The following is a 72,089-nucleotide window of genomic DNA, read 5'->3' as shown; positions in this document are numbered from 1 at the left end:
CTTTTCACAAATACCAAGCGAGGGATCCGGGGAACGGTTGGGGATCATTAGTGTTAGAAATCCACAAACTATAACAAAACAAACAATAAAGATTTTCATGACTGAAGTCCACGTGATGAGAGGTTGGCAGGAATAAAATTGTCTCGTAAAAACTTTTACATAACAGTTCAGAGTAACAACCTGTGAGTTCATTGGATAAGAGGTATATTTGAGTGCTGATATATCAAGCTGGTATTTCTGGAAGTCGTTCTGTTGGCAAACTGAAATAAGTAATTACATCAACCAAAGATAATACTCTAATTTTCATTATTATTTTTAATATTATCTACCTATTGTAGAGTCGATATACTACTACTTCTACTCCAGGTAGTGATGTTATATGATTACCTTGACCCAATGCCCAACACCAAATCACAGCCATGCTATATTCAGTAAAACATTACCCCCTCCCTGAAGGGACAGCTTAAATTGCATATATCATCTATCCATTATCTTGACCGCTTATCCCGTCAGCGGTCACGGGGGACCGGAGCATATCCCAGCTGGCTTCGGGCGGAAGGCAGGGTACACCTTGGACAGGTCGCCAACCTATCACAGGGCTAACACAGGGAGACAGACAACCATTCATGCAGACACTCACACCTACGGGCAATTTAGAGTGACCAAGCAACCTGATGAGCATGGCTGTTTCCGAAACAGCTTGCTACATACTACTTACTAATGTAGTAGGCAGTAGGTATTGCCTACTACATACTGCGTTTGAATTTAGTATGTAGTATGACTGTTCTGTTCGATCTGTCATGCAGCATGCTGAGCCAGACGTCGCTGGATTTCCGGTTTCGGAAAGCGGAAGTAAACAACGCCGAAGCCGATAAATAAAATGCTTATTTAGCATCCATTTATGATTTAAAAAGTTATGAAGTGGTTTATAGGTAATTTGATAACTTTCACAGCACCCAAAAACGGATTTCCTCCCTTAAAAAAAATGAGGAAAAAGAAAAAGCAGAACGAGCGCTGTGCATTGTGGGAAACAGAACGTGAGGCAGACTGGTCCGATGCATACTGTGAAATTTTCCCGAATCAGTAGACATCCGGGGAGTTTTGGCTTACTGCAGATTTCGCTCTTGTGCACATACTACTTACTACATACTGAATTTTGGACAAATCAGTACGTACTGCTAGTATAGTAGGCGGTTTCGGAAACAGCCCATGTTTTTGGACTGTGGGAGGAAGCCGGAGTGCCCGGAGAAAGGCACCTGCCCGGCCGGGGATTCGAACCAGAAACATTCTAGCTCTGAGGCAACAGCAACCCACTGCACCACCATGCAGCCCGCATATATCTAGATTAAGTCAAATGACCGACTAACACTGCTGTGGCTCAGTAGTAGAGTGGGTCATCTCTCAATCGGAGGGTTCTTGGTTCAAAACCAACTACTAAAGTCACAAGGGAAGTGTCCTTGGGGAGACACTGAACCCCAAATTGCTCCTCAGCAGTGTGTGAAAGCGTATGAATGGAATTAGTTAGTACCAATGGTCCCCTACTACAAAATCCCCTGCCATCAGTGTATGACTCTGGATGTGATGGGCAGAATGTGCCTCATATAAAGGAGCTATACGCTGTTTTCAAAACCTCCTGCTACATACTACCTACCTTCGTTTGAAGGTAGTTTGTAGTATGACTGTTCTGTTGGATCTGTGTTGCAGCATGCTGGGCCAGGCGTCACTGGATTTCTGGTTTCGGAAAGCAGAAGTAAACAACGGCCAAGCTGATAGAGAAACTGCTTCTTTAACATCACTTATGATTTAAAAAGTTAAGGAGTGGTTTATATGGATTTCAGTAGTTTTCACAGCACCTAAAAACAGAGTGCCACTCGTCACATACAGAAAAAAAGAAGAAGAGGAACGTTAGCGTTGTGCATGATGGGAAACATTATGCGATGGCGACTGGTCTGATGCATTCTGATACATTTTCCCAAATTAGTACGACATCCGGGGAGTTTTGGCATACTGCAGATTTTGCTCTTGTTGACATACTGCTTACTACATACTGAATTTTGGCCAAATCAGTACGCACTGCTAGTAGGCGGTTTGGAAAACCGCCATAGTCTTCGTCGCAGCAGTCGCAGGTTCAACTTCCAGCCTAGACCATTTGCTGCATGTCTTCTCCCACTCTCTGCTCCCCACTTTTCCTGTCTCTCTTCAGCTGTCCTATCAAATAAAGGCAAAAAGGCCCCAAAAATAAAAAATAAAAGCTCTTTGAGTTGTTGGAATGACTAAAGTGCCAAAAAGGACACATCCATTTACAAGTCCATGTAATCTTTCATGCAGGTTTTGGTGATATTTGTTATTTAGTTCAGAAGTGAAGGTTCATTTTTCACTAAATACTCTACAGATTAAAGGTATTCTCTTGCGAATGGATTGAACAGGCCGTCATAAAATAATTCACTTTGTGCTTTTGATGTTTTACTTTTTATTTCTGCATTTGCATGGTCCTGCTCAAGTAAAATGAATCTTCTAACAAAACAAACCACCAGTTCTTTTATTTTATGAAAGGGAATCTGCTTGAAGCCGGTCCGGGACTCCGGTGACCTCCTGTTAATACTGATACTATGGCACATCTGTACATTTCCACTTTAAAGTGGCTCTGTTTGTGAACATCAAAGAGCGCTCTTCTGAGGGTTCCTGAGCAAACCTCTGAATCTCTGAATCTCTGTCTTTAGACAAAATCTTCAAAAGGATTTTTGCAATATGGAAATGAGGACATATGTTTTGTCTTATATAGACTGGGAGGTGGATTATTTGATCCTATCAGGTGACCAACACTACTCTTTCCACGTCAGAGTACTAAACTGAGAAAATAATGAGTAATATTTGTGTGAGAATGAGAAAATTGTGGGTATTCCGTGTGTTCAACAGAATATCACGATCATTTATTATAAGTCTTAACAAAACCTCTTTCTGATTGTCTAAGCCGAAAGTGAAGTTGGGAAAATATTAATTCCAATAAACAAAAGAACCCGTGTTTGTATGCAAGCTTGCAAGTGCTTCCAGATTTCTATCTCCACAGGATTTGTATGTTTGCACGCACACTATGTTTACACATTTCTGATGCTTTTATAATCCTGAATAAGTACAGAGAAGATATGACTTTCAGTAAGTGGACTGCTGGCCAGATGTACTCACTCATTTTACACATGGACAGAGAAAAGAATGGAAGAAGAAGAAGATGAAAAAGAAGAAGAAAAAAGAGTGGAGAAGAGAAGCTGTGTCAGTCTTCCAGTAACAGTTTAAATTCATGTGACTCAGTCCATTTACAGATGGTCAGTCATATCAACCATGGTCCATTTCCTTCACAGCACATTAAACTCTGATTTACAAGACCTGGCACTAGTACCTGCATTTCTCTCTCTCTCTCTCTCTCTCTGCGTTTTTTTGTGTGTGTGTAACTATGAAGTATGACTTTCTGCATACTTACACTGTCAGTCAGTGTGGGTTAGTGGAGGAGGTCCAGTCACAATTGGTATGAAATGGGAAAATGTCCTCCACATGAGGAGATTCTGAGAAAAATGCAATTGTGAAACTAGGAGACGGTCAAAGGCTGTTAGTAAAAATGAATCTGCTACAAACGAACAATTATCCTTTATATTTTGGTGTTTTTGCTGAATTTGTTATTCCCATGTTGTTATTATTTGTGTAACAACCCCCTGTTTGTCTCAGTAGTAGCTTAAATACAGCAATAAGATCGACCGGACAAAAAGCTTGCATGGCTCTTATTTAGCCACAGCCAGGGGAAAAGGATTGGATCAAGAGTTGATATGGATATTGATCTGAATAACAAGCTGCACACACCACCCCTTTCTTTCTTAATAGACCTGATCAAACTGGGGAAATGCCCTCCGTGTAGAGAGTGGATTCTGCAGGATAGAACAGTGCTGCGTGTGAATACTTGAAGTTTGTTTGTGTTGTTTGCCACAACACTGGGACACCAATATTGGCCAATTGTAAGGGTTTAGAGTTAAAGTAAGGCAAGTATACCTTGTTATGGGGATGTGACCTTAGACCAGGGGTGTCAAACATGCGACCCGCGGGCCAATATCGGCCCGCCAGAGGTTCCAATCCGGCCCGCGGAACGACTTTGCAAAGTGAAAAAATGACATAAAAGTAACTACTATTTCAAATTTGTCCTCTGGGGGTTGCATAAAATCATAGCGCTGAGATTTTTTTTTTACCGGGGACTTTTTTTCTCAAAGTGAGAAAATAGATTACTTGCTGTTTGCATAATTCAACAGCTGTTTTTGTAGAAAGGTGGTTCATTAAATGTGAACATTTTCAGAATGTACTTGTACCTTGTTGCACTAAAACAAAGGGAAATTTTTCAGTTGTCGTTATTTATAGGTTATTATGTTGTGATTTCACTGGTCCGGCCCACTTCAGATCAACTTGGACTGTATGTGGCCCCTGAACTGAAATGAGTTTGACGCCCCTGCCTTAGACTAAATAGAATAGCTGTGAAAGAATCACAGTGTTAAATGGGCTTCTGGTTGACATCATGTAGCTATAATTCAATCAGACAACATGACATTTTCCTTACAAACAGCTGCGTCCGATAACATGATGGTGCTGTATTTCAACGCTTTTATCAATTTCAATTCAATTTCAATTCAATTTGCTTTATTGGCATGAACAAAGACATGCTGTTGCCAAATGACACGATTTATAGACATACATTACATATATATTCATTACATATTCTATACGCATTAATGAACGATGATGTCACCCATTCAACATATCTCAATGTCCTCACTTGATGCGGTATGCTCATAAAACCTTCACCTAAAATCAGATATTATGGGATGGTGCTTCCCTCAGGCTGTGACAGGCAGACACATATTCAGCAGCCAGAGGAGCTGCTGACCCTTCCCCCAGGAGAACTGACAGTTTCTCTTCTGGGGTTAATGTTGGGATGTTTGTTACTATTGTAGTAATGTCCCTGTAGTGGGAATCTCTTAGTAAAGAGAACTCGCTACAGTGGAGGAGGAAGTGCATCTCTGTCTCTATGTCCACTGTAGAGCAGTGAGCACATAGACGCTCCTCTCTGGGCAGCCATGTCTGCCTGTGTCTCCCTGTCTCTATAGCCAGCTGGTGGTCTCTCAGCCTGTAGTTGGTCAGGATTAGTCGTTGTTGTGTATCTCTGACACTGTACAGATATTCAGATCATTTATAATCACAGTTTAGGGTCAAATAACAATTCACCCTACTTTGGGTCTTTGTTTGGTTTCTCCAGTGTTCTAAATACAGATCTTTGGAGTGCTTCATGATGAGTTTAATTTTGTTGTGCTTTGGATCAGTGCTGACTGGAGTCTGGCTGATTAGCTTCCTCACCAGCTGACTAAGGGGACAGTTCTTCCCTCCCTATCTTGTAGAGGAAAAATTGAGAAATACTTTCTGAACTTACAAAATAATGTCAACTGCTTGAGACTCACATAAGGTTGGAATTATTGACGAAGTTGCAGTGTGCATCAGACATTCAGGTCAAAGAGGAAGACATTGAGACAGACACACAACAATGTCCCTCTGATAATAAAGGGGTCTTGTGTCTGACACATCGACTGCTTCACTGATAGCCCACGGGTTGATATTGATTTGTTCACATGCTGGACTTTGAATTGTTTTGCACATCCCTTTTGACACAAAGCACTTTACAAAACAGGAAAAAGCTAATTGACAAGTGACATTACATCATTAAAGATGCTAAGGCCAAATTGAACAAAAGTGCCAGTGTCTAATGTTGGATTTTAAGGCCATGATAGAAGTCTTTAGCAGCTGCTGAAGTGAGTTTTATTGATGGTTATAACAAGAGTCTTTTATTGTACAGAGAGAGCCTCTGACTCTATTTAAACCCAGTTAACAGTGACCTAAAATTTCCTGTTGTCAGAGTGAGGAGGCAGAGACATAGCTGTGGTCATAAAGTGGATTTCTAACTGTTATTCTAGCAGCATCACCACTACAGATTGTAAATAGAGTATTTGCTGTCTTTTCTGGTTTAAGTATTGAGAATTTGGTAAACCACAGATATTTCCTTTATTTGCAGTCTTAATCTGACCTGACTACATTGATGATGTAAATGGTGTTTTTGTGCATGCTGTTTACAGTAATCCTGTGTAATCTGATGTGTGATTCCCCAACATAAGAAAACAACCCTTCCAGATTACTCAACTCCTCTACATTTTACACACGGACCCCTTTGGGAGAGAATCAAACCACATGATTGCTGTTTTTGATATTCACAACACGTTCAATTATCTGCTTCTTGTAAACATGGATAGTTTCTGATTTCAAAAACAAACCTGATTTTAACAGCACATGACACGCAGAGCATAAAGGCATGACTGCTCGGTTAGTGTTGATGGAAGTGGTTTTGTGATTGAGCTCTTAGTCACAGCATCAAAGTAAAAATGGTGTTCATGGTAAAAAGCATTTACTGGAATACAGAGTGTCCCGGCGGCTCTGTGGGCAGACGCACAGACATACCATGTATACTGGATCCAGCCCCCCACCACCAATCTCCTGTTTCTCCTCTTTTTTATTAGGAAACATACTTTTTAGATTTCATTTATCTGTATCCAAGTACATTCCAGATGATGATTCATGTATTTTTCTTCTTTCAGATGCATTTTGTTCAGGAGCTCCTGGATATTTCTTTGTTCAGATGTAATTTTACACTCTGATAAACAGTAACAAACTTTGGGTTACGGATCAATTTCACTTAAAAGGGAGCAAACCTTTAAAGGATTTTTCAAAGTCTAATATTGAAATGACTAATCAGGATTATGGTTAATGTTAGAAGGATTACTTTTAACTAGAGACTATTTGAAATACTCAAGGAGTCAATCCGGGAAAATCCAGGTAACAACCTCAAGTGTTAAAAATGAAGCCAATTTGAAAGTGCAAAAAACTGCAGGTCCTTGAATGTCCTCTTTAGGCTGACTGCAAAAGCCCAGGAAGAGCTATTAGCTTCTTACACACTGCAACTCTGCAGCACTGGAATGAAGTTTTGCCATCACTCCACCTTTGTACTTGCCAACAGCACCCTGGCTGTGAGAAATGAAGCCAATGCGGAGGTGCTAAAAACTGCAGTTCCTAGAGGGTCCACTTGAGGCTGGCTCTGGAAGTACTGGGAACCACATACACACCCATTTTATAAGCTAATCTTTAAAGAAGGAATAAACATGCTTACAGCCTGGTACACAAAACTGTGTATGTCTGAATAGTTCAATATATTAAGAAGACCAGTTTTGCATAATAAGAGGCACGGCTGACTTCACTTACAGGCGGGCATACTGTAGCTACAAGGAGGCTACAGGCCCACCTCCACACCGCCTCCTTGCCTCTTGCTAGGGTTTCATTTATTAACCAGTCTGTGATTCTTACATATTGCACTCAGAAATGCTGTAATATTGGAGTCCAGTGTGTGATTTCACATTGCATTACAGCGTTGCAGGAGTGTGAGAAGCACGGCTTGTAAAGCACAGTGCTGTTCTGCCCTGTTGGCTCTGATGCAGCATATCGTCTTCATTCCATTAAGTTTCTGTTACCACTCCAGAGGGAGGGTCAGAGGCAGACCTTGCCACTGGTAGGAAATGTTGCTAGGTATCTGCTCATGGTGGATATATGGTGGTCTCTCTAAATAATGTAGTAAAGAGCACAGTCTGGATTTGCTCTTTTTGGATCATGATCTGGTGTAACACAAATGAAATAGAGTGATTCATTGATTGATCATCCACAATTTGATGTGTCTTGGATTAAAAAAAAAACAGAACAATTAATCAATAGAGAGGTGTTACTTAAATTCCTAAATATAAATTTGTCTGAGGGTCAGAAAGTAAAAGGAAGCTTTAAAAATCATCACACCACATGGACTTTGCATGTCAAAATCTAACATGAAATGTATACTTTGAGCTGTTACCTATATAAGTGTGAGCCAGATGATCTTGTTTATTTTTGAATGTGGTATGTTTGATGTCAGATCCCTAACAGATCTGACAGTCACATGAAACATGATCAGTAAGTTAAAGTTGATCTGCTGAAGGAACTGAGTGATATTGTGAAATCTACGTAGTCGTTCCAGGGTTGTCTCCAGTTGAGGTCAAAAGTTGAGGGTGAGTTGTTTATTGCTCAGAGTCAGTGTTAGGTAAGGAAAAATAATAATTATCCTTCCTACTATTATCATTCCAACTCCTCCCTCTACTTCCAGGAAACTCACTCTGTCTCCTTATGATGTGCACTGAGCATGTGTATTCACACCATTTGTTTTCATGATGATATGCTTAAAGTGATGTCAGATATCTGTCCCTGCCAGAAGAATCAGGCAATTCTTCCACTGTCCAAAGAATATATATATTCCTCTGCTTAGATACTGACTCTTACCTTGTGTTTCCATGCTTGTTAAATTTTTTGATTTTTGCTGATTTATTGCAAAAACACTCTAAAGTTGTCATGTTTAACAAAGACTATGAACTAATCACCTTTCATCATTTATTTAGCAGTTATTCAGATATTTATTAATGCTGTCAGAATTATAGTATATTAATTACAGGTGTATCTCCAGAGATTGACTTGGCTCTTACACTTGCTTTGTGAATTCAGCTGTATGTCAGCCATGGGAACATCCCAGTTCATTAAAAACGTCTTTTTCTTTGGAAGGAAAACAGGACTCATTGTTCATGTCTCCTATCTAAACACAGTAAAACATGAGTTGAAAGAAGACCTCACAGAGACGCCGTCATGCTTCATCAGCTTTAAGGATCCTGAGATAGAAATGAGCCAAAGGAAACAGAGAAGTTGTGAGTAATGTGAAATCCACATTTACTTATTGCATGGCTGCGTCTGATACTTAATTCTGATTGGTTGAAACCAAGGGTGATAAACTCTCTGAGGTAAGAGCAATGCCCAGATATAACCTGGTCACAAATGATCAGGTTGTATCTGCACTGTAAGAAAAAATAAGTTAGTTCAACTTAAAATAATTTGTAACCTGGCTGCCTTAAAATGTTAAGTTCAGCAAGCCAAGAAATTTAAGTTGTTTCCACTTTTGTCTTCGTTCCATAAACTTAGTTTTATTAGTTGGGGTGACAAAGACAGTGCTGATAAATTAGTTCTATCAACTTCATACGTCATGGAGATTTCTCCAACCATGGAGCGAGAGGGACTACTTTTTTGGGCTGTATAAATATCTGTCCATTATGTGTACAACTTATGCCGTTCAGGGTCTCGGTGGGTCTGGAGCCTATCCCAGGAGCTCTCTCAGTTGGTGTTCAACTTTTGGGACACCACACATAAAATGTTAAGTTCAGCAAGCCAAGACATTTAAGTTGTTTCCACTTTTGTCTTAGTTCCTTAAACTTAGTTTTATTAGTTGGGGTGACAAAGACAGTGCTGATAAATTAGTTCTATCAACTTCATACTTAAATTTAATCGACAAGCCTTTTTAGTGAGACCAACAAGCAATTCTAAGTTTTACAAACCTAAATCTTAGTAGAAACAACATGAAAAAAACTAATTAGATCAACATGTTTCTACAGGTATATTGAGTTGGGGTGGAGGTATCAAGACGGGTGAGGCCAGCAAGCTCAACAAGCTGGTAAAGAAGGCCCGCTCTGTGGTTGGCCTAGAACTGGACAGTCTGGAGTCAGTGGCTGAGAGGAGGTTGATGGACAAACTGCGAGCCATCCTGGATAACCCCTCTCACCCTCTCCATGATGAGCTGTGGCTGATGGGGAGCTCGTTAAAGTCAGCGCATCATTCCACCACGGTGCAAGACTGAACGCTTCAGGCGCTCCTTTGTGCCCACTGCCATCAGACTGTTGAACAGTAATGGAGGCCACAGACTGCACCATGCTGACCACTGACGGGTTGCTGTAACAACTGAATTTCCCCCCCGGGGGATCAATAAAGTAATATCTTATCTTATCTTATCTTATCTTATCTTGTAAAAACATGAAAATGTAACATGCCTGATCTAAGCATCTTGTTTGATCAATTTATAATTAATACTTCTTCAAACATGTCTGAAATGTTAACTCAACAGAGTGTTTTGTTGAACCAACTTCTCTTTTTAAGGCAGCCAGGTCACTTTTTCCTGACTTGTTCATCTTACTTGTAACATTATGTTCATTAAAAAAACAAGTACTTGTCATTTCTTAAAACAACCTAAGCCTCAATGTTCAAAAAATGCTACATCAAAATGATTTCTCAACATGGGACAACATTCAAAATACTTTATTCAATGTCAAAACTGACAATAGCTTTGTTGTGTGAATTGGACTTGGCATCAGAATGCTATCATGAAGAATGGATTAATATGGGAACAGCCATATGTTCAATATTGATCAAGAAGTAAACACTTAGCTTACAACACTGTAAGCAGAATAACAGAAGAGTGCTCTCACTATATAAGAACTATGTAGGTATAAAAATAGAAACTAAGGAGTAAAAAAGTCTACAAATATCACACATTGAACATTTCTCTTTTGGTAAACACTTAGTTTCTGCACTGCATGCAGAAAAGTATTCAAACATTGATCCAAACTGAGTGTCTCTTGCAGCACATGGCATTGTAAAGGTTGGTCACTCCAGTTACTATAAGGGGTTTCCTGTGCATTTGTGCAGGGGCCATACTTACATAGTTATATAAACAAGGAAATCTATGTCACCTGAACTACTCTGGTTGGACTGATTAGTGGGACACTATTTCACTTGATATTTCAAGTAAAACTGACATTTAAGTTGAACTGACTTAAGAAAGTGAGCTGAGGTAACTAAAACCTAAAATCCCTTTTTACAGCATGGTATCAGATCAATTTGCAAAAAGGAGTCTGGTGCTCCTCACTCCACTGCTTGTTGACACTGTGGCAGAAAAAGCTTATATTAGTATTCTAATTGTGGCAAAAATGTTAGTTTCTGTCTGAAGCTGGTGTTGAGAGTCGGGTACAATTTACCGTGCACAGATGTTGGGCAGCGTGAGGTGCTGCTGGACCCCGACCACCTCTGATAGGGAAAAGTTGAGCAACATCCTGTCCTGCAATCAAGGCTCATCAGCTGATCATCTCTAAACTGCTGATCCCTACAGAAAAACTAAAAACACAGGCAGTATAGTGATAAAAGCGTCTATGTCGTCTATGTTTAAAGATGTGTCAACTGCAAAGCTCCAAGAAGGAGTTGAAAAAGGACAGAAATGTCAACAGATATCTCTGCAGAAGTCCTGTTCACCTTGTGTAACGCTGCCTTCAAGGGGAGTTCAGTTTAACTTCATTTTAACATTTAAGCAGGCTAATGTTTTAGCTTGACTTTTAATCAAAATGCTCAGTTTAATGTTAATTCGTCACACAGGGAGACTAAAAATCCATTGCCATGGGGATGTCTCCAACCATGGAGCGAGAGGGACTACTTTTTTTTGTATTTTATATAAATATCTGTCTATTATCTGTACAATCTATGCCGTTCAGGGTCTCGGTGGGTCTGGAGGCTATCCCAGGAGCTCTCTCAGTTGGTGTTCAACTTTTGGGACACCACACTCACTCTCTTTCCAAGCATGGGTTCTGACATATTTGGACATTGTTTATTTGGAGTTGTTGATAGCCAGAGTCCACGGAGCTAAAGACTCTGCCATACAGGCTTGGTATTTACTTCTAACGAGCCTCCGTGGGTTTCAGGTGTAATATGTAACTGGGGTTTATAGTTCTGGATCCGGGGAATGGGTGGGTTGTATTTGGGGTTTGTTTTGTTTTGTGTGTGTGTGTGTTTTTTTTGTTTTGTTTTGATATATTATATACATTTATTATGATTATTACTATCATTATTATTTTATCTTAATTGTGTATTCATGGTATTTGTATATAAACCTTTGTATAGGTATGTGAACATGTGCTCTATTTTTTGTAATGTCAATATCTCTATTCATACTTTATTTTTATTTTATTTTTTACTTTATTATATGAGAATTGAAAAAAAATTAAAAATTTGACCCAAAAAAAAAAAAAAAATTGGAACACCAGTGTGCTCGCCAGTATAACTTATCCATCACTTTTCTATCAAGTTTTGTAACCTTAGCAACGGTAAGCACCAATGGGCAGCACTCAGAAATTGAGGTAATGGACGCTGTTGGTGTGAAAACTGCCATCAGTGGACACAGGCCCTTTATAAGCACCTCAAAGAAGACATAGGTACAATAAGCATATATCTGACTCAAGCATACAATACATCAACTATAAGTTGTCACATGATGCAAAAGAGGCATGGACATGGGCTTTAGCATGGCTAGCTAGCTTTTCCTGGTGCTTCCAGTGTATGTGCTCCTTTGTCTCTTTAACACAACCAGAAACATGAACTTAACATCTTCTCATCTAATTCTTAAAAAATAACTTTGAAAAGAAATACATTTGGTAACACATCTGAGTTTTTGAAATCTTAACCACAATATTACTTTGCCAATGAAGCACTTAAAGGCCCTGTGAGGAGTTTTGAACTGGCTGAGAAACAGACTGAAAATGATACTGATGCCTCTTTATAACCTTCAATAGCAAACAAGTCCATCAGCAGCAACACAGACACCTTCTCTGTTGTCATTTTTAATGCCTGAAACCGCCCTGAGGGGGTAGGTGTCAGACCAGATGATGGACATCTTGCTTCAGAAACAGCCTTTATTTGACTGTTTTCATGGTAAATAATCACATTGCCTGATCAAGTTGACTGTTGAACACAACAGGATGAGGCTTTAGTTGAAAACACTACTTTTGCATGTATAGAACAAGAGATAAGAGGTATCACTTTGTCCACAGGGGGGGCGCCAGAATCGATACAAAACAAAAGTTCCTCACAGCAGCTTTAAGTGATACATTATTAACACTTCTGCCTTAAGGAGTCGTCACACTTCTGTCTGCTACACTGAGACAATCTGGAGAACTTACTGAAAGTTTGAAAAGTTTAGATTAAATGAAAAGAAATGTTTCATTGCTGGCTTTGTGTTTACAATTGTACTAATAACAGTAATCACCACTGTAAACTAATGGCCCTACAGCTTTGAGTGTGGTGGTCGGCAGTTGTATGTGTGGAAAATAATGGCAGCTACACAATGACTCACTCTTGCCGTCATGGGTCTATAAATCAGCTTCACAGCTTCACAGAGTTTCTCTGTCTCATCTTAACACCCCCCCTCTAACAGACACCTGTCTATTAGTCTGTGCCTTACCTCACCTCTACACTCTTTTTCCATTAGGCTTGATCTCCATCAAACCAGAACACGACCAGGAGGAGGGTGGAGGGAAGCATGCGGTATTGGTATTACTGCACAGCAAGAGAAAGAGAGGATGAAGGAGTGTGAAGGAATGCAGCTGTTCAAACAGCTCTTTGATTTAGTGGTCACGGCGCCTGATGTGACTCACTCTGGCTCAAGAAGCGTGGAGATCACTCAGACGTTCATCCCCCTGGTCCGGTGGTTTTCTGCCTCTGGGTGCGTTTGTATGAGTGTGTGTGTCTGTGTGTTTGAAAAGGAGAGAGAGAGTTTTAGTGTGCACAGTATCCACTGCACCTGAACCTGATGACTTGCACATATTAAATGCCCACATGATCTTTGTTTTTAAACAACACATGAAGAGCATCCTTGGGATCTGACACAAATGTTAAAAGTATACCTCATAAAACATTTTCAGAGCTCACATTTATTTTTGAAACAATCACTTTTTACATCCAAATAAAAATAACAGCAAACTTCCTGGAGCTTCTCTTCACGACCTTGTAGATCACAGTATAGTAATATAATATAATAAATACGTCATATAAGAGTTGTTCAATAGCAGTACAAGTAATCAAAAACTACATGCTACCTTTCAGCTTAAGTGGAGTAAACATGTAATCAGGCCAATCTTGGGAATGATTACCATCTTCTCACAAACGTCGGCAATGTCACGACTTTTTGATGGTTCTAACGATTATCTTGCCAGATTTTCCTGTGCTGCAAGAAATGCTCGGCAACCATCCTATTATTGGCAATGTTTGTTTACTCTTAAGTCACATATTAATGCAAAGATTTTGCCACGTTCCAGTTTTGTGAGTTGGCACTGTTATGTTAGTGGATAGAATCTGTTTGTGCTGTTTTGGCTGTATTGTTGCGCTCCTCACACTACAAGAACAAAACTGTTCATCTGTCATTATTTGTGGTCATGTGTTGGGTCTGATTTTCAGCAGTGTGTGAGGATTGTAAAAATCTTTTATTGGGGCCAGGCTTAAGTTAATGTTAAAAAGTGATCCTGGTTTGCTCTAGAGTCCATTGTCCAATACAGACCTTTGTGGTTAATTCCCCTTGTTTGACACTTGTCATTTAAATTCTTAATGTGATTCTGTTCTGTTTCTTTATTGTACCACATCTGGGGAGTCTTGTTGCTTTCTTTGTGTAATGCAGGTCCTGTGTGCATGAAACAATTGCCTGCATTTAGCAACAGTTTAAACTTATTCAATTCAGTTTAAACCACACGATTCCATACACTGTATGAATAATGGACGTAGTATCTGTGATGTCACCCATCTGTTCCTGATCGCTGTTTTGAAGCCAATTGTCGGTGGGAGCCATATTGGAAATGCTGAAGTCAAACTAACTTCAGTCGAGTTAGTGTGAGGTTAAGAGGCGGGCTTTGAGCCTCCTAGCCAACAGTTAGTGTTCTCGCCTGTCAGTCAAGTCAGTCATATTCTTAAAGGGACAAAATTCATAATCTTAATACCTTCTGAACCGTTATGTTAGAAAAATAATCACACACCCCACAGTGTGTGCCGAGAGAGAAATACGCTCCTCAGACTGAAGCCGTTTTTTAAAGGTATATAGTTTGGGGCTTTTTTACCTTTATTTACAGGACAGTTGAAGAGAGACAGGAAATGTGGGGAGTAGAGAGACATGCAGCAAATGGTTGATCGGCTTGGAGTCGAATCGGCGACCTCTGCAGCCTCTATTTGTGGGGTGCTTACACCGCTAGGCCCCCAGCGTCCCCTTTTTCTTAAGGTATATATTTTTGCAGAACTTCTTTTTTGAATTGGTGTATATGTGGTTTCCAGTGTTTCTGCAGCCAGCCTCAAGCGGCACTCGATGAACTGTAGTTTATAACACTTCAGCATGGGCTTCATATTTTGAGACTGGAGGTTGCCACTTGGGCGATTCCCACACTTCAAAATAGTGCTCTGCCGACCCTTGTAGTGTGGTTGCTCAAATACTTCAGGCAGATTAGCTGCACCTGCATGCTCAGCTTTTAGGTGGTAGCTCAAACTTGAAGTATATGAAAGCATATTTCTTTCAACATGTGAACTGAGCCGTCTGGAGGTTATTTTAAGTGAAATTTGCTATTCAAAGTACAGTGGGGATATTTTCCATCACTCTGCAGCAGTAAGATGTTACAGCAGCTTAACTACAGTGTGAAAATAATATGATTCAAAATGCAATAGTATCTGAACTTAATTGCATTGTGACTAATGCATTAATGCAGATAGTCCTGATGCTTTTACTGCACTGAAAACTTTCAAAACCTTTTTGAGAAAGCAATTTGATTCTTTGCTCACTAAGCATTGACAACCACACAGTCCCACCCTCCCCAGTAGTCCGTAACCTTGGCATCACCCTCGACCCCACCCTTTCCTTCAAACCTCACATCAGAAACGTCACCAAAGCATCCTTTTTCACCTCCACAAGATCCGGCTCAGATCTTCTCTCTCCTCCTCTGCTGCAGAAACCCTCATCCACACCTTCATAACCTCCAGACTTGACTACTGCAACAGCATTCTCTACGGCATCCTCTCCACCGACCTCAAAAAACTTCAATATGTATTACTCACCCCCTCCCGCTCCAGAGCCCACATCACACCCGTCCTTCAGCACCTCCACTGGCTCCCCATTCAGCACCGAATCCACTTCAAGATCCTGCTCATCACCTACAAAGCCCTCAACAACCTCGCCCCCTCTTACCTGACTGACCTCCTCAAACGCCACTCCCCATCTCGCCACCTCAGATCATCAGATGCCAACCTCCAGTCCCCCTATCACCAAATCCAAGCACCGCACCTTGGGGGACAGAGCCTTTGCCATCGCTGCCCCCACTCTCTGGAACTCTCTCCCTCCACACATCCACAACTCTGACTCACTTCAAGAAAACTTAGAAAAGCACTATATAAATGCTATGAATTATTATTTATTATTCTGCTGTGTAACACATTTTAATGCATGTTTTTTTGTCCCTACAAAAAATGGCTAAACAGCATACACATCAGGATGCCTATATTGTAGAAACGCTATCTTGGGGGTTGAAGTGTCGAAATTGAGGCCCTGGATTTGTGTTTTATGAATTCTTTTGAAAGCTAATTGCCCTTTTAATGTGCCATAAATCAGTTTCAATCAAAAATGATGATTGAAATGGAATTGTAGACATTCATTACTGTCTTTGTGCACCTTTACCTGCCATTAAGTTCAACCAGAATTTAAAAAAAACATCATCTTGGCCAAAGGTGACCAGTAGATATTCATGTGACATTAATAGTCAAAGTTAAGGGTGAAAAAAATACAAGGATCAGCACTGGAGCTAAATCATGGTTCCAGAAATTGTCCAAAAGAATATTTATGCTCTTGGACAAAAGACAAACATCTTTAATAAGTTGCTGATGTTGATTGTGAGCATGCAAATCCTGATTTATTTACTGTGTCAGCCATCCTTAGAATCCAGCTGAACATGTCAGGTATTACTTAGAAAAGATTAAGATATGTTCCTCTAGCGACCTCTAACCTATCCCTCGATGACATTACTTCTTCAACAGCATAACAAACCTGAGAGGACACCAAGAACAGTCAGGAATAAATAAATCTTAATGTGGATTGAAAATGATTTATGCCTCCAAAAACATCACATCCCTGCTTGGCCTAGCCTTCATGTCCTTTTATAAACCACAGCTTCTGGCACACTGCTGCTGCCACTCACACAATTCCTCCAGTTCTATTCAGTTTTACATGTTCACAGGGGTCAAAACAATCAAAAGAGCTACTCTGCCTTCCTTTTTACTCTCCGACTGTGTCAACAAGCTGAGCACAAGGTTTCAGTTTCCCCTGTGCACTTCTCACCTGCATCTCATTGAAGTCATGCCAGAAATGATCGCGTAAAAACCGAGAGGTTGGCTCGGTCCTGTGTGTTTGTGTGTGCGCGTTAGAATCTCAGGTCAGGTATCCGGCAGGCTTAAATCCAAAGCACTGAAACACCACCTGATCTGTGTGTGTGTGTGTGAGTGTGTGTTGGGAGTGTGTGCATAAATGAGAGCCTTGTGTTATCAGGCTGCTGCCATTGCCCCCCACCAGTCAGATTGAAATGGAAATTGAAAGTGTCATAAAGCCCATATTGTCGGCCAACCGCTAAGTTATGAGGGAATAATAACAGACCTTTCATTAGAGAAATGACAGCTCTGATTCACTCTGATTTTTCTGTCGATGGAATGATCCGGTAATTACTTCAATATTGAGAAGCAGAGAGTTGGAAACAGAAAGAAAACATCTGGGAGCAATGACAACATTGTTCTTAAAATAAAAACAATGTTGTTACTCGAGCAGGGTTTTCTCAAAGGGGCAACAGTGTTTTGTAAAATGCTTGTTCTGTATGATTTTTACACCCACTGTACGACCATTTGGCAGACAGAGCCGACAAGAATAAAGTGTCATATGTTTCTTATTTTGTATGCATTAAGCAGGATTCTAGATTCAAAATTAAGAGGATTGAAAGTGAAATTCTGATAATCTTAAGCTCCTCTTTTTTTTTTTACAGTAAATCAGTAAACTCTGCTTTTTCATGTTCTTCTTTTGCCCTCTTTCTTTAGCTTCATATTGACTGTACCTTTGTATTGTATTGTTGGCCAACAACATTCATGAGTTGCTTCTTTGTCAAAGCCATTGGTTATATATATAGGGGGGAACGGGGTTGGTTGTCACACTTTATACTGTTTTGATGATTGCTCATCATCAAAACATCTTTCAATAGTCATTCCTACATTAAATTGAAGCTTAAGGTGTTAGCTTGAAATGTGTATCCCTCTCATTTTCAAACTCATTGTAACAAAGAGGTAATTATTTATCAAAGACACTCTGACACATTGTGACAACCAACCCCATCACGGGGATGGTTGTCACACACTATGGGGTTGGTTGTCACACACTATGGGGTTGGTTGTCACACACTATGGGGTTGGTTGTCACACACTATGGGGTTGGTTGTCACACACTATGGGGTTGGTTGTCACACACTTTGGGGTTGGTTGTCACACACTATGGGGTTGGTTGTCACACACTATGGGGTTGGTTGTCACACACTTTGGGGTTGGTTGTCACACACTATGGGGTTGGTTGTCACACACTATGGGGTTGTTTGTCACACACTATGGGGTTGGTTGTCACACACTATGGGGTTGGTTGTCACACACTATGGGGTTGTTTGTCACACACTATGGGGTTGGTTGTCACACACTATGGGGTTGGTTGTCACACACTATGGGGTTGGTTGTCACACACTATGGGGTTGGTTGTCACACACTTTGGGGTTGGTTGTCACACACTATGGGGTTGGTTGTCACACACTATGGGGTTGTTTGTCACACACTATGGGGTTGGTTGTCACACACTATGGGGTTGGTTGTCACACACTATGGGGTTGGTTGTCACACACTATGGGGTTGGTTATCACACTTTGGGGATGGTTGTCACACACTATGGGGATGGTTGTCACAAACTATGGGGTTGGTTGTCACACACTATGGGGTGGTTGTCACACACTATGGGGTTGGTTGTCACACACTATTGGGATGGTTGTCACACACTATGGGGTTGGTTGTCACACACTATGGGGTTGGTTGTCACACTATGGGGATGGTTGTCACACACTATGGGGTTGGATGTTACACTATGGGGATGGTTGTCACACACTATGGGGTTGGTTGTCACACACTATGGGGTTGGTTGTCACACACTATGGGGATGGTTGTCACACACTATGGGGTTGGTTGTCACACACTATGGGGTTGGTTGTCACACACTATGAGGTTGGTTCACACACTATGGGGTTGGTTGTCACACACTATGGGGTTGGTTGTCACACACTATGAGGTTGGTTCACACACTATGGGGTTGGTTGTCACACACTATGGGGATGGTTGTCACACACTATGGGGATGGTTGTCACATACTATGAGGTTGGTTGTCACACTATGGGGTTGGTTGTCACACACTATGGGGATGGTTGTCACACACTATGGGGATGGTTGTCACATACTATGAGGTTGGTTGTCACACTATGGGGTTGGTTGTCACATACTATGGGGTTGGTTGTCACACTATGGGGTTGGTTGTCACACACTATGGGGTTGGTTGTCACACTATGGGGTTGGTTGTCACACACTATGGGGTTGGTTGTCACACACTATGGGGTTGGTTGTCACACTATGGGGATGGTTGTCACACAATATGGGGTTGGTTGTCACACACTATGGGGTTGATTGTCACACACTATGGGGTTGGTTGTCACACACTATGGGGATGGTTGTCACACACTATGGGGTTGGTTGTCACACACTATGGGGTTGGTTGTCACACACTATGGGGATGGTTGTCACACACTATGGGGTTGGTTGTCACACACTATGGGGTTGGTTCACACACTATGGGGTTGGTTGTCACACACTATGGGGTTGTTATCCCCCTCCCCCCAGGGAGGATGAGCTTTGTCGCCTGTGGAATCCAAAATCCCAACCTGTATATCTATAGTAAGCACTTCAGTAACTTTACTGTTATGTTTACCTCACCCAACAGTGCAGCATTTTTCAGGGGTACCATGAAAGGCAAGTGAACTACATCCCACATTTTGCAAACTGAGTAGCTCTCCTTGCAAAGTTTTCTGAGGCTGCTTTGTGTGTAAATCCCTGCATGATGTGGCACATTGTCAAAAATAGTGATAATCAAGTGCAAAGAATAAACTAAAGCCTGAGAATCTGACTGTTTATATAGTATTTATCTGCTTGTGGCAGATATCTGGTTCTGTTCGAGGTCTCTGCCTGTTACAAATAAGCTTTTCCTTATCAGTGTTACCTCATGCTCTCTCATAATGCCGGGTCTCTCTACATAATCATAATAAAGAGTACAGTGTTGACCTGCTATATTTGTAAACTGACATAACTTTGATAATGATTTGGCTACATGTAAACAACTGACAGACAGATTAAAACTGAGGGTTTATTAAAGTTCATAATGCTCTTCCTTTGTTATCTTTAAGGGAGATCTCACAAAAAGGAAAGTGAATCAGTCACTGTCTCATTTCAGACAGCAGTAGGAGAGTTTGTGACTTTCCGTGGCCCACAGGAGTAGAGTTGTGTCAGTGCTTCTGGTTGTCCACCCTGTTTATTCTATTCATGACTCACTGTCTGCCTGTCCTGTTATGTTGTTTACTCATTGACTCTCCCTGACCTCAATTTTCAACACAATTTTGAAATCCCAATGACTAAATGGAGCAACAGATATGAAGTTATAGCCAAAGAGTGAGGTTGGAGTTTGTAATGTCAAGGTTAAATGGGCATAAAATAAATAGATGCTACAACCTAATTTGAAGACTAACATTTATCATGACCAGAGTTACTGTAATAGTTGCACATAAGTGATCATGTTAGAAAAGAGGTTCATACTGAGGTAAATGTACTTTCCCATTGTGGCTGTTACTCTTCTTTTTCTTCTGTTTTGTCACCAGAAACATGGCAATATAATAATTGAATAAAGAATGATGGTCAAATTATAGGGTTAGTAGTATTGATTAATCATTTTTAGAAATACAAATCATACAAAAGCGACCTTGTGTGTGTGTTCCTGCTTTGTTTCCTAACTTATCCTGCTCTTCCTGTTATGTGATGTTCAGTTGTGCAATGGTAAAATAATCCTCACTTTGCAAACTCAAACAAAAACCCTCACACACTATGTAAAATACTTAACTGATTAAATGTGGTCAGTTCTTGGCAACACTGTAATTTCTGACAGTCATAAAACACGAGGGATCATTAAATTCAATGCAACCAGAACTTTAGTTTTTAAATGTGATTATGTAAATTGAAGCTTATAGTTTCTGTGTGTTAATGTTAAAAAAGAAAGTATTATTTATTCGTATTGCTATTGTACCTAACAGATTAATTCAACATTAGCCACCACATTAAATAAGTGTCCATGAATTTTCATTTAGAAAATGATGTGGCTTAACAGTGACATGCTAATGTAAAGACAAACTAAATCAAATGTCCTGTTTGAGTTTCAGACATTTCATAGGAAATGAAACATGTTCAATCATTTCTTTAAATGATGGATGTATTCTACTGAATTTTCAAGTTATGGGTTTTAAATACAAATCACACTGACAGGGCTCCTGAGTTTAATCTGATCCATTTTTAACCAGTGGATTATTGAACACAAGATTAGATCAGATTATCTTTAAATTTGACTGAGCTGCACAGTCCTGGACGATCCACAGTACCTCTTTCATAAAAGTTAATGTTAGCAATACCAGAGGTGGGCACAATTAAACTCTGTTAAATGGTAAATGGACTTGTACTTTATATAGCGCTTTTCTAGTCTTTCTGACCACTCAAAGCGCTTTTACACTACTGGTCACATTCACCCATTCATACCCATTCACTCACTGATGGTAGAAGCTGCTATGTAGTGTGGGACCATCAGTATTAGTAGATCTCATTCGTTCACATTCACACACCTCTGAACAACAGAGGGAGCAATTTGGGGTTCAGTGTCTTGCTCAAGGACACTTTGGCATGTGACTGCAGGAGCTGGGATCGAACCGCCAACCTCCAGATTGATAGACGACCGACTCTACCCACTGAGCCACAGCCGCCCCAATGTTAATAGATCTGTAAACAAAGAAGTTAACTTCAATGACAGTTAATATGTTAGTGAAATACATCAACTTGTGATGCACCTGGACACATCATCAGTGATGTAACCTGGGGTCATTGGGTGTTTCGGGTCTTTCAACAATCAGACACCCTCAACCAGGCGACCCAGCCGGGGTTGATCAAGCCCCGGCTTGTGTCCAGGTAGCTCTACCCCACCCACGGGTCTCCTCTCCTGATCCACAGCCACCTTGAGGCAACTTCTGCTGCCTCTGTGGCCGACTTGATGGCCCTTCGCCTACTGCTCCCTGTGATGCCGAGCATATTGTAGGCCCTGCATAGGGACTGGCCCACAAACCCTCTGCATCCCACCTCAATGGGCTCGCACCTTGCTCGCCACCCGTTGCTTCGGCATTGTTCCACCAGCTCGGTGTACTTTGCCCTCTTCCTCTCATTGGCCTCCTCAATGCGGTCCTCCCAGGGCACGGTGAGTTCCAAGAGAATGACCTGCTTGGAGGTTTCCGAGATCAGCACTATGTTTGGCCTTAGCGATGTTCTGGCTACAGTTTCTGGGAACTTCAATTGCTTCCCCAGGTCAACTTTCAGCTCCCAATCCTGCGCCGTTGCGAGCAGGCCAGAGGAGGTGGTCCTGGCAGCTGATTTAGGCTTCTCCCCAGCTCTGACGAAAGAGATTGTTTTCTTCACTGGGCGGAGGCGCTTGCAGTGGTTAATTCCACTGCAGATGGTGTCCGCTATGGCCTTTAGAACTTGGTCGTGGCGCCAGTGGTAGCGCCCCTCACCCAGGGCTTTTGAACAGCAGCTGAGGATGTGCTCCAGGGTCCCTCTCTTCAGGCACAAAGGGCACGCTGGTGACTAAATTGGTGTTAAAATTGAACAGAAGTTAACATTAAAATCTGTTTAAAGTTTGGTGGCCTGCCCCTCTCCTGCTGCAACAGAAAGGGTCCTCAAGTTCAGATCCAGATCCAAGTCCAGCATCCATAAAGATCCACAAATTACTTCATATCTGAAAGGCTGTATACTCTTGCTCAAGTTGTCTGCAATCCATCTTACCATGTGAGGTTTGGGATGATGGATCTTTCTTGTTCCTAAGGGAAGCAACCTCAACGTAGATGCTCCTTGTGATCCAGATCATTTGGTTTCACTCAGCAAGATCTGGCTTTTTCAGCTCCCAACAGCTTTCATAGAACCATTTTGGCTTCTGTCAAATCAGTGATTTGTTGCAATGTTATGACCTATGATGGATGAGTGTGCATGTCTTTTACTTAAATTCAAACAAGAGCCGGCTCATATCAATCACGTACAAGTTTTTTGTGACCAACACATCACTAGATGTTCTCCCAGACTGCCACAGTTAGTTAGGTAATGTGAAAATGACAATGTTAAAGAAAACCTAGTGTTACAGAAGTTTTTGGTTTCGTTAACCATCTATCAAATTAACGTGCATAACGGTTCAAACAGCAACAAAACAACAAGCTGTAATTATTGACACACAGATCAACGGGCGCCGTGTGCCCAGCACTGAGCACTACATAGGTTGCTCCTGGATGACAACACACAGCTCTTTAGGGATAAAAAAAAATAAACATTCATCATTTAAACATTCAGAAACAGGCAATCAAATTTTGGACACATATCAATTTAAGCCCAAAAGACTCACTTCAATTTAAAGCACTAAAAACCCAAGAGCTGAACCCTGAAAACTGTCCCCTTAGTCAGCTGGTGAGGAAGCTAATCAGTCAGACTCCCATCAGCATTGAATCACCATTTCTGATTTCACAATATAAGGAACCTTGTTGCTCTTGTGTGATTGTTGAACATGTTAAGAGCACTCACCACGATAGTCATGGTCTGGTCATCATATTCATCACGGACAGCAGAGGGTTAAGATTGCCGTAGTTTGTCTGCTAACTTACCTGCTTAGACTGACAGTAAACCTGAAGTGGTCAAGTACCTGCAGGTTTGCATTTGATAAAACCAAAGGTCTGCTGTTAAATGAACGCATCCTTGATTGGAGCGACACTCTGTGGGTGTACTTCAAATAAGATGCTCTGATGTGGCAGAGCATTCAGTTTCTCACTTCTTCAAGGAATCCCTGGTCATGGCTTTAGAACATTTCAAAGTTTATGTCAGCTTGTTTAGACCTCTTCTGTTTTTCTTACAGATGTTACTCCTGGTTTTGTCTGAATGTGGGATGAAAATGGGCTGGTGATGTGTTTGAGTTTGGGATGTGTTACACTCCCACCTGCTGGATATGATGTGCAAATGACTCTGAGACTCATCCAGTTGTATTCCTCTCCTCTGTGTACTTGATCCAACTGGACTCAGATAAGTCTGATACAGAAGAGGCAGAAGCTCTTTGTTTGATTGGTCCAGGGGTGTTTTAGTTTTGTTTTTGTCTTTCTGATTAGAGGAATATCCCAAACTTTCAACGATGCATTTTATAGTAAAACAAAACATTCCAACTTTCTGTTTATTTTGCGTGAGCTTCACATCAGGATTTCGAGGAAATTAAACTCTTTTCTACCCATAGGAAAATAAATCTAGAGAGGAGATCTCACAAGTGTTTCATTTATGTCTCCTAGACAACAAGGAGATCTGTTTGAAAGCAAAATGAGACTATAGCTTATGTCTCCTGTTTCTCATTCTTGCCTTCAGAAAAAAAGTTGCAAAAAGTCTCAGCTTAGTGTCCCTTTCAGTTCAAAAGGAGATCTCATCAAAATCTGAAATGATTCTCAGGTATTTCTCAAGTTTTGTGACTCCTTTTGAGCTCAGGTGGAGAAATCAGGGAGCTCTCTCAATTGTCTTGTGGCCTAGGGGACTAAGCGCCCCACATACAGAGGGGTAGGGGTCGCTGGTTTGATTCCCGGACGGTCGTCCATCTCCTGCATGTCTTCCCCCGCTCACTACTCCCCACATTTCCTCTCTCATCAGCTGTTCTGTCAAATAAAGGCAAAAAGGCCAAAAATATATTTAAAAAAAGAGAAGAAAATTAGCCATTAATGAGATCTCTCATTTAAGTCTCAAATAAGACTCATGTTATGGTCTCAGCTATTTCTCCTAGTGAATTTTAGGAGAAACGAATGAGAAACGAATGAGAACAATTTGAAACTCAAATGAGGCTGAAGTGAGAATCTCAATTTTGTCTCCAGATACTTAGAAGAGAAAGCTTTGAGCAGTAAAATTTTCCTCTGGATAACTTTCATGTCACATTTTACATAAATCTGCGGTTCTCAAATTCGTGTCGAATTTATGTTCAGATTAGAGCATTAACCAATATTTAGCTAAAGAGTACTTTTATAAAGCCATTCATAATGACAAATATTAAAATATGTTATTCCCAAGATGATTGTCATGAGGCCACATTATGACTTTGTGTGAATGTTGTTGTTTGTGTCAAGAGGAAGGTGCACATTCCTCTTGATTCCTCCTCATTCCTCACCTGAAGTAGGTTCCACTGATTGGGGAGCTGCTGCCTGATTGGCCAAGTGAGCAGGTGACCAGCTTTAAAAGGAGCTGCAGGAAAATGGCCGCTCTCTCTAGACTGCTGTGTGACCTGAGACCAGAAGAAGAGCCTTTTGTTATCACAGGGAACCCAGCAAACTGTGTTTTTTTTGTCCCTAAATATAACTGGCTGAATAAAATATGAGCCTACACTTCATGGAACACCTGGTTGGAAGTTTTTCTTCTTGGTTTCCACTCACACTGCCTGCAATGATACAATATAATCTTAAGAAAAACAAAAGTGTTTTGCTGATATGAACATTTGTTTAGCTGGTTTAGCTTGAGCCGTAGAGACACCATCTATGACAGAGACATCACTTACCTCTCCAAGGTCTCTTGATGAGAGGGGAACATTTTAACGCTGAACACGTCTTTATACCCTGATGGAAGGAACGCGTAATGGAACGTATTTGCGCCAATTAAAATCAGATCAAATTCATACGTGTTACGTACACCTGTGGCGTTTATAGGGAAACGTCCCTGACCGTGATAAATTCACAAAAAGCTTCTGACATTAAAACCAATGAATCATAAATATGACAGAGCTGCAAAAACACATGTAACCCAACAGACATCCAAAGTATGGAGGCCCATTACAGCCTATGGAGGAAGAAGTTCAGATGAAATCTAATAACTGTAACAAGACACAAAAATATGTTTGTCTAAATCATGAGATGAAAAGTCATAAACAGGATAGACCAGATACAAATACTGCTTATGGTTATAAAATGTATAAGAAGAGAAAAAGTCAAAAGTTTTTAAACTTCTGGAATAAGGTAAAAAAAAAACCTGCAGTCTCTGAAGAATGATGAAGCTATTCACCCCAACTTTCTAACTGCGATTTTTGGAGTGGTGGAAGGAGGTATAAAGGTCTTTCAGCCAGGGGGGTCCAATTATTCCATGATCATTCAATTGAGTATCTGTGAATAAGAATGTGAGAAAAACAAATAAAGTCTATCTAAAAAAAGAATGATGGACCATGCCATTGTTGACTGAACTTTACATCATTACATGGCTGTGCTTGTGTCTGCACAGATTCAGATTATAATCAAGAGCTGATACAGAAATGCGACAATCATCAGTGGTGGACAAAGTACACAGCTTCATTATTAAGCGATCCTCCAGGTCAAATATTACTCCAATACAAGTGAAAGCGAGCTGCTACCTGCAGAAGTTCTCTGACGACTCCGCCATTGTTGGCCTAATCACCAATGTGGACGACAGGGAGTACAGAGAGCTGACGCAGGATTTTGCAGTCTGGTGCCAGAGAAACCACCTCCAGCTCAACGCAGGAAAGACCAAGGAGCTGGTGGTGGATTTCAGAAGACACAAGTCCCCTCCTCCCACACCAGTGAACATCCAGGGAACGGACAGTGAGATTGTGAAATCTTACAAGTACCTGGGTGTTCACCTGAACAATAAACTAGACTGGTCAGACAACTCTACCCTACTCTACAAGAAGGGACAAAGCAGACTCTTTCTGCTCAGGAGACTCAGGTCTTTTGGTGTGGAGGGGGCTCTTCTGAAGTCCTTCTTTGACTCTGTGGTGGCATCAGCCATCTTCTTTGGAGTGGTCTGCTGGGGAAGCAGCATCTCTGCTGCTCACAGGAAGAAGCTGAACAGACTGGTGAAGAAGGCCAGCTCTGTCCTGGGCTGCCTGCTGGACCCTGTGGAGGTGGTGGCTGACAGGAGGATGATAGCAAAGATATCTTCTCTGATGGACAACACGTCACACCCCCTCCAGGAGACCATAACAACACTAAGTAGCTCGTTCAGTGACAGACTTCTTCACCCGCGTGTCTCACAGAGAGATATCACAGGTCTTTTCTTCCTGCAGTGGTCAGACTCTATAACCAATAATATATATATGTGTGGAATATATGCTTATCTTTTACCTCTTTAATTTCAATTTTAATTTCTAATAACTTTTTAATAATTGATACTATATAGCAGGGGCGTCAAACTCATTTCAGTTCAGGGGCCACATACAGTCCAAGTTGATCTGAAGTGGGCCGGACCAGTAAAATCACAACATAATAACCTATAAATAACGACAACTCAAAATTTTCCCTTTGTTTTAGTGCAACAAGGTACAAGTACATTCTGAAAATGTTCACATTTAATGAACCATCTTTCTACAAAAACAGCTGTTGAATTATGCAAACAGCAAGTAATCTATTTTCTCACTTTGAGAAAAAAAGTCCCGGTAAAAAAAAAGTGCTGTTCAGGTGCGCTCCCTCAGCACTATGATTTTATGCGACCCCCAGAGGACAAATTTGAAATACTAGTTACTTTTATTGAAAAATTGCAGTTAATGTCTTCTCTGTCATTTTTTCACTTTGCAATGTCGTTCCGCGGGCCGGATTGGAACCTCTGGCTGGCCGGTTTTGGCCCGCGGGCCGCATGTTTGACACCCCTGCTATATAGGCTCTTTTTTGCTTTATATTTTTTGCAAAGTCTACTTTGCTACTGTGACACTTGAATTTCCCCGTTGTTGGACGAGTAAAGGACTATCTCATCTTATCTCTTCTCTTATTGTCTCAATAATGTCCAGTCCAATGTTGATGTGCTGTATGTTCAATCTAATACATTAACAAACCCAGGATGTTCGGTTTGTAATAGCATTAAAATAATCAAATCATTTGTCATGTTATATTAAAAAAAAATACAAGCCACCTGTTTTATACAAGCTTTATTTACAATGTCATTTCCAAGTTTTGCAGTGTAGGAAGCACATGTTCATCACTAGGTCCTCTTCGGACAGATATTATATGAAATCCATCTAACTAGACATGTTTCATTTTCTCATTCTTAATGACCTGACACCTCCTCTAGCACTGTCACGTACAGTATATACATCATGTGTTTGTATACAAGCAATATAAAACTTGGCAAATGGAAGGTTATTTGCTACTTCAAATATGTAAAGAGTTTTGCTATCGAGTAAAAAAAAAAACCCACAGCAAACGCTGCACGCGTAGTGATGGATCTGACCTGTCCACAGCCTACTGTTGTTTTTTTCATCTCTTTAATACACTTTAACTGGCCCACAGTGCAATTATCAGTAACGATAGGGAACACTGTGAATTTGTTTTTGTTGAGTCATGTAAGTAATGCATCACGTAGTGACCAATTGTTTGTAACACTTAAAGCAATACTCATTCAGTATTTCGCTCTCAAGGATATTAAGAGGATATTTGAGGTTATAGCTTACAGCATTCTACTTAGCAAACTGTAATGCTACCATCATCGTTTTCCCCAGTATCTCAATGGTGGCCAGTCACATTAAGTGTTTACACAGACATGTGTTGGCAACAGAACACAGTGACTGACTTGTTGGGGACAACAAAATAAGACAAAACAATGTTTCCAAACATCCCTGATATAGATTTAAACAGGTCAACCAAATTGTATTTGTGTTCCATTATATACAGATTTCTACCAAATCACTGACTAATGGGGACGGATGGTTGAAAGAGCTCTGTGTTATATATCTGTTGAGTTAAATGACAACTGGTTTACTTGGACAGGAAAGAGGAGGGAACTGGACAGAACTTGTCCCCTTTAAATTCGTCACTGAATTTAAGTATTGCACAATTTCAAACTTAAGTTTTTACCGCTCAGTTCTGGAGATGATATTTGATACTCAGACATTGAATCTGAATTTGTCCTAATTGAATCACACATGCATGCTGACTTCACTGTAATGGAATTACACTTGTATACCCAACAGCTAGTGAGGCTTTTCTTCCTAAACTTGCCCCAGTCTTTATTTCTGTCACTGAAGCGCTGTAGAATTTGATCATTTAAAGGGTCACAGTATTTTCACCCACAGTTGGATAAAATGAAAGTGTTGCATGTGCTCTTTTCTGTCAATAAGAAAATATAAAAATCTCTTATGTGACAAAGTTACTTAGCTGGGTAACTTTCTAAGAAACTTCCTGAAAAAGTCTGGAGGTAAATGTTACCTTGCACTGGTTCTAACTCGTCTGAGCTGACACTGTTAAAATAACAAAGGTTGTGTCCTTTTATTCCATGCAGATGTCTCCTACTTCTGTTGCATAAGACAAGTATTGAACAGTAGTATGATGTCAGAAGGAAACTAAACATCCATTGTAACAGTAGAAGTGGTGATATCATAATACTAGTAAAATAAAAAAATGTAACAACACTGCTGTACAAGCGGCAACAGAATAAATAAGCGTTCAAGATTAAAATGCACGGCATGAGTTAAAATAGGGTTACATAGTAGAACAATTGTGAGTAAAATGGGTTAAACAGAGGAGAAAACCCCTCATCAAGCCTACTTCCTCTGAACATTACAGTCTGTTTACCAAGATATCAGTCATGTGGATGAGATCAGAGCTCATTTTAGGCTTTTTTTTCCTTTCCTTATCTTTTCAGATAACACAATAAAGCTGGTATTTAGAAAGAGCTTTGTTATATTTTTTTTCTCAAAGAAAGGCACAAACATTAGATGATTTAGTTATCTCTTTAAATAAACACTGGGAATTACATGTTAATATGATAGAAGGTTACTGGCTACCATTAATACAGTAGAGGTTTGATCTGTGATCAACAGGATTATATGGGATTGTTTTGCTTTCTTCACATTTTAAACTGGTTACTGCTTTTTATCCAACCGAACTGATGTAGTGTGCATTAGCGTACACAAGTTAATGCACAGTTTCATATCTAGGTAAAACTATCAGTTCACTCTCTCTTTTTTTTTAATCAAATGAGTATTTTTTCTGTACTAGTTCCTTACTTTAACACAGCAGATTATCTGCCACCAAGAGGAATTAAGTAGGCTTAACGTGGGTTCTTTCTCCCTGTGTGAAAGCATATCTGTAACAGTTTAATTCATTTAAAAACACTGACTTTTTTTGCACATCCTATGTTTGTACTGCAATCTGTCCAAAAGCAAGGAGGGCATCACATCAATGCCCAGTAAGCACTTCCTTTAGACCAAAACTTGTTGAACTCTCTAACACTTGAGGTAAATCCACTTCTGACATGCCCTCTAGTGACACGTTGAGGAGAGGCCGAGCAGAACCACGACACCTAGAAGTCTGAAGGGGGGCTGACTCCTTTTTTTTATGCACGCTGATCGGCAGGCAACACCTCTCAAACATTTCACTCACACTTGTGTCAACTCTCCTCAAACCATGTCATCAAAAATGAAACCTGTGAAAATATATCATTGAGGTATCCCAAAGCAGCCGGTATACGTTTAGTCTAACACAAGTACAGGACAAAAGGCCTGTTTATTAAAAACTGCTGCATCAACAGACTCATTTGTCGTAACCTGCTCCTGTCGCAGAGGGTTGTAACAAATAGATGAATTGTAGCAGGCTTAACGTGGGGAAGCACAAGCAGGCATGTCCATGAGGAGTGAGGTGAAGGGGGGATAGAGGGGAGGAACGTGGGAGAATGGAGAGGATAACAAAGAGCAGGAGAGAATGTGGAGTGCAGAGCTGGAAAGGTGAAAGAGAGTTTAATTAAAGAAAGGAGGGTGAGGCGATTCTCTCTCCACACCGACACCACCTCAAGGCTTATCTTTAGGTTACGATGCATGACACTGCAGAGGGTTGTTAGTGCTCATGGTCCTGCTGCTGTGCTGGTTATTCGCAGGCTTGAGTCAATGCAAAGTCATGCAAACAGTAGGCAGGCAGGTAGTTCATGCATGGTGAAACCAGCATAGGCCAAAGACAGGCCAGGCCAGCTCATTGGTGGGCCAGTCATGCAGTGACATTGCTGTTGAGGGAGGAGAAAGAGAGAATACGGTCAGACAGTGGGGTCATAGTGTGAAGTTCTGGTCTTGTACAAACAGGCACAGCGGATGAATATGGTTAATGTAAAAAAGAAGCATCATCAGGGCCATCATGTTAGAAATCATTCATGACGTGCCTTGAAAACCACCACAAAGTCAACAGAATGAAAGTGAAAACAGGTTAAGGAAATGACAGGACAAGCTGCAACAAGCAACCTTTGAAAACTTCCTGTTTAACAAACATGGACGCAACAGCTACTGTGTAGCGCTTTCCAAAACAACTTGAAAAGCCCTTTAAACTGCGATAGAAGTTGAAGCTAGAAGGATGTAGGAAGTAAGTCTGCTTCCACAAGCTTCTTTGAATTAATGCTTTGTTGGCATGAAGGGGAAATGTACACATGAAATCTCTTTCAAACCTCAGCAGCTATCTGTTGAGGCCAATTTCCATCAAATACCTTGGTATCTTCATTTAAATGTAACAGTATGGCACATGAAGGTGTTGTCTGAGACAACCTGGTACTGCTGGTAAATTTAAAAATATGTGAACTGATGAGTTCTTAAGATCTAGATCAGCCTACACAGCTAACATGCACATTGATCTTTCAGACGATCTCCCCTGCTGCAGATTGCACCACCTGAAACTAGGCTGAAGAAGTGCTTTTTTTTTTTTCATGGGAAATGCCATTGACAAATATTACTTTGAGTTCTTTGTTTGTTTTCTGGAGACATGTCGTTTGATGAGTGACCGTTCAGATATTTTAGCCAGCAAATAGAACTTTATCATGTGATAACTGTACATCGTCCTATGTTTAAGTGTATTAATCCAAATGTAACAATCAAATGTAATGACATGACAAAAGACGTCATTTTACATTAAAAAAATACAGTTTGACATATGTATGAGGACACTGCCTAACCTGCTTAAAGCTACATCTTAAGAGTCAAAACACTTAGCGCATGACGTCACACTTGTCAAGAAACAAATGTAATCACAGGTAGAGATGTGCATCAGTACTGCATGGACAAGCTGAGGGATTCTTCCACACACAAACATAAGGAAGATGTGATTCTTCTCTGCCTTGGAGTTAACCTGTCTGGCCATAGTTTGCCACAGAGTACAGGCTGAGGTGGAGAGGGGAAAAAAGAGGGATGTTTGGAGTGAGAGGTCAGACCCTGTCAAATATGCTGGGTTGTAAAAAGGGGGGAGAAGCCTGGCATCCCACGAGTCAAGGTAAAATATGTTTAGTCAGGGGAGGAAAAAAAGTGGTGTCAGATTTGGGCAGCCTTGCTTGGCATCTCTACCTCATGGATCTGATCAAGAAGAAAAACAGAAAATCAATAGGCAGAATGCAGGAAAATAAGAACGTCCATTAGAAATGAATGGAAATACTGTGCCTCAAAAAAAAGCACATTGATCGTATGTAAGTTCAAGGGGTTTGTAAGGTAGCTTGTCGCGTTATTTTCTGCCCTGCTGCCGTCTACCTGGCGGTAGCTGGCTGGACATGGCCTGGGTAGGAGCGGCGTGTGCTGGTGGCTTGTCTCTGCCGGGCCAAGAAGGACTGACCAGAACCGGTGTTTGCGAGTCTGTCTTCAGCCGCCTTCTTCTGCAGAGACATACCCTGTGAGTGGATAAAGAAGGAATCTGGTTTATTATACAGACTTAATGCACACTTTTTTTTTACTTCAAAGCAGTAAATTCATGAGATCTCGCAGCTTAAACACTTAAAACAGAATCCACAACACATCAGTCCACTTAGTTTTAAATAGAAATGCAATTTGAATTTAAGATCATCTATGCCAGCTACTGATCCAATGTGTGGTAGAGGTAACATGGTTTGTTTGGCTTACAGAAAATATAAACGTGCACATGTGCTGCCCTCTAGTGGTAAAATGTCTTGTTTTATGAATAATGCTGAATTCTCATCACATGCAATATTGTTAAACAGTAAAAGAGGCATAATCAAATAGATCAACCTTAATGGCTTAAATGAAAGACAACCCTAACTATAAGAGAACCTCCCGGGTCAAATAACCTGCAGTCTTTTGGATGGATAGCAGGTCTGGTAATCAGCATACCTCTGTTCTATTTTTCAATCACATACTCACGAGCATTTTTTAAAGTGATATCTTTTTGGGCATTTTTGCCTTTAATGGACAGGACAGCTGAAGAGAGACATGAAATGTGGGGAGCAGAGAAAATTAATGGTCGAGGCTGGAATCGAACATGTGACCTCTGCAACGAGGACTATAGCCTCTGTACATGGGGCGCGCACTTGGACCACTAGGCCAACAATGCCCCACTCACGAGCATTTTAGATAGCACTTGCATGCTCTGATCTCTCCATGTTCCATCCACCCTGGTGTTGTAGTGAGTGATAGCTGGCTTCAGTCTTGGGGTTGCATTGGCTTTACAGAAGAGTAGCAGTTCAAAGTTTGTACTCAAGAATTGTAATCAACTGGGATCAATGTGGATCACGCTTCTGACTAGAGTGCCTTCTATACTTTTTTGGGAGAGTTTTTCTGGGGAATCCAACTTGGCAGAGACCCCAGGGAAGACCCCATAAGCTCATCTCATCCTGACTGAGAAGACCTGTGGACACCCCAGAGGAGCTTAAAACCCTGCTGGGAGAGGTAAGTCTGGAACTGGTTGCTACACATGCCCAAGATATGAGCTAGAAAATGGACAACTGATTGTTAAATAATCAACTACTGCAGGAATAGTGACATATGAAGGATTAATGTGTTATGACTTGTATGTTACTTGTCTTCATGACCTGTATTTAAAGCCGTCTATCAATGTTTCAAAATTAAACAAAGAAGCAGTGACAACCTGTGATAGCTGTGACTGGTTCCAGGCTGTGTAAGTCTTTCTTACCATATTGTACCAGGCTGACACGATCAGCTTCTCCTCGTAATCTCTCTGGCCTTTTGTCTTGTCCATCTCTTTCTGTTAAAAGAAAACAAACAGCCACACACATTGAGTCATAGATGACTTTTTAAGATAGAGCACACTGTTGGGGAAATGTTTCATTTCCCAAATAAGCTCTCTTCCTCTAGCCCAGACCAGATCTGACTGACTACCTGACTCGTGATTACCTCCAATGAGTGTAACATCCTCTCCTTCTCCTGTAGCTGGTTCTTCAGGGCCTGGACCTCAGGACCTGAACCCTGGTTCTGCTTAGGATCCAGGGTCCGAATGACCTGGAGAGGACACATTCAATCATTTCACAGATCTACAGAGAGCATCACTGTGTTAAAGGTGTTGTTGGTAATAGAAGACACTCACACTTTTGGCTTTTTCCAGGTATTTCTTGTACCTCTCCTCCATCTGTTTCATGTCATCGTCTTTCTTCTTCAATGCATCCTCCAGCTCATCCACTCGTTGGGCTGAACACAAATAAACACAGCATTTATTTTTACCACAATATCACACAGATGATGAGAGATGGTGGAGATATACAGGGTTCCAATTCGATTTGACACATTCTGGATCAAACCGGGGCCAAACTCACAGCTGGCGTTATATTTCGGCTCCATTTCATCGATGAAGGAGTTCTTCTTCAGCAACTCGTTGTTCAGCTCTCGTACTTTCTCCCTGATGAAGTGTGTAAAGAACAAGCATTCCAAGTCAGAATAGAGACAGCGTTTCCAATCATCTCATCACACTTTGTGTTATTCAAACCTAACAGAACAGATTTCCTACAGTCTGTAGGAAGATAACTTACATGTGCTCCTCGTATTTCTTCTTCAGGATGGAGGACTGAAAACAGAAACAAAGAGGTTTTATTTCATTTTATAACATTATGTTTAAACTGATACCACTTCAAATACACTAGAACATTTAGAAGTACTCTCACACTGTTGGATACATGCAAGAGCTGCAGGATATCTAAGTCTTTGAGTAGTTTATTCCCCTCTTCACTTTGGCATATTATGCTAGCCATCAGAAATGTTCAGACTTTACTGAAATATACTAAGACTGCTCACTGCCTGCATGATTTTAAGGGTAAAAGTTGTAAATACAGGGGCCAACATATGAGACCGTCCTGCGGATTTCCCCTCTCATTCAACAGAGGGCAGTGTTGAGCACATACAGTCAGAAAGCAGAAATCATCATGGTGTTACAGCATGTTAAAATGAGCTGCTTTCACTTTGGTGTTAACATCAAAGTTATTTACAGGAACAAGAGTGCTTTAATTCTCCTGAGGTTGTAATAAAAAAACAACAACTTTATCCTCAAGCATTTCCACTTTTAAGTGTTATCTGAGTCGGTGTGTGGAGAAATTCTTTCAGTGCAAATCTACAGTGTGCCTCTGGACTTGAAATGAAACTGCATCAAAGAAAGAGAAAGGAAGGGTTCCTAAAGGAGGTCAAAAATCTACACGAGGAGGTTTCCTAAAGGCAGCTAGAAGATAATATTTCTATTTCTAAATGGAACAGAAGATCTTTGGAATTCAAACTACAGCATCCAAGAGAAATAACTCTTACTTTTGTGAAACAACTCAGAGTATTTAACTGCAGTTAAAGACTGCAGAGATTTGACTTTAAAGTATTCTCAATTGTTTTCAGCCATCTTTGAAATGATGTCAAACTGAATTGTCTACAGAACATAAGCATAGAAAACTGCAAATGTGCATCACTTTCTGAGATGTTACACATTCGTAAGAGTTCGTACACTAAACGAGCTAAGGTCGTTTGGATTGAAAAACTAACAGATGAAATGTGTCTGAAATCAAAAACATATACTTACTATAGTCTGACAGGGGGAGTGTTATTTAAAAAGAAAATGCACACGTGGTTTACTTATCTGTAACAATAGCAGTCTGTCATAACTTTTCCCTCCATGTTTGAGACACAAATTCTGCTAATTCATGAAACTCTTCTGATAATTCTACTCTAATAAAATGTCTTCCTGAGCACCCGCTTAATAAAGGCAATGATGCAGTAAGGAATCCAGTTTTTTGATTATGGTTTTCCTCTGTTTATAAACTGCACCACATGCAGCATATAAGATTCTGATGATGATGAAGTATCCTGGTAATCTTAAGTGATATGACTGATGGTTCAAGCCAGACTGTTGATGTTAGTTGTGCACAATCTGAAGGCTTTTTTGGCTTCAGCATAGGAGCAACAGAATGAGTGCTCTAGGAACTACACATGGCCAGATACCCCCGGCGTGTTTGATGGTCGTGTCTGGCCCATGTATTTGAAACACCAGAACATCCATATAGAAAAACAGTGGACACTAAAGTCTGGTTTATACTTCTTCGTTGAATCGACAGCATAGGCCCCGTACCCACGCATAGGCCTACGCACGTAGCTGACGCGCACCTCCTCCATATGTACAGTATCTCACAAAAGTGAGTACACCCCTCACATTTCTTCTAAAGATGATGCACAAGAAAGTCCGCAAACAATCTGCTAAAGACAGCAGACTAAGGACATGGATTACTGGAACCATGTCTTGTGGTCTGATGAGACCAAGATAAACTTATTTGGTTCAGATGGTGTCAAGGGTGTGTGATGGCAACCAGGTGAGGAGTACAAAGACAAGTGTGTCTTGCCTACAGTCAAGCATGGTGGTGGGAGTGTCATGGTCTGGGGCTTCATGAGTGCTGCCGGCACTGGGGAGCTACAGTTCATTAAGGGAACTGAATGCCAACATGTACTGTGACATACTGAAGCAGAGCATTGTCCCCTCCCTTCAAAAACTGGGCCACAGGGCAGTATTCACACATGATAACGACCCCAAACACACCTCCAAGAGGACCACTGCCTTGCTAAAGAAGCTGAGGGTGAAGGTGATGGAGTGGCCAAGCATGTCTCCAGACCTAAACCCTATTGAGCATCTGTGGGGCATCCTCAAATGGAAGGTGGAGGAGCGCAAGGTCTCTAACATCCACCAGCTCCGTGATGTTGTCATGGAGGAGTGGAAGAGGACTCCAGTGGCTACCTGTGAAGCTCTGGTGAACTCCATGCACAAGAGGGTTAAGGCAGTGCTGGAAAATAATGGTGGCCACACAAAATATTGACACTTTGGGCCCAATTTGGACATTTTCACTTAGGGGTGTACTCACTTTTGTTGCTGGTGGTTTAGACATTAATGGCTGTGTGTTGAGTTAATTTGAAGGGACAGTAAATTTACACTGTTATACAAGCTGTACACTGACTACTTTACATTGTATCAAAGTGTCATTTCTTCAGAGTTGTCCCATGAAAAGATAGAATTAAATATGTGCAGAAATGTGAGGGGTGTACTCATTTTTGTGAGATACTGTAACTATGCATCGAATTGTTCCCGCATTTACAGCACTTCCGGGATGGCTCCACATCAGCTGTGTGTTTCCTCTCTATTCTTCATGTAATCACGTCTGTATGATAAACAGCAGCATGTATCAGCTGTGAATTAACATAACACGCTCTGAATCTCTGTGAAAAAGTAAATAGACAGCGTAGCGGGGCCAGAAACAGGCGACCTGACTATCAGAGAGACCACGCTGCCCTCAAGCGCTTTGGCAGAGTATTGCTGCGTGTCACGGACACATCGATGCACAAGTATGTAGTGCTCACGTCTCCTTCGACCACTGCTGCGTAGGGTCAACACAGAAGTATAAACCAGCCTTAAGAGTGTAAGGAATTGTTTGTGTAAGTTACAATAAAAGGTAAATTGAATGTTTTAACTTTTTTAAATCTTCATATACACACAAACATAAAGGTGTGTGAAACTGTATCTTTATAATTAATACATTAAAAGGACAAAACCTGGAGCCTTCAAAGAAGAGGTGGACCAGAGTTTTTACTTGTATCTCTATCAACCAGGTGTGGTATGAAAAGAATGTGACTTCCCTTTGTTGATGCCAACATGTCAACTGCTATCAGAGTTATGAGCACACGGCACAAGACAAACACGTTGTTACTCACATCATCTGCTTTCGAATCCTGTTCTTGGAGATTCTTTTGTAGCTCCTCCACCTGACCCTGCTCCTCCATCAGGCGCTGATTTATTAACCTGAATGAAAAGCACCAGAGATTAGTCTGATCAATTTAACAAAGCAAACTACCACCTGCAGTGGTAGATCGAACATCAAGGGGGGCGTGAAGGTCGTTCACAGGAATTCCAGCACAGACAAAGAAACTCTTTGTGGGGAAATAAAGGGGAGATTGATCTGCGTTCTGATACAGGGACACAATGATAATGCTCACACTGCAACTGTGGCCCTGAAAACTTTAAAAAACAACTAAAACAAAAGACTTCAGGTGATCAGATATTCTTAGGATTTAGTTTTAGTTTGTTTTTCCTCCACTACATGTTTCCGTGCTTGTTACCGACCTGTTCTCTGTCTCCAGTTCATTCTTTCTCCTGTTGGCGTCCTCCAGGAGACTCTGCAACAGAGCAATCTTTTCATTGTCTGATCCCTCCTGGGCCAACTTCAGCATCTTGTTCTCATGTTGAAGACGGATCAGATGCTCCCTGAAAAAACACACACGGGAAACAGAAACAAGAGTTTGTTTAACCCTCCTGTTATGTTTGTTTCTCTGGAACAGCAATAATGTTCCAGGGTCAATTTGACCCAGGGCTTATTCAATTATCAAAAAGTTTCAAAACCCAACAAAATCCAAATAAACATTTTTTTATCTAATTTTTAGACTCCATTACAAACCATTTAAATCAATAATTAGTCCGTTTGTGTTCTTTAATTATCACAGATCATGGTTCAAAGATGATAGCTCACTTATTTTCATTAAAATGAATGTTAAATTTTTTTTAATGTACATTGGAAAGCCCTAAATATAAATACAAAAGTTTTACATGATACAGATTGTTTCTTTTATATATATATTTTGAATCTTTTTCTTTTTATGAAGTGATGTTGATTAGTTAACACCACACCTCTTCTGTCACATGCTGCCCATATTTGTATGCTGCATTTAGCTGGTTTGGAGGCATATATTGCCTAAAATAGACTTTAAAAAAGGGTCAATTTGACCCGCAACATAACAGGGTTAAAATAGCTGTGAAAACAAATTTGTATGTAAAAACATCCTATTTCATAACTCTGCAGGCTATTTATCTCAATTAAAATTCTAAATGTATTACGACAGCTACATATATTTGTATAGCAGTTATAGAATTACTTTGTGCATAATAACTTTACCCAGTACTCTTTTTGTTTTTTAAATTTACACAGATTTTGTTCTTAACGACACCTCATCACTGAACCTGTCCTCCACTCAGACCCGCATTCTTTTAGCGGGGTTGACTGCAGCTAATAAAATGTTAGCCTTGCACTGGAAGCCTCCATACACACTCACGCGCACCCAGTGGCTGCAAACATTTTTGAGCATATTATACATGGAGTCATCTGTAGCAAAAATGCATGGGGCTGGTCAGAAAACAATCCGAACCTGGTCCTCTGCGGCTGCAATGGTTAAAGATCTACTGGGATGAAAAATGTGTATTTATGTGTGACCTTTTGTTCATTTACTTATTTATTCATCTATTTATGTATTGTTTGTATTTTATTTTATTTACCTTGACCTACTAAACACAGAGGAGGCTAGAGTATTACATACTGTACTGCTGTTTACAACTTAAATAACAATGTTGAAGATCTTGCTGGGATAAGAGGGAGGGGGTTGTCGCCATGTGGGGGGTGGGGGTTCTAGTTTAAAGAGAAATGCCTACAACCTGTTGTACCATTGTCTTTGAAATAAGTCATGCCCTTCTCTTTGAAATAAATAAAAAACAATTAATCGCAAAAAAACAAACAGATTTTGTTAAATTATACTAAAATCAAGTTTACTACTGACCCTTACTCCTATCTATTCATCATCTCTCCACCTTATAATTAACAATAAAAAAACTAGTATAAAGAAATAGAAAGAGGACTGTGCAGTTTAAGTGTTGAACAGATGAGATTGACCTTTATGTTTGTCACTGTTTTTCACAGCCTGTCTCTTGGGTTGTGTTTTTTTAAGGGTGTGGTTGCTGACTCCTTGTCAACGGAGTAACTGGCTAAATGTTTCCAGATGAACTCACAGCTGCTGGTTTGCAGAGACTAGAGCAGGCAAACCAGTGGAGGACTTGAAAAATGCTTATTAAGTAATGATTACATACACATGATCAGATTTCTCCTAGTAGAGAGAGGCTCTGAAACTTTAAAGCAGAGTCAGAGAAAAGACACATCTCCAGCTGTTTGCGTTTCCTGTTTTATAGTTTTCAAGAAAGACTCAACGAATCAATCCCAGATGCAGCTCATATGGATGAATGTGGCTAAATGCATCACATTGAGCAAACAACTGATCACAAAGACCTAGCAGTCACTAACTTTACACAGAGACTTTCTTCTCACAATAACAGGATAAGACATCATTTACAAGCTCACAAAAACTTTTCCCATTGGTTATGATCAGCTTGCCGTGAGCTTCAATCATGTAATTTTTTCCCATTAGTAGCTTTTAGTGGATTAGGATTTCAATGTAAATCCACATTCTCTTGGTTCAATAAATACCCAGGCACAGCTTGCTGCCAGCAGAAAACCCAGCCCTCTTGGAAAGCAGCAGTCAGGCTGATGTAACTCACTCACAACTATTACATAAGTCACTACAGACAGGCCAGACTTGTCTACCTTACAGCAGCAGAGAGGGGGGAAGAGGGACAGGATATAAACACCATCTGGTTACAAAGTGAACAACACACACACACAGACAAGCTCTGTAACATCAACAGGGGAGACAATTAGTTGGATCTGTCAGTGTGAAGCACCTTTTAAAAACGCATGCTTTCTCAAGAGGGATGACTGAGGACTTTTTGAGCGTGCAAATTGCAGCATTCAGAGTCAAATTCAGTTTGAAATGACTCAAACAATGACTCTCCTTTCACACAAACTCAAATATCCCCATTGTTATTTTTGTATACATGATATTCATATTAATCGACCTCGCTCACCCACTGCATCTAAATGCAATCAACTCAACCCCTCTTACTTACCGCCTTATTTTATTCTAAAACACCACAGAGGGAAACAAAAACACATGAGGTTCAAAAGGCCTACCTAATCTCTGGAGTGGTGATCTCTGCAGCCAGCGAATCAGAGCCATCGTTACTGGTCAATGGGAACAAACCTGAAACACACCAAAAGCAGTATTACACACAGGGTCAGAACAACTATTGGGAAATGAAAAGTGTACACTCCTGTATTTACAAAAGGGCAAGCTCAGCTACCAATATTTACCAGCCCTGAGCAGGTTTAACTTTTACCTGATGTGAGCCGTCCCTCCTGAGCCTGCACACAATGCAACTCCTCAATTGTCTCCTTCAGAGAGTCTCTCTCCGTCCGCATGCGCTACAACGAGGGAACAGGTCATGACGAAGTTAATACAGACATGGTCTGACAGAGAGAGATAGTGCAGGGTAGACAAAATCCAATACGTGCATACCAAAATGTGATGTTTACAGTTGTGTGGGATGTTTTTACCCATTACTACATTTTCTAAATTCTAAAGTTAGACACACCGTTCAGATTTCAGCAACTCTGATTGTAAGTAAAAAACAGGGATGTGAATATGTAGGTTGGGTAACAGTCACAAGTGTAAGTTCATCTTTATGAAGAATGAAAATAATGCTTTTGTTTTGATATACTTGTATCAATAAAATGAGCTGTACTTACATCTTTTTCTTTTTGTAGAGAATCCACTTTCTCTTTGACCCGTTTGTACTCAAACTCCATCTTGTCAGCCTTTTTAGATTCCTCTGACAGTCGGTTCTGAAGTTCCACCACCTGCGCAGAGAAACCAGCAGTTCATGAAGGATGTACATGCGTATTTTTTAGAATAGTGACAAAGTCAGGGTCCATGTAGTTTATATTTATCAAGTCAACATGGCTGCTGACTAGTGTTGTAGTACTCAAGATCAGCCTTGGGCTGTTTCCGAAACCGCCTGCTACATACTACTTGCTAATGTAGTAGGCTGTAGGTATTGCACCCATTTATGATTTAAAAAGTTAGGAAGTGGTTTATATGGAATACAATAACCTTCACAGCACCCAAAAACGGATTTCCTCCTGTCAAAAAAGAAGGAAAAAGAAAAAGCGGAACGAGCGCTGTGCATTATGGGAAACAGTATGCAAGGCAGACTGGTCCGATGGATACTGTGAAATTTTCCAGAATCAGTAGACATCCGGGGAGTTTTGGCATACTGCAGATTTTGCTCGTGTTCACATACTACTTACTACATACTGAATTTTGGCCAAATCTGTACATACTGCTAGTATAGTAGGCGGTTTCAGAAACAGCCTTGGTCTCTAGACCAAGACCAATACCACTTATTTAAAGGTGACATATTACGCTCTTTTTCATCAAAATATATTGGTCTAAGAAGTCCCCAAAACATGTCTTTAAAGTTTATGCTCAAAAAAACACTTTGAAATCAGATTTTGTGATGCCTGAAAAACACTCTTTTTCAGCCCTGCTCAGAATGGTCTGTTTTCTCTCTGACCACGCCCCCTCAGGAAGTGGATGTGGCCTCGGCTGTCCAGCACGTTGATCTAATGTTTACATGTTGGCTGAACATACACGGCTGCTCACAGACCCGCATTACTTCCACCCTCTGAATCTGAACCAGGATCTGATCCTGACTGAGAGGCGCCTGTAGCAGGACCTTTCTGAAGGATTGGTCACAGATTTAGTGTTTCTTGTTGTTTTATTTGTCAGTATGTCGACATGTGTCTTGGTACACAACTACTAACATGTAGCTATGTAGCTATGCTAACTAGCGCTAGCACTTTACCATGATAAATAAAAATCATCCACTAGATCTTCAAATCTGCAGACGAGGGGAGTAAAACCGACCTTTGTGTTTATTAAGACAGCCTACAACTAGCATGCCTCCCTCCTAAGCTCCTTGTTAGCACATGTGTGCAGGGAATGAAAAACAGAGGAGGGGTTGAGTTGTATTTTATACAGTCTATGGGCTGAACAAGCTCCGAGCTGACTCCGTTACAGACCGGATGTCGTTGTGACGTATGAAAAACACTGAAAACTGAAACGGCTTGCTTCAGCACACATTTACAGAAAGGTGGAGAAATCAGAACAGGGGCAGAATGGATTTTTTTCATTTTCGGGGGGTTTGTAGACATGCCAGGGACACATATTTCAGGTAGAGAACCATTAAAAAGTCCATTTTGCATGATATGTCACCTTTAAGGTCTTGTTATCGTCTCGGAATCAAAAGCATTTTTACTCTGTCCTGTCTCGGTCTCGGTCTCGGACTGGGCGAACTCTGTATTTTAAATCAAGACCAGTCGAGACCATCACTGATGTACTCTGTGTCCCTGTCATTACCGTGATAAGAGAGAACACCCCCAATACCCAAATATCTGCCACAGGATTACTACAGTCAACACCTATAACCAAACAGATAAAAACACTACAAATATTAGAAAATAGAAAATGCACACAACTAATGAGAAAAGGAAGGTTTGACAAAACAATCCTGCGCAGCTACTGCTACCGCTACGACCTCCTACCTCACCTGAGATCACAGGCAATATAAATCCCGTTTTAACTTTGATCAAAAGCGAAAGTTAAACTAATGATGACCAAAACTAAACTTAAGGAGTCAAAAGTCTCTCACAGCGTGTAAAAAGAAAGGCAACAAAGACAAAACCAAACCTTGTTTGTTGCTGTCAATTGTATTTTAAAGCAAACTCAAATCAAATAAACAGAAGTCTTTTATTTTGTTAACTCTCATCATGATTTTTCATTGATATACACTGCGTGCACAATTATTAGGCACGTGAGTATTTTTGTGAATATGTTAAAAACTATGTTAACAGTCGTTTTCAAGTTTGTCAAGAAGTCAGATAGTGAATATATTTCTTCAACTGTGTGGGTAAAATGATGCTTTTCAAAGTAGATTGGTTGTATTTTTAAATAAATGCAGAATCTGCAGAAATGAGCGTGCCAAATTATTATGCAAGTTGGTGATAAGAGCATATAACTTGTGAAAATTAAAAACTAGGCACCATTTTAAACATTTTTCTTTACATTTGTTACAAAATAAAACTGTTAAAGTCTTTAAAACATTTCAAATCTAAAGTGTTTCTCAAATGTCCAATATAACCTCCTTTTCTTTCAGTGAGGGTCAGAGGTCACTGTAAACTGATTTAGTTTCTCCATGGAGGAAAAGACATTCAGCTAAAGTGAAAAAGATGCTAGTGTTCATGATTGAGCACAATGCACCGTCACATGCCTCACGTTATTCCCAGGACAGGATGGCATCTCAGGGATTTAAAGAGGATCGCCTCATGAACTGTCCTGCCTGCTCACCTGATCTCAACCCGACTGAGAACTTGTGGTCAATAATAAAGGAGATAATTTACAGTGATGGTGAGAAATACAGCTCAAAGAGCCTCTTTGGAAAGACATACAAGGTACAGCTCACAGTGTCAGCAGAGAAGTCATCAGAAACTAAATCAGTTTACAGTGACCTCTGACCCTCACTGAAAGAAAAGGAGGTTATATTTGACATGAGGGAAACACTTAAGATTTGAAATGTTTTAAAGACATTAACAGTTTTATTTTGAATAGAAATGTAAAGAAAACTGTTGTTTTTGCTGAAGTTTGAAAACAGTTGTAGTAAATATTATTATTTTCAATCAACAGAATGTTTAAAATGGTGCCTAGTTTTATACTCTTATCACCAACTTGCATAATAATTTGGCACGCTCATTTCTGCAGATTCTGCATTTATTTAAAAATACAGCCAAAGTAATTTGAAAAGCATCATTTTAACCACACAGCTGAAGAAATATATTCACTATCTGACTTCTTGACAAATTTGAAAACGACTGTTAACATAGTTTTTAACATATTCACAAAAATACTCACGTGCCTAATAATTGTGCACGCAGTGTTTATGGTCTTGGTCTTGTCTCAATCTCGATCTCTAAATGTCTTGGTCTTGTTCTGGGTCTCGGTGCACTCTGGTCTCATTCATATCTTGGTCTCGGTTAATGTGGTTTTGACTACAACACTACTGCTGACAGAGTACCTGTCTCTTGTATGTCTCCAGCTGGCCCTTGGCAGCATTCGCCTTTCGTAGCTCTTCTTCCAAACCGACGTTGGTCTGCATTAACATTGTGTTCTTCTCCTCCATCAGTTTGTTCTGGAAAACAGGGACAGAAATGTGAGCTCACTTCTAGCTGTGTATGTACATGATAGTGCCACTTAAAAGCCTCATATGTTGCGATTATCAAAAGATATCAATAGGAAGTGTTTCTTTAGAAAACTGTGATGTCTTGTAGAGGAAATGTGGAACGACTCATAACAACAGGTTTTGTTTTTGTCTATTTTCTGTGTGACAGTGTACCTGTCTCCTGAGTAGGCCCATATCCTCCAGTTTCTTCTTGTAGTGTTCCACCGTTCCCTCCAGCTTTGACACTTTGTCGGATGAATGCCTGGGAGGAAAAACAACAGGCACTTTCATTTTGAGATGTAACATTTACAAAGGAAAGGATGGGAGGGGGGGTTTCACACGGGCTCTGTTTGTGTAGCAACACACCTGAGACAACAGAAATGTGAAAGAACAGGATAAAGCTTCAACAATACCGTATTTTTAGTGAGCCACATCCTGTTTTTCTGACACATATTCACTTCCATTAGGCAACCAGTGCAAGATATTTCAAATCATTTCTATCTTCAATCATGGTGCCATATTTATTTTTTAAAAACTGCAACTATTATGTAGTCGTTTAATATATATTTTTGTTAGGTAGCCTCTCATAAGTTATTAAAAAACAAGAGAAACAACCTCTTACACCTTTAAGTTAAAGGTGACATATCATGCAAAATCGACTTTTTAATGGTTCTCTACCTGAAATATGTGTCCCTGGCATGTCTACAAACCCCCCGAGAATGAAAAAAATCAATTCTGCCCCTGTTTTGATTTCTCCACCTTTCTGTAAATGTGTGTGAAACGAGCCGTTTCAGACTTCCGTGTTTTTGTTACGTAACAACAATATCAGGTCTGTCACGGAGTCAGAGCTCGGAGCTTGTTCAGCCCATAGACTGTATAAAATAATACTGAATCCCTCCTCTGTTTTTCATTACCTGCACAAATGTGTACTAACAAGGAGCTTAGGAGGGAGGCATGCTAGTTGTAGGCTGTCTTAATAAACACAAAGGTCGGTTTTACTCCCCACGTCTGCAGATTTGAAGATCTAGTGGATGATTTTTATTTATCATGGATAAGTGCTAGCGCTAGTTAGCATAGCCACACAGCTACATGTCGTATCTGTAGCTGTGTACCACGACACACGTCGACATACTGACAAATAAAACAACAAGAAACACAGAATCTGTGACCAATCCTTCAGAAAAGGTCCCGCTGCCTTTCTGGCAGAGGTCGGTTTTACTCCCCACGTCTGCAGATTTGAAGATCTAGTGGATGATTTTTAAGTGCTAGCGCTAATTAGCATAGCCACATAGCTACATGTTCATAGCTGTAGCTGTAGACCAAGACACACGTCTACATACTGACAAAAAAAACAACAAGAAACACTAAATCTGTGACCAATCCTTCAGAAAGGTCCTGCTGTACAGGTCAGTTTTACTCCCCACGTCTGCAGATTTGAAGATCTTGGGGATGATTTTTATTTATCATGGATAAGTGCTAGCGCTAGTTAGCATAGCCGCATAGCTACATGTTCGTAGCTGTGTACCAAGACACACGTCGACATACTGATAAATAAAACAACAAGAAACACTAAATCTGTGACCAATCCTTCAGAAAGGTCCTGCTACAGGCGCCTCTCCGTCAGGATCAGATTCTGGATCAGATTCAGAGGGTTGAAGTAGCGCGATCTCTGAGCAGCGGTGTATATTCAGCCAACATGTAAACATTAGATCAACATGCTGGACTGCCGAGGCACATCCACTTCCTGAGGGGGCGTGGTCAGAGAGAATACATACTGTTCTGAGGAGGACTGAAGAAGAGGGTTTTTCAGGCATGCCAAAATCTGATTTCAAAGTGTTTTTTTGAGCATAAACTTTAAAGACATGTTTTGGGGACCTCTTAGACCAATATATATTGATGAAAAATGTGTGATATGTCACCTTTAAGATTCAGGATTTTTGCATGCACTCCAAAATGAAACTTCAAGAAGTGCACAATTAACATCGCTGTGAGAAAATTCAGTCGAAGGGTGTTGTGAAGCTAAATTGGTCTCCCTGTCTTACCTAAGGACATCCATCTCGTCCTTAAGAGACTGGGCTTCATCAGCGAGGGACGTCAGCTCTTCATTCTGTGATTTCACATCCAAGAGTTCTTTATCAAGCTCCTCACAACGGATCCTGTAGTCATCTTTTGCAGCCTCCAACCTATAAGAATTAGAAATGATCATTATTCAGCTGAGGATTCTTGACTAGACAGTCCTCTCAAGTTTGTCTGTTTACATGGTAAACTATCCTCTCACCTGAACGTTTCCTCCTGTAGTTGCTCCAGCTGTGTCTGCAGCTGGAGGTGTCTGCGTCCAGCGGGGCTGTTTATATCCTCTATGGAGTCAGACTGGTTGAGTCTCTCCATCAAGACCTGGTTTTCTGCTAACAAACTGCTTTTCTCCTCTTGCAGAGCTGCCACCTGAAGGAGGGAAGTCCCCAAAAAGAGCGGAAAAGAGTGGAAATACAAAAAGAAAAAGGAATAGAAAGGGCAGAATAGTTCAGCAGTGAGAAAAGAAGTTGAATGAAATCAGGAGGGAGAGAAAGGGGTTTGATTCAGAGGTGGGAATCAGAGGTCAATAAAGAAAGTGCATGGAGAACAAGTAGGAAGCAAAGGAGCATGAGAGGTGTAGGGAGGGAAAGATGGAAAGGATGGATGACGAGGGTGTTAAAAAGGGAGAGAAGAGAGGAGACAGAACATTAGAAAGCACTGAAACTGATATTTTTAAACTGTATATCTCAAGCTTCTTAGAAGAGCATGTACAACCATTGACGCATTCAGTTATTTTCAACCACTGCATCCACTCTGGTAATAAAGCAAGCACACACCAAACACAAACCTCGACAAGGCAAACCAAAACACTCCAACATGGCAAAGAGGGCCGGTTTGATGTCGCCTTCTCAATATTATTGACAGGTAATCAAACTCCACACAGAGCAAAGCAGGAAGCTGTTTGGATCGAATGTAAATACTGAAATGTCACAAGTGGTGTCAATAATTGGTTGAATAACATAAGATCAAATGTGTTTGAGGGTCTGAAATGATGCTTTTTTTTTCCCTTTTTGGAAGCAAGGCAATTGTACGTTCTGTAAGAATGGTTCACGCTTCTTTTTGTTTTCTTTTTTAGCACCTTCTATGAGTAAAATGTGTCCAATCTAAATGTCTGTATTTGTATGTGGAAGTGTAAAGCAAGAACTCGCATCAGCATGAGCAACATATTTTGAACACAGCTCTAAAAGCAGAGAATAGTTGATTGTATTCATTCTCAAAAGCAGAAAAGGATTCCATTTAAACATACTGAACTCCTCCAAGTGTGTGCAATAATGCTGCAGATGGGGTTTAATCCAAAGAGGATACAAATAGAAATAGCTACATAATTTATGAATGATGCAGAATATACACTATGTCTATATTCAGCAGTACTGACAAGAAATGCTGTCTTCCCCGATCTTCAAACCATGCTTTTACCTCACTGTCTAGTGTAACTGTTGAAGAGCATGAGACACACTGAGGTGAAACAGCAGAGGGTAATTAGTGGAAGGGTGACAACTGACACACCCACATAAAAGACTGCAGCTGTGGCTGGTGTGCCCCAGAAGGACCACGTGTACACATGTGCACAAACACTTGTGTGCAAATGTGTACACACACACATGCACACATAATCAGGAGAGGTGGTGGGGGGGGGGGGCTAGAATCCAAAAGGGGGATGCTGGTGCAAGCAGACTGAAAAAAATCCAGGGACTATTAGACACAGCACACACTATCAATGTCAAATAGAGACAGGAAGAAAAGAAAGTTTGGATTTACCCTCTCTTCTAGCTCATTTAAGTCTAACCTCAGTCTATCACGCTCCTCTTGGACATGGAGGGCCTTTAAAGCAAGGCACACAGTATTGAAATAGTCAGGAAATAAGAGGACACACAACAGGAGAGCAGGTAAGCCTTTAAACTGCAGCTCCATTTTTCAGTGGAAACTTTATCATTAGAAGAGTGTGAATGATAAATAAATACGCTCATGGGGATCTGCTGTTTTAACTTGATCATTAGAGACATACAGTGAGTATTTATCTTCAATATTTTAAAACATGTATCCCACAGAATAAAGAAAAAGAGTGCAGAAACAAGTCACTTGTGTTGCCAGTGTACGTGAGCAAAAAGGGAGCTGCCTTTAAAGTGTACACACACAGCTTTAAATCATGAACAGAACCAGTAAAACAGTCCAATAACAAATCATAATAATAGAAAAGTAGGAAGAGCAGAGACTAATGAGGAATGTTTTTTCAGCATGCTTTTTTTCTTCTGTAGATTAACCTTGATGAACTATTCGGTTCATCGTTCAGCACATACAGGTTCAAATTGACATGACACAGCGCTCATTTACCTGCAGTGTGTCACACATATTTTGTATTTTAGACCGCAGTTAATCAGAACACAACAAGGCTAACTCTTGATGCCTGACACCCAGTAGTTCAAGTTAAACATTTCCTTAAAGGTGACATATCACGCTTTTTTCATCAATATATATTGGTCTAAGAGGTCCCCAAAACATGTCTTTAAAGTTTATGCTCAAAAAGACACTTTGAAATCAGATTTTGGCATGCCTGAAAACCCCTCTTCTTCAGTCCTCCTCAGAACACTCTGTTTTCTCTCTGACCACGCCCCCTCAGGAAGTGGATGTGCCTCGGCTCTCCAGCACGTTGATCTAATGTTTACATGTTGACTGAATATACACGGCTGCTCAGAGATCACATTACTTCAACCCTCTGAATCTGATCCAGACGGAGAGGCGCCTGCAGCAGGACCTTTCTGAAGGATTGGTCACAGATTTAGTGTTTCTTGTTGTTTTATTTATCAGTATGTCGACGTGTGTCTTGGTACTCAGCTACGAACATGTAGCTATGTGGCTATGCTAACTAGCGCTAGCACTTATCCATGACAAATAAAAATCATCCACTAGATCTTCAAATCTGCAGACGTGGGGAGTAAAACCGACCTCTACAGCAGGACCTTTCTGAAGGATTGGTCACAGATTTAGTGTTTCTTGTTGTTTTATTTGTCAGTATGTCGACGTGTGTCTTGGTACACAGCTAAAGCTACAGCTATGAACATGTAGCTATGTGGCTATGCTAATTAGCGCTAGCACTTATCCATGATAAATAAAAATCATCCACTAGATCTTCAAATGAGCAGACGTGGGGAGTAAAACCGACCTCTGCCAGAAAGGCAGCGGGACCTTTTCTGAAGGATTGGTCACAGATTTAGTGTTTCTTGTTTTATTTGTCAGTATGTTGACGTGTGTCTTGGTACACAGCTATAGCTACGACATGTAGCTATGTGGCTATGCTAACTAGCGCTAGCACTTATCCATGATAAATAAAAATAAGTAAAACCGACCTCTGTGTTTATTAAGACAGCCTACAACTAGCATGCCTCCCTCCTAAGCTCCTTGTTAGCACACATTTGTGCAGGTAATGAAAAACGGAGGGGTTGAGTTGTATTTTATACAGTCTATGGGCTGAACAAGCTCCGAGCTCTGACTCCGTGACAGACCGGATATTGTTGTGACGTAACAAAAACACGGAAGTCTGAAACGGCTCGTTTCAGACACATTTACAGAAAGGTGGAGAAATCAGAACAGGGGCAGAATGGATTTTTTTCATTCTCGGGGGGTTTGCAGACATGCCAGGGAAACATATTTCAGGTAGAGAACCATTAAAAAGTCCATTTTGCATGATATGTCACCTTTAAACATGCTGATACTTCATTTATATTTTTTGACTTTTTGGAAACTTGGAGCAATTTCAAATCATTCTGTTACAACAGTGAAGTGATTCACTTCCATGTCAATCAATCAATCACAGTTTGTTGTTAAATGTCACTGTATAAACCAAACTCTAGCCTTACCCACTGGTAGCGTTAACTCTCAGGTTAAGCCATTCAGACATATGACGTGTGATGACGTAAGACGCTGTGGTCGGAAAGTCTAAAACAGAGGTCCATGTAACTGCATCAAACCAACCTGCATGTCAAGCTCACGACACCTCTGGGCGATCTCTTCCTTGGTAGCCAAAGCATCGTTCAGCTCCTCTGCCGTCTTCTTCAGCTGAGAATAGAAAGTAACAACAAATAAACAAAACAGAGAATGTGTGATCTGATGGATACATCTATAGGGTCATACAAAGAGGATTGTCGAGGAAAGTAAGTAAATGATGCAGTTGATACACAGTATGATGCTAGCTTCTCCTAAAATCCAGCTGCTTTTCATGTTTGTGGCCAAACAAGAAGGCGAAGGAAGCATAGAATGAAAGGGAGTGTGCTGAACAGAAGAGTTAGAGGCTCCACAGTGAGGTTATTGTGTAAAATCTCCATACCTGTCTGTCAAGATCGGCATATGAGTCAGGTCCTCCCAACACTGGAGTCTCTTTACTCATCAGCTGCAGAAACACACAGAAAATGTTTTAAGCACAGGACAAGTGAAGGGTAAGAGCAAAAAAAAACAGTTATTCCTAGTTAAGTAATGATGGCAGTCATCCTGCGACTGTGTATTCCTACAAGATTAAAAACAGGTTCTACATACTTACCAAATCAGCAATAAATTAGAAATGTTGCAATTAATAAAAAGTAGGGATGTCACGATCAGCTTTTTAGGCCCCCGATCCATATCCGATTTTTTTATATATTGAATATTTGCAGATCCTGAGTCCCGATCTGATACCTTTGTTTGCCTAGACAATAGTTGCACAAGAGCTAAGAGAGTTGAGCTGTTCACTGTTGTTTTCCTTTAAAAAAAACCCAACTAAAATATGTCTTATGTTTATTCCATTTGACTTAAAGGTGACATATTATGCTCTTTTTCATCAATATATATTGGTCTAAGAGGTCCCCAAAACATGTCTTTAAGGTTATTGCTCAAAGAAACACTTTGAAATCAGATTTTGGTCTGCCTGTAAACCCCTCTTTTTCAGCCCTGCTCAGAACAGGCTGTTTTCTGGGTCTGTGCCTTTAAATGAGAATGAGCTGTCTGACCACGCCCCCTCAGGAGGGGAATGCGGCCTCGGCTGTCCAGCACGTTGATCTAATGTTTGCATGTTGGCTGCTCAAAGACCCACGTTACTTCAACCCTCTGAATCTGATCCAGAATCTGATCCTGACGGAGAGGCGCCTGCAGCAGGACCTTTCTGAACGATTGGTCACAGATTTAGTGTTTCTTGTTGTTTTATTTGTCAGTATGTAGACGTGTGTCTTGGTACACAGCTACGAACATGTAGCTATGTAGCTATGCTAACTAGTGCTAGCACTTTTCCGTGAAAAATAAAAATCATCCACTAGATCTTCAAATCTGCAGACGTGGGGAGTAAAACCGACCTTTGTGTTTATTAAGACAGCCTACAACTAGCATGCCTCCCTCCTAAGCTCCTTGTTAGCACACATGTGTGCAGGGAATGAAAAACGGAGGAGGAGTTGAGTTGTATTTTATACAGTCTATGGACTGAACAAGCTCCGAGCTCTGACCCCCATTACAGACCGGATGTTGTTGTGACGTATGAAAAACACTGAAAACTGAAACGGTTCGTTTCAGCACACATTTACAGAAAGGTGGAGAAATCAGAACAGGGGCAGAATGGATTTTTTTCATTCTCGGGGGGTTTGTAGACATGCCAGGGAAACATATTTCAGGTAGAGAACCATTAAAAAGTCCATTTTGCATGATATGTCACCTTTAATCCATCTAGCATTGTTGCAAGACTCATAATCTGTTTTACAAGCTCTGCTGAATGCGACCTATGACACTGGTGTGCATGTATTACAGCACGCTTAAATCTATGCCTGCTCTGAACTCTCACAAGACAGTGTGTGATTCACAATGGCTGCGAGGCGGAGAACATAAATATTGGGAGTGACAGCGAGATCGAAACATGCCCGGTTACATGCCACAAGCTACGGAGTGGCATGCCGGCATAGAAAAGGGCAGCTGCCGCTAGCCACGAGTTTGCAGACAGTCACAGACTGTCCTGTGTTTGGTTTATGTTTTCGCCTTTTTGAACCATATGTCCCTGGAGAGTTACCGTAGGGTGCATATAGCAGAGGTTTTTTCTGTAATGTGTCTGGCGGTGCACATGTGAGCTCTACAATAACATTTAAATCATGGCTTGAGTTCTACTTAAATGTTTCATTTATTATTTTCTCATTATGTTCACACAGTTAAAGGTGCTGTGAGGAACTTTTGTTTTGTATCGATTCTGGCGCCCCCCTTGTGGACAAAGTGATACCTCTTATCTCTTGTCCTATACATGCAACAGTAGTGTTTTCAACTAAAGCCTCATTCTGTTGTCTTTTAACAGTCAACTTTATCAGGCAATGGGATTATTTTCCATGAAAACAGTCAAATAAAGGGTGTTTCTAAAGCAAGATGTCCATCATCTGGTCTGACACCTACCCCCTCAGGGCGGTTTCAGGCATTAAAAACGACAACAGAGAAGGTGCCAGTGTTGCTGCTGATGGACTTGTTTGCTATTGAAAGTCATAAAGAGGCATCAGTATCATTTTCAGTCTGTTTCTCAGCCAGTTCAAAACTCCTCACAGGGCCTTTAAGCAAACTCAGAACATTCAATTACACTTGTGTGTCAGCCTTCAGCTGCAAATTGTGTTCAGTGACAGCGGACGTAAATGATTGGATGAGATGATCGGCTCAAATGAAGATCACCGATCAATTAAAAAACGCCCAGATCATCTCCGATCCAATAGTTGAGATCAGCATCGGGACATTCCTACTAGAAAGTCAAAATCAGACAAACAAGGTCGAACAAAAATGATAGTTCACCTCTTGGATGGCTGTCATGACAACATGCTGCACAGACTCCTCCATCATCATTATGGTCTGGATGTATTCTAGAGATCACAAAACAGGAACAAGGTGAATTTACATGAACATTGTTTTCCAGTAACACTACATAACCCTGCACACTCATTATGGGATATGCACCTTGTTTCTGTTCACAGTTGACAGCACAGCCCAGGAGAAGTTGCAGCATCCTCCCTAACTCTGCTGCATCCGAGTGCTCTCCGATAAGGTTCACGTCTGGTAATGTGAAGTCGTTGATGTGCTGGCCCAGGACCTAAACAGGGACAACGCAGACCAATCATACATTGACCCATACATTACACTGTTAACATTTGTATGTCTGTGTTTTATTGTTATTGCTTGTTTTTGTTTCTTTCTGTCCTTTATTCCTTATATCACACATGTCATGTTTATCATGCAGGCAGTCACATTTTCTCTGTGCCAGCAATTCTTCTCCTTATTCAGTCTGAGCTCTAGGAAATGATTAAGTCTTATGAATACAGCCGATTTTTCTTACCTCCTGATTATAGTCGAGGATGCCTTTTAAGACTTTCTTTAGATTGCTGATCTGAAACAAGAAAAACATTATAAATACACAAAATACAATAACTAGATACAGATGGTATTCATCTACATTTAAAAGGGTCTGCTATTTTTTGCAGCTAATTGGAAATCAAGGACATGGTCTAAGAAAAGCTGTGACAAAATGTCAATAAGAGAAGCTTACCTTTAGCCTCCAGTTGTCCCCGACCTCTGGCTTGACTCTACTAATCCAAGCATCATTGAAATAAACTAAATCTCTGGAAATGCAGACAGACAACAGAATGTGGATTTAGAGGTGTGAAAAGGCAGCTGATGACAAAGATGCATACGAACTTTGAACAAGAACTTACATTTTCTGTAGTGCTTGAGCCATGACGATGCCGCTCGTCAGGTCTTCTACTGTCTTGCATGGAGCCTCCACTCCAAATGTCTGAATCTAAACAGGAAACAGACACCTGTTAAGCACTGGGTGCAGTTTTGTTAAATCTGACTTTAATCTAATTGAAACACAAAACAATCACTGTATTTGACAAGCTGTGGCGAGGTCCTCAGTTTACATGCAGAAATGGAACGTCGTTTTGAACATTTGTGATAGGCTGGATGCTGTGGGAACTGAACTTTCTTTTTTATACACACTCTTGTATTAGTCAGACCCTTGCACTTCCTGCGACAGCAAGATTTTATTTTTCCACAGCTTCATTACATCACTTCTTTCAGATCCTTCCTCACTTGAAATGCCTTTGTTCTATTTCTCTTTCCTCCTTAGCATTCTGCACCGCTTCTCCTCTCTGCAGGCTAAAAAGTCTGAAGCTCAGAGAGAAGTGAATATTTTCCAGTCGCACGCCAGAAGCCCACGTGCAGAATGAAAACAGGAAGCTGAGGGAAGGAATGTTGGATTTCTGACAGAGAGAAAATGACGAGGTTGAAATACTTCCTGCGCATTGCTCCATTGGTCTCGCTTTTCACTACGTGGCACAACACTGAGCTGTCAAACCCTGATTTGTAGAAAGGGTAGAGCACAAACTGATTTGCTGAGGAGTTTTCTGTGACAGCATATACAGTAGTGCTCATAAGTTTACATACCCTGGCAGAATTTATGTTTTCTTGGCCAATTTTTCAGAGAATATGAATGATGACACAAACACTTTTCTTGCACTCATGGTTAGTGGTTGGGTGACGCAATTTATTATCAAAGAACTGTGTTGTCATTTGCTTATCAATTGCTTTCTTCCGGCGACTCGACCATGCAGCCCATATTTCTTCAAGTGCCTCCTTATTGTGCATCTTGAAACAGCCACACCACTTTTCTTCAGAGAGTCCTGTATTTCAGCTGAAGCCATTTGTGGGTTTTTCTTTGCATCCTGAAATTTTTTCCAGGCAGTTGTGGCTGAAATTTTTGTTCGTCTACCTGACTGGTTCGGTTTCAACAGAATCCCTCATTTTCCACTTCTTAATTAGAGTTTGAACACTGCTGATTGGCATTCTCAAGTCCTTGGATATCTCTATAAATCCCTTTCCTCTTTAATACAGTTCAATTACCTTTTCCCGCAGATCCTTTGACAATTATTTTGCTTTCCCCATGACTCAGAATCCAGAAGTGTCAGCCCAGAAACTCACTGACCTTTTGTACACACACACTGATTACAAGCAAACAGATCACAGGTGAGGATGGTGACCTGTAATAGCCATTCAAAGCTGTTTGTGTCAACTTGTGTGCATGTTATCAGGCCACAATCACCAGGGTATGTCAACTTTGGATCAGGGTCCTTTGGGTAGTTTCTGTTGTCATTATGATATGAAAAGAGTAAACACAGTTGTTTGAAAAATAAATGGCTTCACTCAACCACTAACCATGAGTGAATTTTTTTATTTCTTATCATTCATATTTTCTGAAAAATTGCCAAAAAACCCACAAATTCTGGCATGTAAACTTATGAGCACAACTGTATAAATATATATATATGTACATCTTTTTATTGCAAAACATACATAGTGCACAGACAAACACACATATAGACAACAACAGACAACATAAATAAAGAGGTGAGACAATTACAAAGACTACAGAACACTTAGATAAATGGGTGCCTCTTTTGTTTGCAGGGTATTAGATGTTAGTGAATGTATTGTATCTGTGTGTGTGTGCTTGTCAGTGTGGGTGTGCGCATGTGCAGGTGGACATTCTCAATTACTCTGATGATGGGGCTTATTAGGTTGAATTATGGAGAGAAAGAAGAAAGTGATAAAAAAAAAGCAATCAATAAATAACAATAAGAATAATATTAATAAATTATATAAATATATATACTGTGACAACATATTGATGAGGGATGTGGTTAAAATTCCTGATGACGGATTTACCCTGGATCAACATAAGGTAACAGGGTAGAAATGAACAAAGTGGGTGCTTTTGGTAAGACTCCATCTGGGCACAGCAGAGTCTTATTTTACTTTATTTCTTCACTTGATTGCAGTTGACGCATTCATTAGATAATTCAAACTCAAACTAGATATGTGTTTTAAGTACAATAATATATATATATATATATATATATATATTTCTCTTCATGATTCTTTAATCATTACTTTGAATATACATTTATTTTCTTATTTTTCTTACTATTATTACTCTTAATTTAACTATCATTGTCATATTTATTGCTTTATTCAGTTATTTACCTTTTTACTTATTAGAAGTACATCAACACAATTTTATGTGTATGCGTGTATGTATGTATATACAGTATATATAAATGTATTATTTCAATTTATGTATGTATGTATGTATGCATTATTAGTATCTTTTTTTTTTGTCTTTTATGTATGTGTACATATATGCATACATATGACTATGTTTAAAACATGAAAGATGTTAGATGAAATAATGGACCTGTATTGTAAAGTTTGCGTTTTGCCAATAAAAAACAGACTCCAGCTGGGCTTTAGTGTTTACATCCCTTTTTTTATTGTAACCAACAGAAACCCCCTTCATAGTTCTTATGGCTGAAAAGATTTTATTGTGAGAAGTGTCTGCAAGTGTTAGCAATATTTAGGCTATTTACCTAGTGCTGTCTCAATCCACTGCTTTACTGCATTAGAGCAGCTTTATGCAAAATATACTTGATGCAAGAAAAAGACTACAACTACTCATAGTGAAAGATCTTTCTGGAACAAGTAACAAATTAAGTAATACTTTTATTTACTTATTACTCATCTTTAAAATATACTGCAGAGGTTTTGGACAGGTAGAACTGAGCATTACACTCATAACTTGTAAGGCCTGTAATACTATTTATTAACAGAGACAGAGAAGAGTAAACAAGAAGATACCGGACACTGCACACAGGGAAAGGACACACTGCACGGCATGAGGACAGCATGACCCTCAAAATAACATTTGCAACATCACATGATAGAATAACAACTCTTAAAGGTTTCTGAGAGGATTAGGACGACAAATGAATCCATGGTCTTCTCTCAAATGCAACTGTGAGATTTCCATGTGGGCATCTTTAAATGTTGTGTAGAAAAACATTTCAAACATCCCAATGAAGCTGAGATCTTCCTCAGACCATCGTTGTTTACAGCTCCAACCTCTGAATAACTGACTCGTTATCAACACGACACTCCTCTACGTCTGCTCTCAAACAGTCCCTCATCATTCACACTGCTTCTAACAAGGACTGCACCATATTATCAGAACATTATCGGTATCAGACGATATTGGCTTAAAAATGAACTATCGAACATCGGCCAACATGCCGATCTCCACCGATATAATGAACCAATAAACTAATGGGCTGCTGCACACATGTTGGGCTCATGTTTTAAAGGTGACATATCACGCTTTTTTCATCAATATATATTGGTCTAAGAGGTCCCCAAAACATGTCTTCAAAGTTTATGCTCAGACCAGCAAAGAAAATCCAATTTCAAAATCCAATATCGTGCATCCCTACTTCTAACTAGCTATCAGTGTTGTCAGGTTGCCATGCTCCAAATGAGATAGTTCCTCAGCATATACATTGAGACACTTGTTTCTGGAGCGGCGCCACTGATCACTGGCCCGGTGCCAACACATAAAGGAGCCAAAACAACCCCCTGATTACATAACAGCAACTGTGAATGAGAGGAAACTTTCCCTCTATGATACGCTATGGTTGGGTGTCTCTGTTGTGAGGCCAAATGCAATGCATATGTAACGATGTCAATGATTCAATACATTATAGATACATGTGCAACAACTACTGATGTAATACTGAATATGAGTCACACCCTTAACCACGATGCAGTGGCATTCAACACGTTCTGAGTCAACACAGTGTAATTGGATGGATGTGATATGATGGGATGCAATGATGTAAAGGTCCAGGAATGATGACGAAATAAATGAACCTTTCACAAAGAGGTCTTTCATAAGACGGCTACAGCGTCAGTCATTGTCGAACGAGAGGAGACAGTGGGGTATGGACATAGCTTGCAATACTTTGATCCCAAGCCTTGTGGCAAGCAGCTGTAAATTTATTCAAACTTGAGGCAGGGCATGCCGAGGCACTGACAGACGCCTCCACAGTTACACTTTGCTGCCGCCTCAGGTGAGTTAGAAGGTAAGTGGTACTGCCTTTTCACTTCAGAGCACATTCTGCAAATTGCATCTGACTTGTCAAGTTGCCCATCTTTCTTGTAAAACCTGAAGTGTTTCCAAACTTTCACTATGCAGCTCAAGGTGGTGGGCATGCTTTTTCCTGTAATGCTACTTGATCTTGTAGAGTGAGTAACATAGGGACTTCTTGTGTCATATGCTAGGGATGGGCAATTTTTTTTCAATTATTCAAATTAGGGGTGCAACGGATCAAAAAACTAGCGGTTCGGATAGGATCACGGTTTTGAGTCACGGATCGGATCATTTTTCGGATCAGCAAAAAAAAGAAAAAAAAGAAGACAAGACAAATATAACTTTGTCCTCCTTTTATTTTGTAAAACCCTTGTAAACTTTTGCCCATTAAATAAAAACAACATTCAACTCAAAATGTACAGCTTGTGCAAAGCACCCTTTCTGTGGGCCCAGTCCTGCCTCAGTCACTGCATTTCATGGCATGGCAAGTGAAGGAACAGAGGAACTTCAAAAGTTTCACTCCATTCTTCTTCAAATCTCTGATTTTCACCGTCCACTTTTTTTTTGAGCTGCAAACTGTGAACACAACGTTTTGGTGCATTCTAGGGTCCAACAGTTGGCAAAGTGCCAATCAAGCGGCAAACTCCGGTCTCAAACGATGAAGCCAATGCGGAAGTGATATAAACTGCAATACATCGAAAATACGCTTGAGGCTGGCTGCAGAAACACCGGAAACCACATAGATATTAATGGGAAAAAGACGATCTTTGCAGCATTAATAAACATGTTTACAGCCTGGTTCAAAAAACGGCTTGGCCCTACAACGCTAATCTCTCTAATGGCACACACTGTACGGGGGGTGAATTTTTTTCTAACGTGACGGTTCAGAAGATATTAAGATTATGAGTTTTGCCCAAATAAGGACATGACTGACGTGACTCCCGGTCGGGAACACACAGCCATTGGCTAAGAGACTCACACTACGTCACACTCTGCCTAGTTGAGTTCCGCATTACCAATATGGCTGCCGCCGTCGATTGGCTTCAAAACAGCTCTCAGGAACAGATGGGTGACGTCACGGATACTACGTCCATATTTTTTACAGTCTATGGTGCCAATATGTGAACTGCTCCATACACCAAAGTGAAAGTTAAAAATTACACCCGCAGCAGTGGACTCTAAGTGACCCAGTAACAGCCTGTCTGCGTATCTGACATGGAGACAAGTCCCGCTAAACACACGGTGACTCGACCAAAACACAGAGTGAAGGAATGACAGTTCGGGGGACCATAAATAGGCGGCCGGATGCGGCCCGCGGGCCGCGTATTGACGGCCTCTGGTCCAGTGGGTGCGCAACGGAATTTCATAACGTGGTTCAAGCACATTCATCATTCACTGTATTTCACAGGGAAACCAAAATGCTCCCATACATGTGACTTACAAGATGCAGGAGGGTTTTTCAAGTTCCTCTGCTCCTTCACTTACCATGACTACCGCTGCGCTTGACGAGTGAGTGTGGATTGAACATGCGGTCATCACGTGAACACGCGCAACTTTTTTCATCAACCGATCCGCGGACCACGTCCGTGCCGAACCGTGGAGAGGCATCCGTACGGATCACGGATCAACGATGATCCGTTGCACCACTAATTCAAATATTTGCTCACTTAGTAAAAATTCAACAGTTACTGCATATATTTTCTCATTTTAAAAAGGTACACATTTGTATCGTTCTTACCGGTGCCGGGTTCTAATACAGTATTCCCGCCAGACGGTGGCTATAGAGCGTCTTAAAGCTGTTTGCTAGCTGCATAAAGTAACAGAAGAAGAAGACTGCTAACAGCAAATAGCATTAAATAGCAATGTACACATGTATTTCCAGAGACTGAGCATGGCTGTAAAATATAGTCTCTTGCGCTGCTCTCGTCACTCGCTGGGTGGAGGTGTTTTAAGTTTAAAGCATGTTTCAGAATCAGCTGACTGAAGGTGTTGTTCTCAGCTGAGACGCTCAGCTGGCGGCTGCAGCTGAGTGACAGGTCTCAACAAGCGTTTTTTTTCTCCGCAGGCGGACTGATTCTGACCCGGTTGCGCTCCCGGCTGACACCTGACCACATTTAAATGCTTATTTGTCTTAATAAGAATGAGTAGACAGAAAACTGGACACTGTGAGTCTGAAATCTGATTCTGTTCAGTTGTCTTGTTTCAGTAAATCCACATGTTGTAGTCTGAGTCTTCACTCTATGACCATGCGTCCACAGAGATTATTTCTAAGCCTGCTCCTTACGTTGATATTCAGAGTGTTAACATATTGAACACCTCAATATGATCCGTAGCTGTTTAATACCGTCAGTAATATACACTGTGTCTGAAGGAACATTTAATTTAGGGGGAAAAGACGCATTTGACATTATTTTTGACTTGGAAAACTTTCATGTTTTTTTTAATGATTAAATGATAATTGATGGTGAACTTTTCCAAAAACTGATCACGGAAAATACTTGAAATGTACATCCCTAATTCAAAGAGATTTACCTTGTTTGTTTTAACATTTAATACTTTCATTTGGGAATTGTTCACTTTCCATTTCTCTATAATTGTTCTGAAATTTTCCAACAAGGTATTTTTGGACGGGGATTTTAGTTTTTTTGCAAGGTGCTGAAAAAAAGTGTGCAGTGGTTTTATTTGAGTTACAACACCTTAAAAATGAAAAATGATTACTTTGTTTACAAAAAAATATAAGAGAACAAATATATATTGCAACTGTCCACATCTGAGAATTGAAATAAAATAATAGATATTTAAATTTTGAGTTCAATCCAGTTTTTTTGAAATCGTTAAAGAATCGTGAGTGAATCGTATCTTAAACCAAAAATTGGGATTTGAATCGAATCGTGGGTTGAGTGTATCATTACATCCCTAGTGTTTTGGCTTGAAATGCCCATCTCTATTATATCCTGTACAGAGGCTACAGTCCTCGTCACAGGGGTCGTCGGTTCAATTCCCGGCCGGTCAACCATTTCCTGCATGTCTTCCCCCACTCTCTACTCCCCACATTTCCTGTCTCTCTTCAGCTGTCCTATAAAATAAAGGCCAAAAAAAAAAAAGCAAGATGTGTATGTATTTAAATACAACACTAAAATACATTTTCAAACAGGTAAAAATAACAGCAAGTTCTAAAAGTGTTTTACCATGTAAACAATACAGCAAAATACAACATTTAAGACCAGATTGGATGAGGTAATGCAACAAATATATTGGTGTTCTCTTGGGGATGCACATTGCTAAAATTAAGTGTAAAAATGAAAGCATTATGGTATAAATTATTGCTAATACACCAACATTTTAAAGCTTGGTGATGTCCCTTTGCCACAGCAACAACTAGTCCACATTATTTCCCTCTGCAGAAAAATGACAACCCACAGAGGGACTGTACAGACTTGTAGATAGCCTATCAAAGTGACTACGGTTGATGTTCCTTGACATGTAATATCTCCAGTGCTTGATATCAGGTTGCCATTCTGGTCGACACATATCTATTTCAGGAGCTCATCATTACAAGATCAGTATGCCGGACACTTTAGGTCCCAAAACATCCAAATCAACTGAGTGGCCGAGAGTATTTTAGCCCCTTTCTGCAGGCCCCTGTAGCTATTATAACCCTCTATACTATTGTTCCCAAGCAGCTATAGGTTCTCATGGCTACACAGGCTTCACATGCTTGACTGCATGTTAGATCTACAGAACTGCAGTTTACATGCCACTGGATTACAATGCCTTTAAACAGAATGTAGGCCCATGTGATGCCTCTTGAAAAGCCACAGTGGAGTAAAAACAGCTGAGTGTCTCTGAGTGTTGTTTTGTACAAAGAGTAATTGAGTTCATCGATTGTGTCACACTGGTGGCCTGAGATGCTCACCATGCAGACATTAAGTTTGTATTTTGGTGATTACATCTTCTATAAAAGTCACTTTGCTGTAGATTAAACCTTGCTTACAGCTGATTTTGCTGAAATGATTGCATCAATTTTGATATTTTTTGGAGAGGGAATGTCTATCCAAGTTACAAAAAAACAAATATGTCAATGTGTTGTTACTTTAAACTTTAGGGGTATTTACTGGACTTGTCATGTAGCTGATCAATCTGTACTAAGACTGTAATAATGTCTGGATTTGGAAACAGTGCAAAGTGTAGTGCTTGCGTTAAGCCGGTGAGCTGTTGTTCCTGGCCTGAGTTAAAGGTCGATGAGCTGCAGCCAGCAGTTTAAAACAATAGGAGCTCTCCACACGTCGTTGATTTAAGACGTTACATCAGAACTATTCACAGAAAGCTCCAGGTTAAGCCAGGTCTACTACATCATCAGGATGCCTGCCCAAACCAGCTTTCTGTGATTATATGAAGAGTAGGCCTTGAAGCGATGGCCAAATGTTAAGGAGAGCAACAACCGCCAATGCATCTATTGATTTGTGTTTCTCTTCATCAATATTGCACAAAAAAAAGGCTTCAACAGCTCCAAAGGCTGCTCAAAGCTCCAAGGTCTATTCTTCACTTAACCGTGTGACAGCTGCATCTATCTGAACCAGCAGACTTTGGTCCCTTCCTTGAACCCAGTGATGCTGAGTTTTATTTCTACATTTCAAAAACAGCATCTGCACAAGTTCTTGGTTACTTCCTCCTAACTCACCATTATATTCAAGCCAAGTGCTCACTTTTCTACCACAGAGCATTCATCAGTACATTATCTTAGGCTCTGTTAGTGCCCAATCTGAGTGTGAGCTGCAGCGTGATGATTGAAAATCCGTTCATCTAAGAACAAAGACTTATCATGGGAACTGAGGAATTTGGAGATTGGAGTTAAAAAGATTTGCTCATGTCCCACACCCGGGCCAGAATGTAATCAGTCTGGTTTGATTTAACATACTAGTGGAGTTACCTGCTAACAGCACAAATGAGAAGGTTTGTTGTAGTTTACCTGAAAGAAGTATAAAAGAGAGCCTGGATTACATGTGTCCACCTTGACTGCAGTGAACGCAATGAAGTCTGTTAGTGAATGAGAAAAGTTTGAAAAGGAACAAGAGGAATAGAGAAGGTTACTAAAGAAAGTAGGGGTGGACCGAAAATTCGGCCACCGAAGACTTTTATCACCGAAACAACATGGCTGAAACAGAATGTTGTGATGATGCAAGCAAAAACCACGGCCAGTGCTCCTTGTCTGGATAAGGGTCAACAGGTCTGCATCCGGTCTTCCTTTAATTCAGCACTAAAGCGTCTTCTAAGCACAGAGGTTGAGACGCACCACCGAGTGAAAACAAAAGTACACTCTTAGAGTCTGTCAGCACACGGTTCACTGAGATCTATTCAGATCCTCTGCACTTCATCGTGACTCTACCATAGACTGTATAAATGTAGCTATGTGTTCCCATCCAGGAGTCAAGTCAGTCATGTCTTTATTTGGGCAGAAACTCATTATCTTATTATCTTCTCTAAACCGTCACGTTAGAAAAAAATTCACCCCTAGTACAGTGTGTGCTGATAGAGAAATTAGCTATGTAGAGCCAAGCCGCTTTTTGAACCAGGCTGTAAACATGTTTATTAATGCTGTAAAGATCGTCTTCTTTGGATGGGTGTGTATGTGGTTTCTGGTGTTTCTGCAGCCGGCCTTGAATTGCAGTTTATAACACTTCCACATGGGCTTCATAATTTGAGACCGGAGGTTACCGCTTGGACTGTACTTGATCCACGTTATAAAGATCATTACTTGGATGTGGGAATAAAGCAGCGCGCACGAGAAATGATCCAGGTCGCGAGAACAGAGCGCAGAAAAAAGGACTGGTCTCTCTGAACCAGATGAGGGACATGCACCCTCGTTGTCTGATATGTTCAATGAGATCCTTGATTTTAGTGAGGTTAGTACACAGTCAGAGCCAGAAATGCAATGGTACTAATAATTGGTATAATACTTTCTTTCGGTTTTTCGGTTTTCGGCCTTGGTTTCCTCATTTTTGGTTTCGGCGAAGAATTTTCATTTCGGTGCATCTCAAAAAGAAAATGCATTCCTCCCAAGCGGCAACCTAGAGAATTGACGCCAATGCGGAAGTGTTATTAACTGCAGTTTATTGAGCGTCCGCTTGAGGCAGGCTCCAGAAGTACCAGAAACCACATACACACCAATTCAAAAAAGACGATCTCTACAGCAGAAATAAACATGTTTACAGCCTGGTTCAAAACACAAGTGTAGTCTGGATAGCAGGGGGGGGTTGAAACAGCTGACTTGATTGACTGGCAGGAACACTGTTGGCTAGGAGGCTAAAGGCCCACCTCTTTACCTCACACTAGCTTGACAGCAGTTAGTTTGAGTTCAGCATTTCCAATATGGCTCCCACCAAAGATTGGCCTCAAAACAGCACTTCCGAAACAGATGGAAAGAAGAGAAGCTCTGTGATGTTAGCTGAACTTCTCATCAACAAGAACAGTGTGATTATACTGAGAAAGCACGGACATCAAGCATTAAACAACCAGCAATAATACTCCTGAAAATACTGACTCAAGTACGATTAAGAAATCATCAAGCGGCAAACTCCGGTCTCAAACGATGAAGCCAATGCAGAAGTGATATAAACTGCAATACATCGAAAATCCGCTTGAGTCTGGCTGCAGAAACACCGGAAACCACATAGACATGAATGGGAAAAAGACGATCTTTGCAGCATTAATAAACATGTTTACAGCCTGGTTCAAAAAACGGCTTGGCCCTACAACACTAATCTCTCTAATGGCACACACTGTACTGGGGGTGAATTTTTTTTCTAACATGACGGTTAAGACGATATTAAGATTATGAGTTTTGCCCAAATAAGGACATGACTGACGTGACTCCCGGTCGGGAACACACAGCCATTGGCTAAGAGACTCACACTACGTCACACTCTGCCTGGTTGAGTTCCGCATTACCAATATGGCTGCTGCCGTCGATTTGCTTCAAAACAGCTCTCAGGAACAGATGGGTGACGTCACGGATACTACGTCCATATTTTTTACAGTCTATGGAAATCATGCACAAAAGATACAGAGGTCAGGAAAGGAAATCCACACCTACGAGTTTATGGAAGCATTTGGGAAGAGGACACAGTCAAGCTGTGGAGAGTGTGTCACATGGCTGTGTGTCACATGACTGGGGCTCGAGTGGTCTGAAAAGGCGATATTGTAAACACAGAAAAGCATAGAACTGAGATGAATAGATCTGCCATATGGATCTGCACTATACATCGGCACCTTGTCACCGAGATCGGATCGGTGCATCCCTAATTCGTACCCATCCCTACCCCACATGGGTACATCTTACAGAGTAACAGCCAGCTCTCTGGTCTGAAGTGCGAGTGTCCTCAGAAGGAATAATATCATGCCAATGCTACACACGTCAACCTTGCACATTAGTAGAGTGAGAGTCAGCGTGCATGTGGTGCCAGATGCAGTGATATCAGTTGCAAAAAATATACATACCACAAAAACAACCACGACACAATGCAACCAATGTATCCTGTTGTTGCCACTCTACAACACACGGTGTAGGTCTGAAGTCTTTTCACTACGTATCAGAGTGTTTCTTTCTTGTGCCCCAAACATACTCTCTCTGTGCACAGAGATGTCTGCAGGAGTAAAGTAAAGGTAGTGTCCTGTGACTGCACCGTCATGAGGTAGAATTCTATCACTTGCATCTTATTATCTTATTAGACAAACCAGCTTATATAACAGGAGACAACAACAACAACATGAAACAAATATCTAAAGGAGATTTAACTCTACAGGCACATCAAAGATAAACACAGGACAGATGTCTTCACTGCATCCTTTCAACATGTTTATTTATTTGTTAATTGATTACAACTGTTCCATCATGTAATTACATGATTATGCACTTATGAGTCAATTATGTATAACTATTAAATAACCTTAATAGTAGCAGCAACATGTTCCTCTCAGTGTCCATTTGATCAGAACCGCTTAGCAGGTCTTCCTCCTTTTACACTAACCCAAAGCAGAAGCAGTCCCAGACATCTTTGCTGCTCTTTCGTAAGAGTAACCGCCTCACATGGTTTGGTAACGAGCAGTCACGCCGTGTGCTGCGACTTCACAGATGACAGGTATGTGAGGAATGTTTGCATGGTACACAGTAACTGTGAACATGACGAAAGGCTTCAGATAAGCTAACCTAGGACAACAAAAGGAGGAGGAACCTGTGATGCAGACAGATAGCAATGCAGTTGTTGTTTACATGACATCACTTTTAATACAATCAATTTAGGTTTTCCATTATTGTCATAAAGGGTGGTGAATGGAAAGTTTTTTTATCAGGGGTGTAACGATTCATCTACTACATCCATGTATCAGTTTATATTCTTATGATCCGACTACATCTATATGTGATCGGCAAGTTGGCCTTCTGGACGACATATATGGATCTAACATCGTTTTAAAAGGTAATAAATCGATTGTATCCATACTAGGAAATAACTCATTGGATTTAAGCACAACAGACTTTATACTAGGGCTGTCAAAATTGCTCCAAAATGACAATCGAATATTCCCTCTAAAAAAAACATAGGTTTGAACTAGGGATGACCACAATTAATCAATTATCGATTAATTGATTGTTAAGAAATTACTCCCGTGGAACAAACATCATGTGGTCTCATATTACACTCATCTATCAGTGAGGTGTTTTAAGTTTAAAGCATGTTTCGATGTGAATCAGCTGTTAAAGGTGTTGCGCACAGCGGAGACGCTCAGCTGGCGGCTGCGGCTGTGCGTCAGGTCTCCACGTGCGCTTTTTAAAAGAGGATCAATACAAAACTGCTGCCAACAACGACACGGACACAAAGGTTGACAGCTTTAAACAGGATATTTCCCACCTTTGGATACGAAGGCAACAGACAGGTGGGAAATTCTGGTACGCTACGTTTACAGAGCAGCAACATCAGAGCCGTCTGGGCTTTTCTCCAGCGGGACTGATTATGAGCCGGTTGCGCTCCCGGCTGACACCTGACCGAATAAACATGTTTATTTTTCTCAATAAGAACGAGTAGACAGAAAACTGGACACTGTGAGTCTGAAGTACTTTTCTGTTAGTATTATGAGCCTTCAGTTTATAAGATTATGTCCGCGGAAAATATTTTAATGAGCCTGATCGTTGATATTCTGCGTGTCAAACATGTACCCGTATTCAATCCCGTCAGTTATATGCATTTTGTTGCTGTAGAAAATACAATTTAGGGGGAAAACAACGTATTTGGCATTGTTTTTGACGGAAGAATAATAATGTTTTTTCTTATCAATTAATCGATAATTGATCGTTAACATTTCCAAAAATCGATCACGGAAAATACTTAAAATGTACATCCCTAGTTTGAACCATTCAAATATCTAGATTTGCACATTATGTCAATAACAGGTGGACAAACTAATACAAGGAGACATAACTACTTGTATAGGTATATCTGTTTCAGATTTAACATGCCTAAAACATACCTACACATTACAAAACAAGTAAATGACCTAATGGCCTATACCGTAACACTTTGAAGACCGTAGACCTCTCGTTTGCAGACAACAAAACATAGCATGGCGGTCGGCAGAGGAGAGAGAAATGATCAAGCCACCATTGCGGTCCAGCGTGTGGAAACACTTTGGCTTTTGCAAAGACGGAGATGTTCTAAATAAGTCGCTCGCTGTTTGTAGGATATGTAAAGGTCAAGTAAAGTTACCACGGCAACACCACAAATCTATCCAACCACCTACTAAGGCGCCATGGGATCTCACACAACCCCAACCATCCAGGCATATCTTGCAGCGTTCATCAAGGTAACATCAGCTCTGCAGAAGCCTCAGGCCTCGCCAGCATTTTTATTCAGAGACTAGGACAAAACTCGACTCAGGCTAAAAACATCACAACAACATCAGGAGTCTAGGACTGTCCAGTATCAAGGGATTTATTTCACAGTCACACTGGTTGAATTTTTGGCTAAAAAGTTACTATATTGATTTCAAGTCACTGAATCATTTCTGATCGTATCGTCCTTTAATCATATCGGCAACCACCAATCATGATACGAATCGAATCATTGTTAAAAAGAATCATTACACCCCTCTTTTTTATACTTAAATGATGCTGTGATTGTTATCCCCAAATGGTCACATCAAGCAGCCAAGATTTAAGAAGCTGACTTATTTCCCTTATTTCACAAAAGGGAATGTGAACATTGATTTGATTGCATGCCAAGTCAAGAAGCACATGATTATGTAGACGCTTGCACTAAGCCCCACTGTAACAAGCACCACAGGCTTGTTTTCACTTTACACTACCAGCATTTGTGCCACTAGTTTATTGTGAAAACATGTCAGTACTAATGCAGATTCCATCACATGCTATCCCTGACAGCCAATGCACAATTCTGAGCATTACTTAGTGATGCAAGCTGATAATTATCAATGTGCAGTCAGTAACTTTACTTTATTGCTTGTGTCTGAATGTACATCACAATCCAGATCCTCTAGACTGGAGTGAGTTTATTACAAATTGAAGGTATGTGATATGATACATGGATATCATAATAACATCTGCATTTTCTTGAGATATCAACCATGTCTGTTTGAGATCAAGTGGAACCAACTCTTACATACCCTTGCATTAGCATATCTCAGCTTTAATGTGCAGTGTACAGTCTCAGGATGCAAGGCTGCTTTGGAACAATGTAAACACACACCAATCGTTAGCATGATGCTACAGCCTGATGGCTTGTTTGACTGGAAAGCTTAGACATCTGCTTTAAGGCTTTAACGGACAGATTCAGAGTACTTCTTTTTCTACAAAGTCAAAATCTTCTATATTGTATTTGTTACAGAGACGGGAAGGGGAAGAAGGCATGATGATACATTGGACAACAATGACAGGGATTCAGTCTCAGACCAGACACTGAGCTCCAACGTTATATCCTCAGTCGGGAGGAAAAAAAGCCAAAACAAGGCCAACGTCTCGGCTGTTTGACACCCTCACATCAAACAGACGTGAGGAAAGTTAAGCTAGCTACACATCTAAGTGCAAAGAACAAGTCCCCAAATCGAAGAATTGACTTGGTATGCGGTTCTCTTGCCGCTAGTAAGCAACACATCAGCAGCTAAAGTAGCGAACAGCTGGCCTGCATACGTAACCAACGTGAGCCCGTGTCATTTTCCTCCCGTTACACCAGCTAGCTCAGGCTAGCATGCTACGTAGCATCGCCGGCACCGGATAACTGTCTGCCAGGGAAAAGAAGCCCAAAAAACTACACATTATGTCACCTACCCATGTCAAAAGGCTTTCACAGAGCTCCATTCGATCCAAGGACTCTGATGTAGTCATTGTAAACTCACGTAGACCGACTTTGTTTGGTAAAGTGCCTGAGGTTGGCAGTCGGCTTCATGTACTCCCGAGGTCTCCGGCTCTCTGGGTGTCTCTCAGTCTGTGTCGGCCAATAGCCGGGTGCGCTGCTTCGCCAGTCCGGCGTCTGCCTGAGAGGAGGGATGGGTGGGCGGAGTCTACAGAGTCTACATAGAAGAAACTCCCATAATTACAGAGGAAGACTCCCGAAGGAGGATTTTCTGCTTGTGGGACAGGAATGTTACACAATACAAGTAGTGTTACATTTATACCATTATATACCCTCTACAAACAAGCACTGAAAACTCTGGATAAAAAAAAAAACAAGGAACTACCACCACTGTAACATTATTAAGAAATATAACTGAATGACTTTTGACAGTTTTCTTTGTTATGCAGATATGTGTCTGAAACTAATTCCTGATCAGGCCCAACCACCACTTTAACAATGTGTTACTCTGAAGGAACAATCTCAGGGAGACCAGGGCATCAGCAAGAGGAGACTGTTCAGCTAAACTGCATTTGGACAGTCTGCATTTTCAGTCAGAGCAGCAGAAAAATGGAACTCAATTCCTACCCACATTAGAGACTGTACAAACCTCAGTGTTTTTAAAAGTAAACTGAAATTATGGCTCAAGGAAAAACACTCATGTGATCACTGAGTTAATCCTCTGAATGCATCAAACTAGAGACAATGAAATGTCATTTTAAATGTGTAATCAAAATGTATGACACAGGACACATCATTGAATGTCTTCAGAGACATGGTGGCTGGAAATATTATATCTCAATCTAAAGGTTGGCGGTTTGATCCCAGCTCCTGCAGTCACATGCGGAAGTGTCCTTGGTTATAGTGACCTCAATATCATCCAAAACGACCAAAACAAATGTGTGTAAAATGTTGACATTTCTTATGTTATTAACAGCTAAAACAGCCTGGGGTCAAATTGACCCCAAGGAACACTGATGCGTAGGCCTGCATTTCTTTTACATGATATTGGAACATATCAACATTCTAATTTAACATTTTCCCAGTTGTCTTCATTAAATTAGGAAAAGTCGTGAAATATGAAGCCAAAAAAATGATGTTAGTCATTAATTTAAAGACGTTGAACATTGAATGGGGTCCAATTGACTCCAAGGATAATAGGACGGTTAACAAACACAACCTGTGGTAGAAGAGAGGACATGGACTAGTTGGGCTGGAGGAACCTGCTATTGA

The 72,089-nt window shown here is 40.6% G+C and overlaps 1 protein-coding gene and 1 long non-coding RNA gene across 2 annotated transcripts; one reads left to right on the top strand and one right to left on the bottom strand.

Annotated features, from left to right (window-relative positions):
* The first annotated feature begins 8,058 nt into the window (after positions 1 to 8,058).
* Positions 8,059 to 13,704, top strand: LOC117831595. Its single transcript, XR_004635035.1, has 3 exons — positions 8,059 to 8,162; positions 8,748 to 8,846; positions 13,277 to 13,704. It is a non-coding gene; the product is annotated as an uncharacterized LOC117831595 (long non-coding RNA).
* A 14,436-nt stretch (positions 13,705 to 28,140) lies between these two features.
* hook3 (hook microtubule-tethering protein 3) lies at positions 28,141 to 71,034 on the bottom strand. Its single transcript, XM_034709582.1, has 24 exons — positions 70,793 to 71,034; positions 55,193 to 55,278; positions 55,027 to 55,099; positions 54,817 to 54,867; positions 54,441 to 54,573; positions 54,279 to 54,346; positions 51,829 to 51,891; positions 51,477 to 51,560; positions 47,713 to 47,876; positions 47,477 to 47,617; positions 45,609 to 45,696; positions 45,291 to 45,404; positions 41,908 to 42,018; positions 41,499 to 41,583; positions 41,293 to 41,362; positions 38,568 to 38,708; positions 38,159 to 38,246; positions 34,963 to 34,997; positions 34,750 to 34,832; positions 34,524 to 34,624; positions 34,334 to 34,438; positions 34,113 to 34,184; positions 32,720 to 32,856; positions 28,141 to 31,221 (listed from the first exon to the last, which is right to left on the bottom strand). Exons 1-24 carry the CDS (start codon positions 70,847 to 70,849, stop codon positions 31,206 to 31,208), a joined length of 2,166 nt encoding a protein of 721 aa, XP_034565473.1. The 5' UTR covers positions 70,850 to 71,034; the 3' UTR covers positions 28,141 to 31,205.
* Between the last annotated feature and the right edge of the window lie 1,055 nt (positions 71,035 to 72,089).

Source organism: Notolabrus celidotus, chromosome 19 (genome assembly GCF_009762535.1).
Source record: "Notolabrus celidotus isolate fNotCel1 chromosome 19, fNotCel1.pri, whole genome shotgun sequence".
Taxonomy (NCBI): domain Eukaryota; kingdom Metazoa; phylum Chordata; class Actinopteri; order Labriformes; family Labridae; genus Notolabrus; species Notolabrus celidotus.
This window is presented reverse-complemented; position numbering and strand designations above follow the sequence as displayed.

What these genes read in the sequence shown, in the direction of transcription:
- hook3 (XM_034709582.1), bottom strand. Translation starts at nt 70,849, where the DNA reads ATGACTACATCAGAGTCCTTGGATCGAATGGAGCTCTGTGAAAGCCTT. An exon ending in TCCTCGACTATAATCAGGAG is followed by an intron (nt 54,574 to 54,816) that starts GTAAGAAAAATC and finishes GTCCCTGTTTAG; the next exon opens with GTCCTGGGCCAGCACATCAA. An exon ending in CAACTGTGAACAGAAACAAG is followed by an intron (nt 54,347 to 54,440) that starts GTGCATATCCCA and finishes TGTGATCTCTAG; the next exon opens with AATACATCCAGACCATAATG.